The sequence below is a fragment of the Agelaius phoeniceus genome, chromosome 24, assembly GCF_051311805.1.
Source record: "Agelaius phoeniceus isolate bAgePho1 chromosome 24, bAgePho1.hap1, whole genome shotgun sequence".
Taxonomy (NCBI): Eukaryota; Metazoa; Chordata; class Aves; order Passeriformes; family Icteridae; genus Agelaius; species Agelaius phoeniceus.
In genome coordinates this window covers 7,317,331-7,375,193 of record NC_135288.1, presented here as the reverse complement: position 1 = coordinate 7,375,193, position 57,863 = coordinate 7,317,331, and the positions used below count along the sequence as shown (strand labels likewise).

General features: G+C 47.6%; 2 protein-coding genes across 7 annotated transcripts; one reads left to right on the top strand and one right to left on the bottom strand.

The window, feature by feature from the left end:
• The first annotated feature begins 2,653 nt into the window (after positions 1–2,653).
• On the top strand, positions 2,654–25,816 carry PIK3CD (phosphatidylinositol-4,5-bisphosphate 3-kinase catalytic subunit delta). Of its 3 annotated transcripts, none has more exons than XM_054647670.2 (24): positions 2,654–3,073; positions 8,482–8,555; positions 8,915–9,078; positions 9,829–10,057; positions 11,009–11,232; positions 11,954–12,079; positions 12,736–12,885; positions 13,175–13,264; positions 14,142–14,363; positions 17,106–17,202; positions 17,510–17,640; positions 18,213–18,272; positions 18,402–18,569; positions 19,032–19,153; positions 19,315–19,458; positions 19,670–19,769; positions 20,359–20,537; positions 20,740–20,849; positions 21,108–21,186; positions 21,431–21,598; positions 21,947–22,070; positions 22,413–22,558; positions 22,804–22,936; positions 23,443–25,816. In XM_054647670.2, exons 3-24 carry the CDS (start codon positions 8,938–8,940, stop codon positions 23,578–23,580), a joined length of 3,081 nt encoding a protein of 1,026 aa, XP_054503645.1. In that variant the 5' UTR covers positions 2,654–3,073; positions 8,482–8,555; positions 8,915–8,937; the 3' UTR covers positions 23,581–25,816. The 3 variants fall into 3 exon arrangements, with proteins under 3 accessions (XP_054503645.1, XP_054503643.1, XP_054503644.1); XM_054647668.2 differs by having other exon boundaries at positions 2,655–3,073; positions 11,954–12,133; XM_054647669.2 differs by lacking the exon at positions 2,654–3,073 and adding an exon at positions 4,449–4,466 and having other exon boundaries at positions 11,954–12,133.
• On the bottom strand, positions 25,616–55,672 carry CLSTN1 (calsyntenin 1). 4 transcript variants are annotated; one of them, XM_054647671.2, is made up of 19 exons: positions 55,322–55,572; positions 46,487–46,609; positions 42,710–42,739; positions 41,158–41,353; positions 39,068–39,276; positions 38,699–38,848; positions 38,416–38,601; positions 37,096–37,344; positions 36,112–36,233; positions 35,204–35,366; positions 34,069–34,119; positions 32,244–32,401; positions 31,465–31,613; positions 30,773–30,999; positions 30,319–30,489; positions 29,599–29,744; positions 29,020–29,155; positions 28,579–28,763; positions 25,616–27,991 (listed from the first exon to the last, which is right to left on the bottom strand). In XM_054647671.2, the coding sequence occupies exons 1-19, from the start codon at positions 55,386–55,388 to the stop codon at positions 27,797–27,799; spliced, it is 2,913 nt and encodes a 970-aa protein (XP_054503646.2). In that variant the 5' UTR covers positions 55,389–55,572; the 3' UTR covers positions 25,616–27,796. The 4 variants fall into 4 exon arrangements, with proteins under 4 accessions (XP_054503646.2, XP_054503648.1, XP_054503647.2 ...); XM_054647673.2 differs by lacking the exon at positions 34,069–34,119 and having other exon boundaries at positions 55,322–55,672; XM_054647672.2 differs by lacking the exon at positions 42,710–42,739 and having other exon boundaries at positions 55,322–55,672.
• Positions 55,673–57,863: the final 2,191 nt, after the last annotated feature.

The window sequence follows — 57,863 nt, the reverse complement described above, 5'->3', positions numbered from 1 at the left end:
TATAGCACTGAGAGCTTTTGTGTAACATGCAAAACCAAACAGTGACTTTCAAATGTTGGAGCAGTTTGGCTTGGCCACAGGATTTGGTGTGGCCTGTGGCTGTGCTCAGGTGAGCTGTGGGGCTCACCACTGACAGCCAGCGTGGATCAGGGCTGCACTTTGGGTGGCTGTGATCCTATTTCAGATCTTGTTGCAAAAAAAGCAAACAAAAAGCCCCATCTTTTGAGTTGTAAACCCGAGCAGCTCCCAGCCGTGTCTACAGCCCAGCGTGGTTTCCCCGCCTGAGCACTGCTAACCACATGGAGCAGAGCCTCAACTCTCCTCAGGCTGCTTGGGCTTCCTGTTTGCCTCCTGGTGCAATGAAATGCAGCAACTTGGGTCGGTTTGTTTGTTTGTCTGTCTGTCTGTCTGTCCCATGCTGGTGAAGGATGAGGGAGACTCTTCTGTCCCCATCTGGAAGCAGGGAATACACCCCCAGAAGTGTCACTGTTCACCACATCTGCCAGCATCCCTGTGGCTTGGGACCCAGGAGGGCAGCCAGGGTGTTTGTGTCTCTGGGTGGAAGCATTCTGGCTGGCTGATCCTGGAAATACCAAGCTGTGGTGGTTCTGGGTCTCGTTTTCATCCTCCCTCCTGCTGTTTCTCTGTAAAAGCTGACCATGTCTCATCACTGGGTAAATTTCCTGAGAGTGGGACAGTGGTGACTGCTAGGCTGGGGTCTGCATCCTTCCCCAAGCAGGACAAGGCCCCCCAGACTCAGCAGCAGTGTGGAATTGTGTGATTCTGCAGATTCACCAGGTTAAGTGGCGCAGAGCACGCAGGCAGCAGGAGAGCTTGAGAGCTGAGAACACAAAATTAACCTTTCAGAGTTTTATGAACAATCTGGGCGAATGCAAAGCAGACTGGCATGGATAGAAATGGGCACTGTGATCTGGCATGCCTTGCATGTCCCTCGTGTTGGGTGCATTTGAAATAATTCCACTTGCCCTTCTTAGTGTTCTCTTCCAATGCATTAGCTCTGTTTGGCTCTCGATAACACAGAAGAAAACTAAGCAACCCTCCCTTCTGTTCTTCCTGGAGGTCTCAGATCTTAATCTTAGCAGGTTGCAGTTATTTTTTCTGACTGAGTTCCTTTTTCCTTTCCCTGCAGCTTCTGATGTCCAATTTCTCACAGGCCATGTGGGCAAATGCCCTGTTGGTGTTCAGTACAGCTGTACATGTGAAACTTGGAGATGATGAACAGAAAAGCTGTTGAAAAGGAAAAAAATACAGAACAGAAACCAGAATTCCTGTAAACAGTCTGTTAAAAATATCTTCAACACATGTCAGGGCTGATGATTTAAAATAGACAAATTCTGAGCGTTATAAGGTCACATGGAGACGCGATAGTAGATTCAAACAGAGTTGAACAATGAATGTTTCAACAGTCACATCTTGTACTGTTGGCAAGATATCTGTGTTGCCAGCTAGTAATGTTCAGGGGGAAAAAAAATGAGTCAGATTGCAAGAATAATGAGCTTCTCTTGGATGATAACATAGAGGGGAAAAAAAAGAATTTATACCTTAATCATATGTCTCAGCAAAAGCTTTAGGAAAATGGTGATTCTGGGAGTCATAAAACTGCAGGACCAGTCGAGGTGACTCAGTAGCACAAACCATGCACTGTACCATGGCTTTTTGTTTCCTTGTGTGGCAATGAAATAATTAAAATCACAAATCCATATTCCCAATATTTTCTCATTGGTGACCTAAAGTACGGCGGGCGTTTCAGAGGAGATGTGTGAAGAGAGAGAGACTTTTCAGATGAGCACATGGTCTTGGAGTATGTAATTGCTGCTGAAAATTTAATGAGACAGAGAGGAATGATTGTCTTTGAACACTGGAAACATTTCTTGTTCCCATCTGCTGCTGCTTTGGAACCACTGATTTCCCGTGGCAGTTGGGAGAGCTGCACTGAGCAAAGGGTGATGGCAGCCCCAGGGGAGTGAGAAGTGGGGAACTGGTAGGATGAGACCCTGCACAGTGCTTTAGTGCCTGGGTGGGCTTCCCCTGCTGCCCATGGACCTGTACAACAGAATGGGGAGAGAAAAAAACCGAGTGGATAATCCTGTGTGTCCTTGGTATCCAGCATTTAAAGGTGGGCTTGGTCCTGTTCCTGTGATTAGCAGGTGGAAGTGGAACACCGGGTGTGTTAAAACCTACCCTGCTCCTACTGTGGACCCACGGGGACTTTGTCTGCCTTGAAGGGGTTTCTTCTCATCCCCCAAATCCACCAGGCTCTGCTTTGGGATTTGGGGTATTCCCCACCCTTATTGCACTGTTACCCACTGCCAGTGCTCAACAAGTACCACCAGGGTCTCTCCCTTCTCTTTGGGGCTCTCTCCTTGTCTCCTACACTCCATGTCTTTTCCCTCTAAATGCCCTTCTCTCTCTTTTTCTCCCAGACTCGGTGTCAGCCAGTTTCTAGGCTTCCCACAGTTTTCCCGATGAAGAAAGAGCAGTTGTAGGACTGAGGCAGTCAAAGGAGCGCTTTCCAGGAAAGGAGTGAATCCCAAGCCGTTTTACATCTCCTGTGCGGGCAGGACCTGCCCTCGCTGCTGCGCTGTTGTGCGGCCCTGCGGCCCCGGAGCGAGCCGCGGGTGCCTCCGGTTCGCCGCCAGTGCGGCACAGGGTGGCGGCCGCGTCATGCTCCGGACACGCGGTGCGCTCGGCTGCCGGTACCGAGCGCTGCCGGCATCGACCGCAGCCGGGGCCGACCGCAGCCATCACCGAGTGCTGCCGGCCCCGGCTGCTGCCGGCACCGAGCGCTGCCGGTACTGACCGCAGCCGGCACCGAGCGCTGCCATCACCGCGGCCGCGCCTTCCCCGCCGGCATCTCCGCTGCGTGCGGAGCGGGGCCGCGCTGCCGGGCCGAGGGGCACCGGGACGGACCCGGGCCAGTGCCGGGGCGGGGCGGACGCGGCGGGCGCGGCCCCTCCGCCGCCCCTTGGCAGGCGGGGCCGGGGCGGCGCCGGAGCGGGGCCGGGAGCGCGGGAGCCCCGCAGCCCCCGGGACCCCCCGGCCGCCAGCGCAGGTGAGCGCCGGGACGGGGCCGGGCCGGGGCTGGGGCCGGGCTGGGGAGCGGGGCCCGGGCGGGCCGGGGGCTCCGGGGTGCGCGGCCGGCGCTGCGGGGCCGCCTGCGGCAAATGCCGGCTCCGCTCGGGCGCCGTCAGCGAGCAGCGCTGCTGCTGGGCTCGGGAAAAGCGCTCCAGCCTCACGGAGAGCGGGGTCGGCACAGCCGCTGAGCGCCGGAGCTGCCCAGGGGCCGCCCTTGGCGCTGTGTCCCCCGTGCTGGTGGCAGGGATGGATGGATGGATGGATGGATGGATGGATGGATGGATGGATGGATGGATGGATGGATGGATGGATGGATGGACGGATGGACGGCAGCAGGCTCGGTGTTTTGGCCAGTAACCACTCATCCCCTGCCGGCCCATCCCGCAGGGTGTTGCTGGTGTCTGCCTGGCCTTTAGGTGGCTTTGGCACATGGAGCGTTGCCGCCACAATTGTCCCTCCCGGAATTGGGGAGTGGTAACACCTGGTTATCAGGACCTGCCCTGGTGTAGGGCTTGTGCTGCCTGGCTCAGCCACGTGTGTTTCTGCTGTGGGTTAGCTTTGGATCATGTTTTTGGCAGGGCATGAGAGTCTTTTAAGAGCTGCCAGTAGAGAGTCTGGAACATGGCACGCTGTATGTGCCTGAGATGGGAACCTGAAAGGTGAATGTCATGATAGAAGTCATTAGAAATGCGTGACTTGTGATTTGTTTCCATCAACAAGATGGACTCTGGTTTCTGGTGTTGTGGAGCCGTTGGGAACAGTTGAAAAAGCCTAATTTCAGCAACTTCTTCAGCTGGAAGCTTTCGTTTATCACAACTTCCTCCACGTCCCAGGCTCTGCCTGTGTTAGCATTAATAGCAAGGGTGCAAGGATCTCATATCCCTTTGCCAGCATTTAAGAGTTACAACACCCCATGTGAGTTACAGGCTGTACTTGTGCATGTGAGAAAGCTGAAACACGGAGGAGTTTGTTGTTTGATGTTGTGCAGCAAACAATTGTCAGGTTTGGGAACAGAGCTGTGCACAGTGCTGGTTTTCAAGCTTTGGCTTTAACCACTGAATATACGTTTTCCCACCAGGTAGTTCCTCAGGCAATACTGTGAACTTGCCCAAAAGCTGATTGGAACTTTCCACCAAGGTTCTCGAGTCTCCCATCAGATGCTTTTCTAGCTCTGTGATGTCTCTCTGTGGTGATAGTGTTTTACTCCCAGAATGACGAATGGCTTTACATTTATTTTTCTCTTAAGTTTCTTTGCCTGAACTCCTCTTTCCCTCCCTCTGGCTATTGCTTCTGTTTGGAGCTGAGGTTCTGCTGAGCCTGAATGATGGCATATTGCTCTGATGCACTTCTGCAGCTGGGAGCCCCAAAAGGTGCAGCCTGTTTTTATCAGCACACGTGCATTCTGCTTTCCTATCTCTTCTCTTGCTGACAGCCCCTTTCATCATCAGCCCTGCACACAAACAAGGTTATCCCCAGTTCAGATCACATTAGTGTAGCTCTGCTTCCATTACTCTTCCCTGTGAGTCTGTTTTGTGGGAGTGTGTGTGTGAGGTGGGCATTGAACAATTTAAAAGCTCAAAGGAGTCTTTATTTCATTAAGGGAAGGGCCCAGGCCAAGGGATTCTTCCCCAGTGGTTGTTTAAAGCTTGATCCTTATAGTTTCCACATAACCAGAACAAATCCATGGATGGTAGGAAAATCCATGGTTCTCCAGTGACACCTGGATGCACAGAAGATGCTGATTTTTGTTAATTAAGTGCTGGTTTTTATCAGCACCTCTGGTAGGGAAGGGGATGCTCTGTAGTGTCTCAGAGGCCTGAAGAGTGAGGTGTGGGCATTTTCATCCCTTGCCAGGGACAGTTCATGGTATAGCAACATCCATCTAATGGTTTGTGTAAGTAAAGGTCAGATTAATCAGGGGCTCAGAAATATCTAAGAAAAGGCATTGTCGAAGCAGCCTAACTGTGTGTCAGGTATGTAGAGTTGGATGAACAAGGGACTGCTGTTGAAAGAGTGAGTGAATCAGTGCAGGCGAGTGTGTGGCAGGATAGGAGAGATCAATGTACAAAATGGAAGCTGATAATATGAAAAAAACCTTTATTTGATTTTTATATTTGGTGGAGGTAGAAGTCATAGGATGGTAAACCAAGTAGAGGGAATTCAAATATTCTAAACTAGGGTTTGAGGAAGATAAAAAGCCTCTTGATTTTAGGGGTCGTTCAGTGCTTGAATGGTTTTCCACAGTTTTCTAAGGAGTCCCCAGTGTTTTCCTACCTGGTTGATGACCTGAGTTTGACACTTGTGGGTGTGTGGAAGGAGGAAGCAGAGACAGAGCTGTGGTGCAGCCTGGGTCTGTACTGAGGGTCTGTACTGAGGGTGCAGCCCTGTCCCAGGAGCTGAAGGAGGGCAGAGATGGCCCCATGGCACAGCTGAGACATGGACCCTGTGTTACAGGAGACTGCTGGAAGCTGTGATGGAAACATCTGGGGCACATCTGACCTGTGACACCAAAGGGAAGCAGCTCCAGCCTGGGTCTGTGTGTGCTGGGGTGACTGGCACTGGGTGTGAGTCCCCAGCAAACCTGCCAGGCTTTGGTTTGCTCTCCCAAGCTCCCATGTGCAGGCACAGTTTGGCACAATTACCTGCTGCAGGATTCTTCCCCATCTGCCTTGAAGGGCAATTTGGGGTTACTTTTATTGTCAGTCAGTGCTGAAATGACTTGTCTGCAGTGTGGGCTTGTTTTACCCTGTGACCCCAACCAAAAAAATCAAGACCAAGCTGAAAACACTCTCAGAGCACACTGAAGTGCTGGGAGAGCTCAGAGCTGGCTCAGCTCTGCCCAGTGTACTGACTGTGTGCTGAAGCCATGTCAAACACGTGTGTACCCCAAAATTCCGTGGTCTCCTCCCCCAGCCAAAGCCATGCCTGCAATGAAAGTGACTTCCTGCAGTCTCCCACGCAGCACATCACCTGGGAGCTCTGCACTGCTCATTTCCTATAAGCTGAGAAGTATTTTGGTAGTCCTGGGGTTTTGTAGTTTTGCAATTTGTTTGTGGGTGTTGGAGCTTCCGTGTCTGTCTGATGCTACAGCCTCGCAGGGGAACGCTGCTCCATGTCTGATATTTTTTTGCTTTCTTTTTTGGTCTTTTTTTTTTTTTGCCTTTTTCTCTCCAAAGCAGTTGCATGTTGTAAACACCAGACCTGTGGTTGATATAGTTCACAGGGGGAAATTGAAATTTGTGTTAGTAGGTTTTATGTTGACTGGTGGCTAGTTAAATAGTGGCTGGGTGGTTTCAGATGCGTCTCTTGGACTCTGCACAAATTTATCTTGCCTCAGATTCCTCAGCTGTCTTGTCTCCTTAGCTGATGCTGTGCCTCTCTTCTCTACGTGGCATTCAGTAAAATTGAGGGTTTATTTCTCTCCTAGTGCATGGACTTATCCCATATGGGCATCAGCTCTGCCTTGGCCAGCTCCCCTCTTTGCTGAGGATACACATTTATTACCTGCACACTGAATAAATGCTGCAAGGGGAGTGCAGTCTGTAGCTTTCCTGCTGCAGAGTGAAGAATAATGAACTGAGGGCACAGGGGAAGTTGTGGAGTTGCCTTAATCTAAAAAGTGAAATTTTGTCTCATGGTTATTTTCCTCCACCACTTTTACTGTCCAGTGATGAAGAGGTCTGGGCTTTAAAAATTGACAATTATATTGGAGAATTCTTTTTTTTTTTTTTTTTTGGGGAGGACTGCTGCACTGAAAGACAGGGAGTATATCTCAAATTACTCCAGTAGTGTAAACCCTGCCAAAAAGGAGTGATGCTGCACTTGGTTGTTCACAAATGGCAGAACAACCCAGAGAAAAGGGAATTGTAATTACTTGTACCCATGAGGTCAAGATAGTGCAGACAAGGTTGGAGAACTCTGTTTGGTTTCCCAAGGCAAAGGGGAAGAGGGAAGTCAGGCAGTGCAGGAACACCCATCTAGGCAGAGCTGGCCTCATGTAAGAACTGTCACATCAGATCTGAGCTCCAACAAGGAGAACATTCTGAATTTAGCAGTGGGAAGGGGAGAGACTTGGTAAATGATGTATTAGAAACTATGAAAGTCCAGAGTTATTCTTTCTTTGGTATATTCACACCAGGAAAAAATCCTGCATCCTCAGAATCAGGGAGTTTGGAAAGACAAGGTGCTGAGCTTGAACTGACACTGTAGTGCTCGTGGCTGAGGCAGGCACTTCATATTCTCTGGGATGTGGTGCCAGATAGAAATCCTGAGCAGGAGGAAGCAGCTCAGCCTTGGCTGTGTCTCTGTCTCTGCTGGTCAGTCGAGTTGTGGCAGTTTGCTGATTCAGGCTGAGGTAGCAGATCCACCAGAAACCTGCTGTTTTTAGTGTTGATGGGCAGAGAACGAGGCCAGCCTGTTCTGCTTTATTCAAACTGGTAAGCCTTGCCTCCTCCCCCCGTGCTGCCCTCCCTGCAGGCCCGGGGTGGTTTGTGGTGGTGCCGGCTCTGTGCTGAGGAAGCAGGACAGATAAAACACAGCTCATGTTTCTGGGAATCCTGACCTCACTGCTGACAGGGAAGTGCTGTGCTCCCAGGAGCTGGCAGATAAGCTGCTGGGCTCCTTGTGCTTGCTGGAGCCCAGGGCTGGCTCCTGAGGAGCTGCCAGCAGGACTTTGTGGTTTGGGAATCAGCTGCACTTTGCTCAGCTCCTTTCCAAGTCCCTACAGCCACGGCTGCAAAGCTTTGACTTGTGAATGGGGAAATGCTGTGCTGGTTTCATGGGCTGAGGAGAAGGGACACAGACTTGCTCAGGGCTGAGCACCTTCCAGGCTGTACCACTGGGATGTTCCTCTGCTGACCTGGCAGGAAAACTGCTGAGAGGGAATTGGGGTGAGCTGGGGTGGTTGCAGAGAATTTGTTGGAGCCATTTCCCTGCCAGTGCCAGCAGTTCCAGTCTCCAGCATGTGGGGACACCACATTGCCACTTGTCACCTGTGCAGGAAACCAGAGGTTTTATTGCTATAGCATTTTGCTTGTGGGCAAATGGATGGAGACTTTGTTAGAGGTCTTTGAGAAAGGAAATGTCTGACAGGCTGCTGGTGAATGCCTTTTGTGTCATCCTGCGTATGAAAACAGCAGCTTGCACCTGATCTTGTACCAGATTCTTGATCTCTTTGCATTCCTTGGATGTGCTGGAAATAAATTGTAGCATCCTGCCAAGGGACAGGCTGCAGATGGAATGAACAAACTTATTCTGACTGCCTCACCCTTCAACTTCATTTTTGTATACTTGTAGAGAGGGGGTGTACAGCAGAGTATTATTTGTTTGTGTGTATAAAATGCATGCATACTTGGAATCAGCAACAACTCTTTTTCCCTCTTGCAGACTGGAACTGAGCTCTGGAAAAACAAAGTGGAACTTGGAGCATGTGGCCTGAGGATTGCCTTACACAGCCAGGGGTAGGAACTTGCTGTTTCTCTTGGCTGCTTGGTCATAGATGAGCTATTGGGACAATGTCTTTGTTCTCCAGAGAAGATAATTCTCTTATTTCTGTGTCAAATGCAGGTGTAGATGTTCATCCTGGCCTAGAAGGGATTAAGAGAGGGTTGCATTGAAATAGAAGCAAATGCTATTGTTACATGTGGCTCAAAGGCACTAAAGTGGACTTTTTACTAATTTACTTTTCCTGAGCTTTAAGGCTGTGCTGACCTTCCTTTCTTTAGGTTCTTTTGCACATTAATTTTCGACAGAGCCCAGCACAGAACTGAGCAGATAACATGTAGTCAACGGCACCAGACTGTTTTCCCTTTTGTTGCAGGTGGTAGCTGAGCAGTGAGCAGGATGCCCCCAGGCATTTACTGCCCTACGGAATTCTGGTCCAAGGGTGAAAACCAAAACATCCAGGTGGACTTTTTGCTGCCCACAGGAATATACCTAAACCTCTCAGTGCCCTGCAATGCCAGCCTGGGCACCATCAAGCAGGTAACAGCCTCCCACTAGCTTTGGGTGACAGTCTGTGTTACAGCCAGAGGGTCATCCACTGCAGAGCTCTGCCTCCAACAGCAGACACTTAGGATGAGAGTCCAAAAAGGGATGTGAAGTCATGTGAGAGTGCTATCCACAGGGAGAGAAGCATCCTTGGGAACTGGATAGTGTTGACAAGACTTGAGAAGCTCTTGGCTCCTGTCCTTGGCATCCTGACAGATTTCATGTTACTGGGGGCAAGTTACTTAACCCAGTTTTGTTTCCAGTGTGAGTAATTGCTGTGTTTCACAGGACCAGAGTCAGCAGGTGCTCACTGTGAGATGTTCAGGTGGGGGTTATTTAAATGCTCAGGCTGAGGGATTGACATTGCCCAAAACAAAAGGCAGGCATGAAGAAAGGAAGTCAGTTAAAGGCACCTACAAATAAACCTGCCCAGCAGTTCAGCACCAGCTGGAGCCACCAGACCTGGCTGAGGAGCAGCCTGGGAGTGCCAGGGGGCTGTGGGGACCTTGGTCCCTGTGTGGGGACCTTTAGCTGTGTGCTGGGGGACAGGTGGTGGGTGACAGTGGCAGGGTGAGGGCTGGACAGGCCCTGGGGGCAGCTGGGTGGCAGTACGGAGGGTGACAGTGTGTGCTGAGGGACAGGAGCAGGAGGGAGAGTGACAGTGGCAGGGTGAGGTGTGCAAGGTGACAGCAGCAGGTGACAGCAGGGTGACAGCAGCGCAGTGACAGCAGCGTGCCCCCACAGGTGCTCTGGAAGCACGCGCAGTATGAGCCGCTGTTCCACATGCTCAGCGACCCCGAGGCCTACGTGTTCACCTGCATCAACCAGACGGCCGAGCAGCAGGAGCTGGAGGACGAGCAGCGCCGCCTCTGCGACATCCAGCCCTTCCTGCCCGTGCTGCGCCTCGTGGCGCGTGAGGGCGACCGGGCCAAGAAGCTCATCAACTCCCAGATCAGCCTGCTCATCGGGAAAGGTCAGCCTGCCCTCATGGGCCCAGCATGGCTCTGGGGACACACAGCCTTCATGGGCCCAACATGGTTCTGGGGACACACAGCCCTCATGGGCCCAGCATGGCACTGGGGACGCACAGCCTTCATGGGCCCAGCATGGCTCTGGGGACACACAGCCCTCATGGGCCCAACATGGCTCTGGGGGCACACAGCCCTCATGGGCCCAGTGTGGCTCTGGGGGCACACAGCCCTCATGGGCCCAGCGTGGCTCTGGGGACACACAGCCTTCATGGGCCCAGCATGGCTCTGGGGACACACAGCCCTCATGGGCCCAGCATGGCTCTGGGGGCATACAGCCCTCATGGGCCCTGCGTGGCTCTGGGGACACGCAGCCCTCATGGGCCCAACGTGGCTCTGGGGACACGCAGCCCTCATGGGCCCAGCATGGCTCTTGGGGCACGCAGCCCTCATGGGCCCAGCATGGCTCTGGGGACACACAGCCCTCATGGGCCCAGCGTGGCTCTGGGGACACACAGCCCTCACTCTCATGGGCCCAACATGGCTGCTGGCTCTGGGGACACACGGCCCTCATCCCCTTGGGCACAGCGTGGCTGCTGGCTCTGGGGGCACAGATATTTCTGTTGGGCACAGTGATATTTCTCACTTTCCGTCCTGGACAGCGTGGGTGCAGGGTGGGACACTGGGACAGCAGCAGGATCCTGCAGGGCATGCAGGGGACACTGCCTGTGCAGGGCCAGGGAAGGGGGTGCTGCCTGCTGGCAGAGTGCTGGGCCCTGGGGACAGTGCCACTGCACATCGTCCATCAGGGGCTGCTGGCAGCTCGGCTGACTCTGCTTTTGGCCACGTGTTAAACACGTGTTCAGGGAGACTTTCACAGACAGGAAAGGAAAAGGCTCATTTCCCCCACTGGCTGCAGATGCTTATTTTGCCCTTGTCTCCTGCTCTGCACCCAGGTTTGCACGAGTTTGACTCGGTGCAGGACCCGGAGGTGAGCGAGTTCCGCGCCAAGATGTGCCAGTTCTGCGAGGAGAAGGCGGCCCAGCGGCAGCAGCTGGGCTGGGCAGCGTGGATGGAGTACAACTTCCCCCTGCAGCTGGAGCCTGCTGCCAAGGGCCTCTCCTCTCTGCAAATCCCCAACAAGAACATTTTTGTCAACATCAGGTTCCAGTCTGGCGGGGTAAAGCACAAAACTTTCCTGTCACAGTGTTTGGTGGTAATGTGTGCCTGGACAGTGTTTGCATGTGTTCAATGTTCATTCTCCAGATTGCTTTGCCTGTGGAGAAGATTGGGAGGGAGCTGCTCTCCCTCCTGAACGTGCACTGGGTGTACTGGTTAGCTGGAAGCTGAGGTTGCTGCATGTATGTGGGCTGGAAACCTTTTTGGGTTTGGGTGGGAAAGGAGCACAGTACTTGGCTTTCCTTTGGAAGCTCAGGAGCTGCTCAGCAGACACTGCTTGCAGGCACTGCTCTGTGCTGCCCGTGGGCCCCTGTTCCTGTGCCTGCCTGGGCTCATGTTCTGCCTGTTGTGCCTGGGCATGAAGCAAGGTCACCCTGGCAGATGAACAGCCTTCAGAGCAGTGTGTTTGAGCATAGGGATCCTTCCAGCCCCTGCCCTGCTGCTGCAATGACTGTGGGAAGGTTTTTAATGACTGGCAGTCACATAAACTGGTGATTCTGCTGAAAATTGAAGTTCCTGATTTCCAGCCTTGTGCTTACACTGCTGAAACTTGCTCCTGCCCAGTTTGGCAGGAGGAATATCTCTACTTACCATAGGCTGATGTGTGTGATTGTACCTTCCCATGCTGCTCCTCATTGCTAGCAGCAGGAATGCTGCTCCCTGGCTGTGCCACACCAGCCCGTGCTGGTGTCTGACACTTTGCTGTGCTGTTGGGATTGCAGGAGAGCTTCATGTTCCAGATCTCCCCCTGGGAGTTCCCCATCACCCTCATGAGCTATGCCATTAAGAAACAGGCCACTGTGCTCCGCCCCGAGACCGTGCAGCAGCCAGAGGACTACACCCTGCAGGTGAATGGGAAATGTGAATATCTCTATGGGAACTACCCCCTGTACCAGTTCCAGGTGAGCCTCGTGTCTTGCTTTGTCAGTGGCTGTTCCCACATGGCCTTCTCTTGCTGGGGTTGGGACATATTGAGAAGGAGGGAGTGCTGTTTGCAGGACTGCAGCACATCAGTGGCAGCACCTGAATGCTACCTAGGGCAAAGGGTACTTCCAGCAACCTAACCAGTCCTTATTTTTGGGGGGCCAGTGATCTAAGCCTGTCCTGGGTGCCAGGTGCTGTGTAAATACATTTACAGGCTGTGGTTCTGGAAATATCTGTGAGCTTGTATGGTGGGATGAGGGTTCTCCCATTGAAAGCTGGGCAAGTAATCCTGAATCATGTGCTCCTCTGACAGGGCAGACTGCTGCTGGGAGTGCTGAATCCTCCTCAGTGTTTTCCCTTAATGCAGCCATTTGAGTCCATTGATGAAATGCCAGCTGTAAAAGGCACTTCATATTCTCAGCTCTGGCAGCATGAGGCCAGCGAGTTGCAGGTTTATAAAGCGAGAGGAGATAATTGAGAGCTGGGATTGGATTGTTGCTGTGTCCTTCCCCGAGTCCCTGCAGGGCTCCTGCCTGGGCTGGTGGCTCTGGCAGGCCTGGCTGACCCTGTCCCCTCTCAGTACATCCGCAGCTGCCTGCAGCGGGGCCTGACCCCCCACCTGACCATGGTGCACTCCTCTGCCATCATTGCCATGAGGGACGAGCAGACCAACTGCATCACCAGCCCCCCAAAGGCGGCCTCCAAGCCCCCACCGCTCCCCAAGAAAAAGGTAAGAGGGGACAGGACCCCTGAGCTCACCCTGGGCTCCTCTGCTGGGGACACACTGGGCTGGGTTGGGAACAGCAGTGGGTGCTCCCTGCAGGGCAGGTTCCCAGCTGGGGAATAGGGTGGGAATTTCCAGACAGCCTTCCAGCCCCCTCCACAGCTTCCCTGGCTCTCCCAGGCTTCTTGCTCTTTTCTGTGGGACCCAAAAGTGTGAAATGGGAGATGAGTTCTGCTGCTGACTTGAGAGGCCTTTGTTGCATCTGTTTCTGATCAGAACCCTTTTCTCTTTCCAGCCAAACTGTGGCTCTCTCTGGTCCTTGGAGCAGCCTTTCTACATCGAGCTGGTGCAAGGCAGCAAGGTCAATGCAGATGAGAGAATGAAGGTGGGGACTGACTCACTCTGGGGTTTGTACCTGTGCTTTCCCAGTCACAGCCCTGTGGTCTGTGTGGGGAGGACAGGGGTGGCTGTCAGTGTGACCTCACCTGCTCCTGTGGGGCTCCATTCAGCCCTTGGGCAGTCTCTGAGCTGCAGCACAACAGGGATGGGGATGGGCAGATAGCAGCCCAGCATTGGAAAAGCTGCTGCACAGCAAACAGAGCTGCTGCCCTGAGGTAATGGCATTGGGCAGGGCTGGGCAGGGGACACCCAGCTCTGAGAGGAGTGATGGGAGAGGTGATGGCTGGCAAAGGGAAAGCAGGAGAAGCAGAGGCCTGGGATATGTGGGGTGTTTACCCTGAAGGGGGAAATGAGGAGAAGTGGAAAAGCTGCCCTTTGGGAAAGGAAGGAAACTGGGCAAGAGTGTGCCACATTAATCAATATGCAAGTCTGCATGAAATGAGAAGATAACAATGTCCTCACTGAAGCTGAGCAGAGAGACTTCAGAGCTGAGCGTCTGAATGAGTTGGGAAAGAGTCAGGAGAGGGACACCCTGTTCAGGGAGAGCTGTCCTGTCTAAAGAGAGAGACTGCAGAGCTGAGTGTCTGAGTGACCTGGGAATGAGACAGGAGAGGGACACCCTGTTCAGTGACCTGGGAGAGAGTCAGGAGAGGGACACCCTGTTCAGTGACCTGGGAATGAGACAGGAGAGGGGCACCCTGTTCAGTGACCTGGGAGAGAGTCAGGAGAGGGGCACCCTGTTCAGTGACCTGGGAGAGAGTCAGGAGAGGGACACCCTGTTCAGGGAGAGCTGCCGTGTCCCCTTCCCCTGCAGCACACAGGCAGTCCATGGGCTCACAGTGCTGTCCTTGCTGCTCCCTCAGCTGGTGGTGCAGGCAGGGCTGTTCCACGGCACCGAGATGCTGTGCAAGACCGTGTCGAGCTCGGAGGTGAGCGTGTGCTCGGAGCCCGTGTGGCGGCAGCGCCTGGAGTTCGACATCAGCGTGCGCGACCTGCCGCGCATGGCCCGGCTCTGCCTCGCGCTCTACGCCGTTGTCGAGAAGGCCAGGAAGGCTCGCTCCACCAAGAAGAAGTCCAAGAAAGCTGTAAGTGAAGCCAGCCTGGGGCTGAGCCAGGCTGCCCAGGGCTGCAGGTCGTGTCCTGCGCTCCTGAACCTTCTTGCTTTCAGAAAGCTTTGTGTTAATAAAGCAGCACACAGGGCAATGGCCAGTATCCAGCAGGAACAGGAAGCTGAGAAGTGGCTGCCTGTAAGAAAGGCTGTTTATGTGCAATTTCTTCTCTAGAAAGACCTGTCCCTGTTTCGCTCTTCTGCAACTTCCGTGTTCTGTAGTTGAGGTTAAACCATCATCTCTGTTGCATTTTCTTTCTAACAAGGTCTTTCCTGCAAATCCCCAGTGGAGCAAATTACCAGCTAGGGAGGGGGAATGAACTGAGGAATGTAAACATTGGTTATGGCAAGGTAAAATTAAAGTGCAAGTTCTTCAAGGTCACTGTTCAGGTGTGGCAAACTGACCAAAGTGTTAAATCACCTTGGAAGCTCTTGATCTGAGCATCTTAATCAGAAGTAGTGATATATCTCACTTTCCAAAGCTTCTATCCCATTAATAATTTAGTAACTAAAACAGATCCAACTGCAGCCTGTGATTTAATTGCTGATTTCCCAGAGTTGTAACGTAAGCCTCCAGCTCTGTTCTTTATGAGCAGCAAAGGCATTTGTGCCTCTGCAAATTATTGTTTCAGTGACCACAGAGACTGTTCCCGTGCCTTAAGGAGAGGGTCACTCGTGCCATCTGTGCTGGAGTGCAGAGCAATGAGGCACTGATGAGTGTGATGAGAAGATTTCAGTTCTGCTCACTCCTCCTCACTGCTGGGAGGTTCACTGAGCCTTGTTGTGCTGACATCAGTGGGGCTCTCAGGGTTACTGTGCAGTCATGTCTGGGAGCAACAGCCAGCTCACAAATCCTGCTTGTGGGGACCAATTTCTGGGTTGAAGATTTCAGACTGGAAACATTTTGAGGCCAGGACCAGGATTAACAGTTTTATTGTTGGGTTTCTTTTCTATTTAAGAATAGCAGAACCCCAGCTCTTGCTGGAGGCTTTTGTCGGACAGAAGATCTGATTCATCCACAGGCTGGATGATTGTGGTCACACTGGAATAATTTTCAGTTTTGAAGCAGTCAGAAGGAAATCTTGCTGTTCTGACTGACAAAACAGAGGCAGTCTGTTTAGCTGAGTTGTTAAGAGGAACTTATTCATGTGTGTTCTGGTGCTGGGGAAAGGTGGGTGCATTCTGATGAGCTTTTAGTATAAAATCACAACAATTCACCACAACTGAGCAGTGAAAAAAGGAATTTTTTCCCCATGGTGAGCTATAGCTCAGAGTGAAGTGCCCAGAAATAATTTCAAATGATTGTTAAGGGCAGGTTACCTGATTTTTTTGTTTGTTTGCTTTGACTGTTATTTTTTTCCTTACTCAGATGTTAATTCCATACATGTTGTTTGTATGCAGCCTGTCCAGAGCAGATAGGTGGGACTAAATCGTTTACTACCACAAAAGCAGGCATGTTTGCAGGCTGACTGGGTGAGTCAGAGGGTTAATGTCACCCAGAGGGTTGGCTTTCAGTGTTTCTCTAAATCATGCAGGAGATGGCTGTCTTTAGAATGCTGGCTCCTTGTTTTGCTGGACCTTATCCACCAGAAATCCTGCCTTGTGTTTTGGCAGGCTCTGAGCTGTGGTTAGATGTCATTTACTCTGTTAGAAAAGGTTATTGCTGCTGGTGGTGTTTTATTTGGCTTTTCCCCGTTGTCTGGAAGCTGATGTCTCAAATGTGATTTCACTGAAGATATTTGGAGGAATCAAATCAGCTCCAAGGTTATGAGAGGCTTGAAGTGACTCATTTTGTCACATTAGAGGGAAATGGGGGCTCTGTAACCTCCCCCAGTGCTGGGTGTTCTGTGGGGATGTGCCCCAGTGGAACCAGATGTGTCCCTGTGGCTCCTTCCAGCGTGGCTCTGTTTGTGGGTGCCTCAGTGCAGGATTTCTGCCATGTAACCCCTTTTCCAGCTGTTTTCTCTGCTGTGATCTGAGCTCTGAGTGCTGCTGCATGAGGTCAAGTGTTCCATCTGGGGAACCTGACTGCAGGAAAGCTGAGCTCACTCGTGGAGTGTGTCTGCTCTGGGGCTGGGAGCTGGGTGAGGGCAGGGGATGGGTTCTTTGTCTTGGCCATGTCCCAGGCACTTTACTTGCTGGAGTCTCCCTCCTCTAAAACAAGGCTGGGTTGGATTTGTGGGGTTTATTTTGGGGGTGTGGTGAGGGATTGGCAGCATAAAGTTTGATTTCTATAGATAGTGTTTATTATTGTACAAAGAAGCCAAGCCTTTTTTTCCTATTTTGAGCTATTTCTAGCATCCTTTGCCTCGTTTCCCAAAATCATGCCTACTCTGTGTTCCCTGTTTCAAAATTAAAGCTCTTCTCCCTCCCCTCAAATTGTGAAATAGATAAAATGTGTAGTAGTTCCCTCAAATATTGAATGTAGAGTAGCAAGACCTTATTGGAAAATTAGAGATTCTTCAGCTTTGCCAAATATCAGGTGGTGAAGTTTTGGACACATTTGTGGTGTTTGTGTTCAGACACGTTTGTGGGGAGCGTTTGGTGCCATTCAGCACCACACAAAGGACCCCAGGTTTTGGCAAGTGCCTGATGCCATCTTGCACTGTTAATTTAGGAGGATTCAGGAGGGGAGCAGGCAGGGGGTCCCTTTTCAGGGGGACTCTCAGTGCCCTGTGCAGCCTGGCAGGGCAGCCCCCCACGAGCGCTGTCTCCGCAGGACTGCCCCATCGCCTGGGCCAACGTGATGCTCTTCGACTACAGGGACCAGCTGAAAACGGGGGAGTGCTGCCTGCACATGTGGTCCTCCTTCCCAGGTACGGCAGGACAGGGAGCTGCTGGCCTCTGGCATCCTCAGTGCCCCCAGGAAGTGGAGTGGCCACTGCTCTGTGCTGGAGCCCTGCCAAGGCAAGGCTTTGTTGAGCTTGGCTTTGCAGCTGTGACCTGAGAGGTGGCTGCTCACCTGGGGATGCCACGTGCCCCTCACTGGGGAAGGCTCAGAGGGTGAAGTGCTCGTGGCCAGGCAGTGCCCAAGGCAGTGCCCAGGGACAGCCTCTGCTCTGCTTTCTGCACCAAAGCTTCGCAAGATTTGGGCTCATGGGTTTTGTGTACTTTGTTTTTCAGATGAGAAAGGGGAACTTCTGAACCCCATGGGCACAGTGCAGTGCAACCCCAACACTGAGAGTGCAGCAGCCTTGGTCATCTGCTTCCCCAGCGTGGCAGCACATCCTGTGTACTACCCATCCTTTGAGCAGGTGGGGCACAGGGACACTTGTAGGAATTCCCTCACTGTCCCTTCCAGTGGGGAACCTCTGGGGCAGCCATCCACAGGGACTGGGTGCAAGCAAACTTGATTAATGGATATTACTGAAAATTTCACTTTCTCCTCTCACCTAATGGACCTTTGAGTGAATACTTTTCCAAGCTATGAATTACTGAGGTAGAGATGCTGTCCTAGATGAGCATTTGTTTAAAAAATGGGTTTAACTGAGCTGCCTTCAAACTGCTTTAAGGTCTTTGGGAAGGAAGAGGAATAAAGGGGAAATGAGTGAAAGTAGGCAGCTCCCTCCCTTTCAGCAGAGTGATAACATGCCATGTGTGAGGTGGAGATTTTCCATCTGTCACTGTAACTGGCCAGACAAGTGGAGGAAGAGATGTGCCTGTTTCAGGGGAGGAAGCAGCTCTGTGCTCCCCAAGAGGCAGGGTCTGGCTCAGAGCCTGTGCCAGGCACAAAGGGGAGCCCAGGACAGGGGGCAGTACGAGGTGATGGTGCCTACAGTTACAGAGGAACTGGGAGCCTTTGTCACCCTCTTTATTTGTGTCCCAGCTGCTGGAGTTGGGAAGGAATGGAGAACAGCCCCGAGCTGCCCCAGAAGATTCTGAGGAGGTGAGTCTGCTGGCATCAGTGTTCAGCTGCCTGCCAGCCTGGTCTCACTGGCTGCTTTTCCCCCTTACCCCCTGTCCCAGCTGGGTCCCTGTGGGCTGGCTGAGCCCAGAGTGTGCTCTTGCTGTGCAGAAGCTGCAGCTGAAGGAGATCCTGGAGCGGAGGAGCCACACGGAGCTGTACGAGCACGAGAAGGACCTGGTGTGGAAGATGAGGTTCGACATCCGCGACCAGTACCCGCAGGCGCTGGCCAAGCTGCTCGTCATCACCAAGTGGAACAAGCACGAGGATGTTGCCCAGGTGAGGCTGCTGGGGCTGGCAGCCAGGGCTCCTGTTTTGGTCCATCTTTCAGTGTCTGCATTCCTGTGCTGTGTTTGGGAGCCCAGCTGAGCAGGGGTTTCACAGTTTTCTCAGGGAGTTCCCAGCTGAGGTCTGGCTCTTCTGGGGGCTGTCCCAGACTCATTTCTGGCCAGCAAAGTCTTCTTTATCCCTTCAAGAAACTGGAGGCAAGGAAAAAATCTGTATAATTCTTGGGGGAAAAAGATATCTGGGTTGAATATTCTTAAATGGTAGTAAGAGATCAGCACAAGCCACCTCAATGAATCAGTTTTTGACCTGGTATCTGCAAACTTGCTGTGAGGCATCTATAAATAGTGACCCCCTGTAAGGAGCTGCTCTTTCATCAGTAGAATTTCAGATTTATATCCATTGTCATAAAAGCCTTGTTCCTTTTTTAAACTATTTTCTTTTTGGTCATTACAGATGATTTCCCTGCTTCAGACCTGGCCAGAGCTGCCTGTCCTGAATGCCTTGGAGCTGCTGGATTTCAGCTTTCCTGACCGTTATGTTGGTTCCTTTGCCATCAACTCCCTGAAGAAGCTGACGTAAGTGCTGTCCCCAGGGGAGAGGCAGAGCCCTTTCTATTTCTGCTCAGGGCTGCTGAGGGGCTGTGAACAGCAGTGACAGCCTCGGCTTTGCAGTGTTTACAAGAACAGTTATGGCAGTGAAGACAAGGTTGTGTTTCATGTTTCCTTTCTGTCCACAGGGATGATGATGTGTTCCAGTACCTGCTGCAGCTTGTCCAGGTGCTCAAGTATGAATCCTACCTAGACTGTGAATTGACCAAGTTCCTGCTGGAAAGGGCATTGTCCAACCGCAAGATCGGCCACTTCCTCTTCTGGCATCTGAGGTGAAGAGCAAATCTTTTGGGCTTTTTCTCAAAAATCAGGGCAAACCAGCATTTACTGAGTCCTTCATTGCTCTGTGAACTGGGAACTGCTACTTTTTACCTCAGGTGCCTCAATAAGAATTATTCCAGGAGGACACAGTGTTGGTTTTTTATTAATTTCTTTTTGTGTTTTGTTGTTCTGCTCTAACTGCTCTGCCTGCTCCCTGCCCAGGTCAGAGATGCACGTGCCTGCTGTTTCCCTGAGGTTTGGGCTGATCCTGGAAGCCTACTGCCGGGGCAGCACCCACCACATGAAGGTGCTGATGAAGCAGGTACTGATTGCCTCGGGCCCCCCCTCTGCCTTGGGGCTGGTTCTCAGCTCTTGGCTTGCCCAAATTATCCTTACCAGCAGTACAAGAAAAGCCTCGTGAAGGCTGCTGGCTCTGGGGTCCCCTGGAGCTCCCCAGTCTCACCCACACAGCTGCAGTGTGTGTCTAGAATGCTCTGAAATGTGCAGACCACTGCTGTTACAGATCAGCTGGCTGAGGTGCTGTGCAGTGGGAGCTGCTCACAACCAGAACTCCCCAAAAACAACAAAGGGCAGGCTGGGCTCTGAGTCTCATCCTCTGCACTTTTCCAGCCAGGGCACCTCACTTCTTCCTTTGGAGTGTGGTAATGTGCTTTATTCCTGCTGTAGCCATTACCCTGCAATGCCCAGCAGAGTATCCACAATTAATTATGGATCTTCCTTAAGCAGACACTACTAAATTTGTTTTGCTGCAGTATGTGAAATTGCTACAAATTGAAAAGGAAGTAAGAGATGGAACCAAGGTTTACGTTTCACAGGAGATGTTAATGTTTTTTAACCTTTCTCCAGGAATTTCCTATTTGTTAACCCTGTTTCATCCCTCCTGTTTTCAGGGAGAAGCACTGAACAAGATGAAAGCTCTGAATGACTTTGTGAAAGTGAGTTCTCAGAAGGCCACCAAGCCTCAAACCAAGGAGATGATGCACATGTGCATGAAGCAGGAAACCTACAGGGAAGCCTTTTCCCACCTCCAGTCCCCCCTGAACCCCAACATCATCCTTGCTGAAGTTTGGTAAGGGAGAGATCTGCACCTCTGAATTTGTGTGAATTTTGTGCTTTGTTTCACACTGGAGCCAGGCTTTGGGTTATCCCAAGGTTCTTTCCTCATGGAAGCCCAAAGTCCAGCTGTGGGTGGAGTTGCTGTAGGACTGGCAGCTTGGATGGCTGATATTTTAATAGATGGAAACTGAGGGTAATATTTTTATTTCCTCTAGTGTGGATCAGTGCACCTTCATGGACTCCAAAATGAAACCTTTGTGGATTGTGTTTAATAGTGAAGAGACAGGTGGAGGTGGAGTGGGTATAATTTTTAAAAATGGAGATGGTAAGTCTTTATTATGCTTGTGAAAATATATCTTTTAGTCTCAAGTATTTACTGGGTGAGTGGGCCTAAATCTGGACCATTAAGATGTTGTGTAAATTAGGAACTTTAATGGTTTTGGGTGAGTTTTGGTAGTAATCTGAAAATTTATATTAACTCCCCTCTATATTTCACCTGCTTCCCCCTTTAATTAAGATTTTAGTGCAGAAATTGAATGTCTTTGAACAGTAAAATGATCTTTTGCTCTGCATTGCTGCCCAGATCTGCGCCAGGACATGCTGACTCTGCAGATGATCCAGCTGATGGACATCCTGTGGAAGCAGGAGGGCCTGGACCTGAGGTGAGCAGTGTGCACACAGTGCAGCTGTCCTGCACTGGCAGTCAGGGTGCTGAGGCTGCTTTCTCTGCAGGCTCCCTTTGCCCCAGCAGCTCTGTCTGGGAGCAGCTGGGCAGCTTCTGTGGGCTGGGGAACAGAACTGCAGAGCAGAAAGGGAGGAGACAGGGCAGGCAAGGGAAAGCTTAAACGTCACCACCGTGCATTTGCGGGCAGGATTTCAGTGGAAGGGTTTCTTTCATCTCTGCAGGATGACCCCTTATGGCTGCCTCTCCACAGGAGACAAGACGGGGCTGATTGAGGTGGTCATGCACTCGGACACCATCGCCAACATCCAGCTCAACAAGAGCAACATGGCGGCCACGGCTGCCTTCAACAAGGACGCTCTGCTGAACTGGCTCAAGTCCAAGAACCCGGGGTGAGGGCTCACCTTCCCTCCCTGCTCCTTCTCCTTCAGCTCTGCACAGCTCCAGCCTGTCCCACCTGGGCTGTGGCTGCTCCCCTGCCTGGCACACCTGGAGGCCTCATTTCCATTGTGGATCTCATTTCCATTGAGATTGTGGACACCCCCTTGTTCAGACCCCTTCAGTTACAGATCTTGCAGCTCATTTTTGTGCAGCAGGGGTGGGAGTCCTGCCTCCAGAGAGCACTGTGGGAATCCAAGCGAGCTTCCCTCCCTTCTCCTGCAACTGAAAACAGCTCTCCCCATGGGGCAGCACTGGAGTCCAAAGTAAAGTTATCTTTCACTCTTTCCTACCCTCTCCAGAGATGCCTTGGACCAAGCCATCGAGGAGTTCACCCTGTCCTGTGCTGGCTACTGCGTGGCCACCTACGTGCTGGGCATTGGGGACCGGCACAGCGACAACATCATGGTCCGGGAGACGGGGCAGGTAACGGGGAGGCACCGGGGCAGGGCATGGTGGGCAGCTGGGCATGGTGGGCACCTGGGCATGGGCTCTGCCCAAAGCAGGGCACCTGGGCATGGGCTCTGCCCAAAGCAGGGCACCTGGGCATGGTGGGCACCTGGGCATGGGCTCTGCCCAAAGCAGGGCACGTGGGCAGGGCACGGTGGGCACCTGGGCATGGGGATGGGCTCTGCCCAAAGCAGGGGCCCTCTTCCCTCTCCCAAAACCCTATGGCCAGAATCTGCTCAAAGCAGTAACTGAAGAGAGCTCAGCTCTGATCAGCTAAAACAGGTAATAGTCTGAGATTTTTTTTTTTTTTATTTGCAGCTGTTCCATATTGATTTTGGTCACTTTTTGGGGAACTTCAAGACAAAATTTGGTATTAATAGAGAACGAGTCCCTTTCATCTTAACCTACGACTTTGTGCATGTCATCCAGCAAGGAAAAACTAACAACAATGAGAAGTTTGAAAGGTAAATGCTGGGAGTTAAACTTGACTTCAGCTTTTGAAGCTCTAAATTTTTAGTATTTATTTCCACCATTAGTATTATAAGTATTTAGTATTTATTTCCACCAATGTGCAGCTTATAGCTGCCTGTACAGATGAAAGTAAATAAATTATTAACTGGAGAGAGCAGGGTTCAGACTGCTCAAGTGCTTTATGGAATGGTGCAGCTGGCAGTCCTCACTCCTCTGTCTGGTCTTTGCTCCTGCCCAGGTTCAGGGGTTACTGTGAAAGGGCCTACATGATCCTGCGGCGCCACGGGCTCCTCTTCCTGCACCTCTTTGCACTGATGAAGGCTGCTGGGCTGCCAGAGCTCAGCTGCTCCAAAGACATCCAGTACCTGAAGGTAAGAGGCAGAGCCCATGCAAGGGGCTAAAACTGAGCACCTGATTTTGTGGCTGGGGGAGGAGCAGGTCAGTGTGCAAGGCCAGATTCTTAGAAGCAGATGAGCTCCAGAACAGTGAGTGGATGCCCAATGGCCTGTGCAGGACATCAGAAATGCCACGTCCTGGTGCTCAGAAACTTCTTCAGGTTCTGCACCTGGAGGCAGCAGGAGCCTGCTTGGATGGAGGCAAAGCCCTTGGCTCTCATTTCCTAGTTTGCCTCCTGAGTCATAACCACCCATCCCTGGCAGCTGCAGGAGACTTTGTCCAAGAGCAATACACAATGTGCTCTTTCCTGCACCAACAGAAGCAGAGGGTGCAAGTGTTTATCAGAGAACAGGAACAATTAAAAATAATTGATAGCTACTCCATTGCTCCTTTCAATTGAGTAATTTCTTATGAATAAATGTCTTAGTGGTTGAGCAGTGACTTGTTCAGCTGTGCACTCATTTGTGCCTCCTGCCAACAGGACTCCCTGGCCCTTGGGAAAACTGATGAGGAGGCACTGAAACACTTCAGAGTGAAGTTTAACGAAGCCCTGCGGGAGAGCTGGAAAACCAAAGTGAACTGGCTGGCACACAACGTCTCCAAAGACAACAGGCAGTAGAGCAGGAGCTGCCCCTGCCCAGGAGAACAGAAAACAGCCCAGCACTGACAGACTGGTGCCTAAGGCCTGAACAGTGCTGCAAGATCCCCCACCTCATTCCCAGAGATCAGACATTGCTGCATGACTGCACAACTGCTGGCCTGTCCTCAGCCACACCACCCTGGCTGCTGAACAGCTTTGGGGGACAAGGGAGAGAGTGAGGCAATAAAACTACAGCATACAGTGAAGGTAGGTACAGCTACTGTACCTTGAGAACTCCTTCAGCTTCAAATACACCTTTGAATGAAGCCAAGACATTTCTAACATCCCTCCCGTGTGCTAATGTCTGTGTTTCTAGTTTCTTGACAATTTAGCTGAGCAGAGATCCCCCTATGCCTGTAGCCTATCTAGGACACCACTATTACAGCTTAGAGGCATTAACTTCAGCATGTGGTCACTCCTGCCCTGTGTCAGTGTCCACTGAGGTGGGTCAGCTCAGAGCACACCAAAGCTGACTTGGATAAATGGTTTTACTCTGCCTTGAGACAGGATAAAACATCCAGGCTGTCATATTGCTTTCTGTTTGCTCCAGAGGCCAAAGTGTTCTGAAACTGAGCTGGAACTCAGCTACGGCTGCCTAGAACTGATGGCACAAAAGCAGCTTTGAGGTGGCCACTGGATCAGGTACTTTGCTTTCCAAAGTTAGGCTTCAGTTGAGCCTCAAGTAATTCCTGCATTTCTGCATTTATTTTGGTTTCAAACCTGAAAACGCTAAGATTGCATTTTCAAATTAAAGTACTTACTGCTTTTCAGAAAAGATGTTAAGCTGTGAGGTCTGTTCTGGTTTGGATCTATTCATACAAACCCTGTTGCCTCTCAAGCAGCAGTTCTGGCATAGAAGACACCTCATTTTAATTTAATCTAACCTGGGAGAGCCCCTTTTCCTACACCTTCAGATGATACTGTGACTGAAGCACTCAGGCTCTAACAGCTGCTTTGGTACTAGAGGGAAATACTGCAGGATTTAGAGCTCTGTGCAGGCTGATCAGTGAGAACCAGTCCTGTGCCTCTGCTCCATTTTAGAGAGTAAATATTGCTATTTCCTTGCTTATTAAACTAATTTACAGAGCAAAAAGTATGCAAAAAAACCTCTTGGGCCCTGTGCAAGGTGCGATGCACCGAACCCACAGCCCCAGTCAGGTTCTTGTGGAAGGGAAGACACTACAGTTCCAGAGCTGCAAAAGCAATTCTCTTGCAGTGCCAGAGCCTGGTGGTCAGGGTGCTCTGCTCATCCCTCTCACAGCACAAAGGCCAGGCCCTCACAGATTTCAGAGCAGTGGCTCCTGTCCTGTCCCTCACTTTGAGAAGTGCAATAACACAAAGGTGTATCAGTATCAGCTGCAAGAACTGAGCACAGTTTTACAGAGCTTACTTAGTCCGGAAAACTTGACTTACCTAGGAGCAGTAAAAATTCAGTGAGTCATGGTGTGGACCTTCTTTTGTACACCCTGGGAGGGTATCTTGGATAAATCCCTGAGAGCTCTGTAGGGTCAGCAAAGAGTCTTTGACTCCAAATTCACAAGGCAGCAGCTCACCTGATGGTTTTCAGCAAGATGGACTGTACTAAAGATTGAAAGTTAGATCATTTTCAAAAATGTTCCATTTCATTACAAGTGGCTTCTCATTTTTATAAATATGCTCAGAATGATAGACCTATTTCTATTTATTTAGAGATGTTTCTGTCATTATTTTTTTTTAACTCTGTACAAACTGATTGTGCTTATTCTGTTGCCTTTGAAAAAGAAGTATTTTTTTAAGCCAAACTGTGGTTCTGCAAGAAGAGAATGTTTACATGTTTAGCTATTCAGTTGCGGTAGGTACATGTTTTGTAAATAAGAAATAAAAGATATGGACGAATTGTACACAAATGCTGCTTCTGTGTTTGAGAGCAATGACCACAAAACTCTCCTACTCCCCCAGCAGAGGCAAATTAATGCAGTTTATATAACTGGATTCCATTTTGTTTCACTCAGGAAAATAAAAAATGCCAACAACCTTTAGAACCAGAAATTTATTGTAGCTTATAGACTTTCCAAACTGACCTGTTACCAATATACACATCTGAAAAGTTATACCCACAGTGGCTACAAACTGCATCAGGACATTACAACCCCTCAGTATTACCATTAAGTCATGATCAGTTTTGGTCTAAAATACAGCAGCTACAGCAACAGTATATGGAAGGATAAGTCTTCTACACATTAACACAGGACAACTGTCAGACATAAGTTAAAAGTTTCCCAGTTTACTTAAAACTAGCAGTTAATTACCACATAAGTAGTCAAAACCATTTTCCCATTTTAGAAATCTAAAATTTTACATTAAAAAAAAACCAAAACAAAACAACCCCCAAAAACAGTGAGCTCTGGTGTGGGTTCTTTCCCTGCTGCCAGGTCCATCCCTATGGTAAAGGCACTCCTCAGTCAGGTTCCCCCAGAGCAAACCCCATCAGTTCTGGGGCTGCTCTGGGGATCCAGCTGTACAAACACGTGCTCAGCCCTGATCTTTTACCCCTCTGTGCCCCTCTCTGGCCCCTCCCAGGGCTCCTGGCCCTGCCCTGGCCTGGCTGGGGCACGCTGGGCTCTGCACCCACAGCCAGGAGCAGTGGCTGGCGCTTGGCTTACCGTGCTCAGGAGGGAATGCAGTCCCAGGCTCCTGCTACAGGCAGAGCAAGTGACTCTGTAATCCACCTCCACAGAGATCAAGCAGAAATTCATTATTCACGACTCTGCATCAGACCAAATAAAGTTAAACAACCCTGCCTGACAGAAAAAACAGCCCCCCCCCCCATGTTTGTACCTTCCAGCTACTGCCCTCTGCAATCCCAAATTGGAACTGGGATCAGAAACAACCCAAATCACATGAATTAACATGATTCCCAAGGTTTTCTGGTTGGATAATTTATGCTACAGTTTTTCACCAGCAGGAAAACACAATTACTAAGTGTAAACAAAGGCTTAAAACACCGACAATCTGTACAAGGGGCTGCAGGGGAGGAGCAGGAGTGTTCAGTGGTATCAGCCACACCCCAAACCCTCCCACTTCCAAATTAGAAAAAAATGAACAAAAAAACCCCCAAATCCCTATCCATGTAGACTGGTAGCCCAGGTGCTCAGACTCCCCTGCACCCAAACCTGTCTGCAGTGTGCACAGCCCACACTGGGCTCCAGGCACTCTCCCCAGAACTACCAGGAGCTGTGGCTCACCCCACAGCCACAGCACACAGATCTGCCCACCATGCATGTAGTGTTATTTCCCCAATAACTTAAAAGCCTTTATGGCAAGCCTCAATTGGAGAAAAAAATAAAAATTAAAACCAAACTGTAGTGCACAGGGGAGCTGAACCTCTGCAGAGGCTCCTAAAGCCTTTACAACTTCTCACAAGCTTGTCTGTTCCCTCTGCAAAAAAAAAAAAAGAGATGAAAGAAGAGGAAGGAGTTCAAGGAGAGCGGGGCATGAGCACACATGGCAGTCAAGGCCAAGACAGAGTTACTGAACATCTACACTAAGAACTGTGCCCGTGCTCCTGCTGCAGTAGGATGAGACTTGGAATAGCTCATGCTGCATGATTTTTCACTTTAGCATGTTTTAAACCCCAATCCCTGTTTTCACTACCACAAATGACATAATTACATAATTCCAATATATTTACAAAATATTAAAAAGTCTTGTTAATCTTCTACATATTAACCTCATTCTGCCACTTTACACATGCACTAATTCGGGGGGAAAAAAATTAAAAGAAATCAACAGGCTGAAATGAGCAGCTTTACCCTTTGTCAACAAGCAATCTTTGCATCTTTTAGAAAGAGAAAAAGGAACAAAGCCAAGTTTGTTTCACTGAGCAAAAAAAGACAGTTCAGAAATTCATGTGCAATGGCTACAGAGCTGTAGAGTCACTTAGCTGAGATGACATGAAGAAAAAAGTGCAAGGTGGTTCCTCACAGAGCGTAAAAAAAAATCCAGTCACTGAGGCATGGCTGAAGGAAGAGGTGCTAACTACAACCCTAAACATCAGGAACTAGCTGACAGAACACAAACACGGCTGTGTGGGGCTCAATCTACTGGCCAGAATGAATTTTTGTGTTTCAAACACCATGAATCCTTGGTACCAATGGAGTGTGTTACAGTGGAGTCTTCTAGAGCGGGAACAGAAAGACAAAGGGAGCAGCTAGAATCAATAACTGAGGGTAGAGTCATCCCATTCCAGCTGCTGCTGTCTGTTAACATTCTGTTGGTCCTCCTCCTGCTCTCCCTCTTCCTCCTCACTGCTTTCAGACTCTGCACTAGTGATGTCATCCTCTTCTCCATCTTCACTTTCTTCTTCCTCCTCTTCCTCCTCCTCTTCACTGCTGTGTTGATCCTCATACGTCTGTTCAGACAAAAATTAGCTGTCATTACCATACTGGCTAAAACTATTTTTGTTCTTTATTCAAGGCATTAAATTCAGGAAGAGCTATTGCAGATTCCTTGCTGGATTTAGCAGTTCAGTAGGAATTAGGCAGAAACCAGAAAAGACAAAGGAAGCAGCACATTGTAAAAGAGTTCTGTGACAACCCTGGCACTCTACACAAATTGGCTCTCAAGGGTGATCCAGTACTGTGAATTCTACTGGAAAAGGATCTTACAATAGGACACAGAGCATGAAGGTCACACATCTTTCTTGTTTCCAATTTTCTAAAAATTCAGATGTCAGCCACAGGAGAAGGAAACATCAATAAATTCCTACCAGTTAAGACAAAAGCAGGCTGTGTTTAAAGCACTGTGCACATGATGAACACTAGTGCTGGACATTGGCCTGTAAAATCCCATCCTCCAGCATGAAACTCCATCCCCTGCAAGATCCCAACCAAGCACCCTTGGCATTTGGCACATTTGTTCTAAATCCCCAGGTAACGTCTCTGCCCTGTGCTCCCCCCCTGCCCATGGGCAGTAACCCCAGCAGCTGCCCAGGGTTACCTCCATGGGGTTGACAGTGATGGTGAGAGCGGAGTCGTCCCAGTCCATCTCGTTCTCCTTGCCCGTGTCCTGGTCCCGCAGGGTTCTCTGGTGCGCGGCGCGGATCCGGAACACGCCCAGGATGATCATGAACACCAGGAAGCTGACACAGACCACGATCACCACCGTGGCCGTGCTGGGGACAACTGCAGCCAGAAACACAACACTGCTAACTCTGCACTGTGCTGACAGCTCCTCCCCTGCCCGTCACCTCCCAGGGCAAATACACAAGTATTTCACGTGTATTATTATTTTTCATATACATTACACAAAGGCAGTTTGTCTACAAGCACTTAAAAGGTCAGTAGGAAAGTAAGAACTAGGCTTCGTTTCCTTAAATATAATGACATCAATTTGAAAGACAAAAAAAACAGCTCAACTTCAATGGCTGATAATCCTGACCTGAAAAGGGATGAGGGTTTGCCAAGTTGTGACCAGAGAGATCAACAAAGGAATGATGCACGGGGTGAATGAACTGTGGCTGTGCAGCGATGTGATTGGCATGTTCCACTGGGCTGGCTGTATGGATAACATTCACCTGGAGACAAACAGAAAGTGTTAAACTCCAGAAACCCAATAGTATCATTCTGAAAAGATAAAAGTAAAGAGAAAAAAATTAAAATTTTAGTGCCTTTAATGCCATTTTCTGCTGTACTTCCATCTATTTGATGTAAGCATCCTATCAGCTCTCTGGTAGCACCACTCTCACTCCATTTGCTAAATGAATAATCTGTGTTCTCAAAGCAACCTTTCCACCTTCACATCTCCATTAGCCACACTATCTCTTCTACAAACAACAATTTTATTTCAAGCTGAAATCCAGGACTAAAACCACATTTATTTATAAAATACTGCCTGAAATGCTCCTATTTCCTAATACTGATTTACAGGACACAACCTAAATCACTAACTGGTCGATGATCTCTGAGCTGAGGGAAGCAGTTGCCTGCTGCAGGCGCCAGGCCCGGGGCAGGGACCCACCTCCACCTGGAACTCGTTGCTGACGTAGCGGCCGTTGAGCTCCGAGCAGAGCAGTTTGAACTTCCTGTCGAACAGGGACGCCGTGTGCCAGTTCCTGTAGCGGATCAGGTGCAGAACCTCCTCGTAGTTCGCCATGGTGTCCACCCCTGGGGGACAGACACAGCTGCAGCTCTGCAAAGGCACCGCTTCAGAGCCCAGACAGGCATCACTCCACTGCTTCACCTGAGGTTTCTTGGCCAACAGATTTTCAAGGACACAGAGTGGGTAACAGCAGTGACACACACGTGTGGCTCCGCTGAAATCCCTGGGTTGGTTTTGTGGTAAAATCCTAAACCCAGGGAGTCTTTGAAGGGATTCTGGGAGCTTTTCTATGGAATACTTTAACATAACAGAAAAGAATGATGCATGCTCCTAGGCACTGGAGTACCCATGGAAGGAACAAGCCTTTTCTGGGGCAAAATCTAACTGCAGTTCCACAGCCCAGAGGTGATGGGCTATTTGGAACAGAGTAAAGAACAGAAGGATAGTTCTAGAATGCTGTATTTTTTAGAATTACAGCTTTCCACAGAATTGCTGTGCTTGGAATTCTAAAGGTAGTCCAAGCTTGAAATTCTAAAAACAATGAAGTATTTGGAGTAAGGGTTACAAACCACCTCTCTAGAACTGCTCCCTTTTTCAGTCCTTTCATTCCCTCCCAAGAGCAGCAGCAGGAACCCCCACCTGTGATTATCATGCCCAGGTTGGAACTGCTCATCTCAATGCCTTTCTGCTGCAATCGTGTCATGTCAATCTCCAGGCTCTCTTGTTCCTGATTTAGTTCCTCTCCCAGCACTGTCACCTCACACATATCCAGGTTGTGCATGATCTCTTCAGATACCAAAGACTCTTGAACTAAAAATCAGAGAAAAAGCCAAAGATTTAAGCAGAAACACCAGAACAAATATTAAAATCTAGGCCTGAGGAGAACAAGTATTCACAAAATAATGATTTAAAAAATAAAATACAACATATAAACAAGGGATATTTACATGAGGATAATGGTCTGGACTTATTATCATTTCCAGTAAAGTTTTTGTTAGCCCAGACCAGAGGATCTACACCTTTTTTCCCCTTACTGGATTCTGTATTAGAAGCCCACAGCTCTCTGCAGGAGGTGAGGGTGGGACACAGTTACCTGTGGGATCCTCATCGCCGTCCCCCTCGGGCTCCACCTCCCGGGTGATGGTGCTGATGATGCGGAGCTCCGGGAACAGGGACACGCCCTCGGAGCTCTCGAACTCGGAGGCAGAGCGGGCAAAGTGGTTGATGCCACTCAGGCTGATTTTCGGCTCCTCTGGCTGCAGGACCATGACATAGCCCTCCACAGAGGGAATGGAGACACAGGCCTCTTCATTGAAACACCTGAGAGACAGAAGCAGTTTTGCAGTCAAGGTGATTGTTTCAGAGGGAAGCACAATTACACGCAGTAATTGCTTTATAAATTTTTGAAAAGCCATCTCAGACCCAGGAGTCTTAGATAAATTCATCACTGCCCTGGAAAGTATGGAATAGCCACCAAGGGAGCAATCTCACAACTCATTTTTACTTACAGTTACCACTTGGCCTCATTTCTACGCCTTGACTTAGAGCCACAGGTAACCCCTTTAATGAAGCTGTGAGACTGGAGACACTCCCAGCACTCTGGCAGGGCTTTCCTCCCCACCTTACACACTCCCTGCTCCATCCTCAGGCAGAGAGCAGAGCACTGGTGTGGGTAACATTTGCTGTACTGCAATGTGGGATGGTCACACAGCCCAGGACTCCTTTGTTTGTCCCAAGAGAGGCCCATCCCACACAGGGATGCTCCAGCTCAGCACCAGCACACACCTGACAGTGCTGGTGATCTTCAGCCTGCGGATGCCAGGAGTTGGGAACTGGCGGGAGTTCAGGTAGGAAATGTGCTGCATGGCCTTGTCAACTCTGTCAATGTCCTCCCCTTCTATGGTCAGCGTTGACTGGCTCGGGTTCACGTGGATCTGAAAACAAGGAGGGAAAGAGAACATAAGAGAACCGTAAGAGAGCACCCAGCTGAGTGACATGATCTGGCAATTCCAACTGGAGCTCAGCACTGCCAAATGCAGGAGAACTGCATCCATACTCAAAGCAATGGGGTCATTATTTCCCAGCTTTATGGCACACAGCCTCAGCTCCCCACTCACTGCCTTACCCTCAATGTATTTGTGCTTCATTCTTTAAGAAAAAATCTAAGCACATATTCTGGTTCTAGTAATACAGAAGAGAGACAGCCAACATACAAGAGAAATTTAGCTCTCTTCACACAACCTTGCCACTGAAAAAGCCACGTAATCTTATTTTATGAAGCTGCTTGTTAAAGATCTCTTATTAGACAATCTGCACAGCTGGTGAAACAGAGGCTTACAAATATGGAGTTTCTCTTCAAGACTTAAAAGACAGCAGAGTAACTTACATTTCTAAGACCAGGTTTATAAAAGAAAAATTTCCTACTTTTATGTAATATTAATGCAGAATGCTACAAGAAATGAGCTTGTTATATCTGGGGCACCCTGTTAACTCTGCCAGTAAAACTTGTAACTCTGATCAGAGAAGGAATATACATGCTCCCCTTTGTTTATATGCAAATTTACCTTCACACCTTTGCCAACACCATCAGCCATCTGCAAATCCAGCCCCTCCTTGCAGGTGTAGAGGCAATCAATCACCTTCTTGTTCTCCAGTTTACCAGAACGGATCATCAACCCTGCCAGGTTGCCTCGGAAAAACTGAGCCATGCGCAGTTCACCACCTTCAAAACACGAGGGAGGAAAAATCTTTACTTGTCACGATTCTTTTTGCTTTTTCTTTTGTAAGACAACAAGTATGCCAGCTGATACACACAGCATTATACACATGCAGGTTAGTTTTCATCCATTCTGGGTGTTAACCTCGTGATTATGGTCAGGCACAAAGAAAGAATTGAACAGTTCACCATGCACGTGGCCCTCAGACAGATGTGGCCACCTTGAACTGAGTGCTCCACAACAAACATCTCAAAAGAAGCCCCATACAGCGAGGTGGTGCTCAGAAATCAAACACAATGGGATGAGCCATGAAACCTGAGCCTTCCTGCTGAGGTAACACCTCCTCCTCCTCGGGACACAGGACAGCATCCCCGCAGCTGGGAGGGATCCGCACCCAAACCAGCACTGCGGGCTCTCCCTACACCCCAAGGGTACAAAGGAGCTTTCTAAAGTCATTCAGCTCATTCTGAGAGGTGTCCAAGAGTTACCTGCCCCCTCTAAAGGTGCCATCTTCTCTCTGCAGATTCAAGTGAGCAGTTTAAACCCAGGTAACTCAGCTAAGTCTGATAAGGGCAACCTAACAAGCCCTTTATTCCTCAGTGTTTCTGAAGATGGTGTCACCATGATCAGCTAGTCCATCTTGCTAAATCCTGGGCCACAAAACACCACCTGGAAATGTGCATTTTCAAGCCCATTACTTACTAAGCAACCTGATTTTAGAAAGATGTCTAAGCTTGTTTTAGAAGTTTTAAGTGATAAGAGATCCTTGGTACAACTCAAATATTCAGTGAAATGTCCTGTTACAAATGATACCATTTTCATATAGCTTCAGCTTCTGGAGTCCCTGGATGCTGCTCCCTCCTTGCCAAATTAAAATGTGATGTACAGCCAGAAACCTCTTGCCAGTTACATTCAGACTATTCCAGCAATTCTTCAACTTTACAGGAAGGGTACATATCTTGAATTCACTTTTAAAAATATACACTAATTTTAGGTATCCCAACTCAAGACACAAAACCCACTGAACTATCACTAAAATTTGTTATGAGGAAATGACCCTGTAGCAAATCTGAAATACCTGCTAGCCAAAGCTTTTCTGCCCATTCACAATTACAATTTTATATAAGTATCTGACCAAGTGAGTATCCCCTGTAAATTACAGGTCTGTGTTTGTGAGCAGCCTGATCTAAATACGAGATCAGTTCTTGTTCTGAAGAGGAGCAAAGGTACCTGAGTTCCAGAGGTCCTGCCCAATGTACTGAATAAATTCTCTAATAAAGACACATACCTACATGCATAAATACAACATTTATATAGGATGATGTGTGTTTATGCTTTAACAAAACTGGATGAAAGAGATTATAACTGATATTTACAACAGCAACTTTTTTCACCACTTCACTGCAATCACAACCATTGCAGATTTGTACATGGAAGTACATTTGGATGCAACCAAAAAAATACCCAAAACAAACAAAAAAACCCCAAAACCAAGCAGAAGTCAGCTGATGATGCTCTGCAAATAGAAGCACAATGAAGACACAAGCCTAGGAGAGGATTATGTGAAGGTCAATGGCCCGAATGCAATGCCTGCATTTCATGCTGTGTGCGGGATGAAGCAATGTCTTGGCTTAAAAATGAAATAAAACAGTAGGGAAAAAACTCCAGCAACCTGCAGAGGTCTCGGGCACAGTTTCAGTGTCATTTTCACTTCCTGTATATTCTGTAGAAAAGCAAGACAAAGAATAGGACAATAGGGAAAGGACCAAGTAGTTACAATTTGGCAAACTCTCAAATCCCAGCAAATACAAAGCAGCACATCCCCCAAAGCTTGTTTGTATTGGACCCAGCTCCTCAAGGATTAGGAGTTCTTGGAAACAAAGAGCTGCAGTGCAGGGGAAGACACATTACTGTGCTGGTACAAGAACAGCCATGGCACCACAGCCCAAAGAGCAAGAGCTGCAGAACCAGGAGAGGAAACCTCACCCAAACCTTTGTCTTTAGTAAGGCAACACAACTCTAACTGCTGGCTCCATATGAGGGGAAATGAATGTAAGATCCAGACTAATAGAGTAAATCACCAAAAGGTATTGAAAGGGAATCAAAAGAAGCCATTATCAACACAGATTTCTTAATCAATAATAGAATCACATGTATTGAGCAGTCAATTTATCAAATGGAAGCACCAAGAAATGAAAATCGGCTTTTAATTTTTTAAAAGAAACGTTCCAAGAACTTCTTTAGAAGGATAAAATCTTTTGCTCCTTGGAGACGAGCTGCATACACAAGTTAGTGCAGCCTAAATAGAGCAGACAATAAAGCAGATGTCTATTTTTATAAGCAGAAATGGTAAAATACCCAAGAGACAGCACTGCTGTGTTGCTCTGCAGAGCTGTCTGCTGGACAGGCTTCCATTGATGAGAAGACTTTTCCTACAAGATGCTTTTCTACCTACTTGAAATGAAGCGTTCTGCTTGGTAATCTGAAGTATATGAGGCATTGTTACAACTACTATAAAAACAAACTAACAGTATTCCCCACGGCCACCACAAAAATCCTGTTGATGGAACACAGGCTGGTGAGCAGCCTTGTATTTCACACACCTGTGGCCAACGAGAAAACAAACAAACACTCATGGAAAAAATTACTCAGAGGAAATATGTGATACCAGCTTGGAGCAAAACCCATCTGCAAGAGGCAAACCACGTTACACTTCATGCACTAAGACCTGCTGTGTACGTCTAGATAACCACAGAGATTTCATCAGAAAAAGTTAATTAGAAGTATTAACAATTGTCAGTATTTACCTTGCCAGCACGCTCCAACCACCAGCTGTGTTTCTATCTTGGAAGGGTGGAGTGGGTAATCCTCAGTGACTGGGAAAGGATCATAGGAAACCCCATCCACGTACAGAGACACCGCGGGAAATTCGACGTTGATCACGTAGTGGTGCCACTCTTTGTCACACACCTGAATAAAGGGAGTTTTAAAAATTCTGTCATTTTTTTTCCCATTGCAGTTCAGTAACTGATCTGGTGCCATGTTTTACATAAACATACATGCAGATGTACCAACGACCTACAACACAAGCCTGTACAGACACAGTTGATCTTCCACACACATGGCACACATCTGAAAAGCAAACTGACTGCCAAACATTAATAAAAAGTTTCTTTATTCTGTTGCCAATACAGGAAGCTGCATATACTTCCTTTCCTTTAATTTTTATATTAAATAACAGCCTATTCCAATCTAAAAATACATTTCTACATGCATGCACATCCTGAAATACTGTTATAAGACAACCTTGCTTGACAAAGGACAGGTATTTGCTGAGAGGAACTGTTAACAAGACAGGACTATTTATCACAGATCCAGGGGGCTGAGAAAACGTCACATGCTCATGAGTACTTGAATGCTATAATCAACCTGGAAGAAACACCTCCTGCTTTCTCATGCACCCCACCTTAGAGTGCATCGAGTGAAGGCAACTGCTGTCACAGCTGTAAGACTGACACTGCACTTTCTACTTTATATTCAAGATGAAAAGCTGGAGCTGAGCCTGCCACTCAATCACAAGTGAAACAAGCACTGCTTGTTCTGCAGGACAGGAGTTTGGAGAGGCAGGAAGCATTTATTACCAAGGACACTGCCAGGGGTGGTAGTGGCTGCTGGCTTTCACTCTGGCACGGTACCCACGAGCTGCCAGGCTCACCTGATTGAGCTTCCAGTGGAACTCAGCAGGTTGGTAGGACTTTCCCTGGGAGGGGTCCTGGCGGAACAGGAACACCAGGCGGCAGTTGTGCACGTACAGGGCGTAGTGGTGCCGGTTCATATCTGCAGGCAGTCCAGGTAACAGCGTTAGTTCCTGCTCTCAGCCTCACCCACAAAATGCACCTGCTCTGCAATCTCACACTTCAATACCAAAGCCACTGGTAGGCAGCAATCAATGCAGAAGTAAATCAGGCAGGGTAAGAGGAATGTGAAACATCTGCAGCAGCAGTGAGGGCAAACACTCTTGAAGAGCCCATGAGGCTGCAGAACAGACAGAGAAGTCTCTCTATCCAAACCCACCTAAAGTAAGGCACAGCACTGAAGAGCCAGAGATAAACCTGTCAGCAGGAGAAAAAGAGCTCTACTTGCAAACAGAAGAGCTTTCTTTGATACAAATGGCAATTATGAAAACAGGATTATCACATTTCCTTCCTATTAATGGCATTTTCCAAACTATTGTTTCTGTGTCATAAGCAGAGAGTGAAATTATGCCCAGAGTAAAAAAAAAAAACACTTAGTCTCTGGAGAAAGAGAAATTATATCCTGCTAAGGAAAATAAAGATATAGCAGTAAATGCTGTCACTAGACCTGATATGTGTGTCTTAATGTTTTTAGGCAGCATCAAGAACAAGGCTATCTTTGGAGATGCAAACTCCAGGCTGCAGTGCCAGAATAAGTCATCTACCACAGTAAAAGAAGTGCATGATGTTAACTGAAATAGAATTAGAAAAACAAGTCTGCCCAATCTGAAGCTACATAATCTAAGGCTGAGCCTAAACATAAGCACAACAGTGATTTTTAAAGTCAACTTCATATAAATTCCAAGAAAACCTTAAGGTAGAGAAAACACTGTCACATGCGCTGCCAGAGCACATAAAAACCTGACCAACCCCAAAGACTGTTCATAATTGAAGTATTGACAAACCTGTCTTGTCTGAATTGCACAGAATTGTCTCTTTCTCCTTGGTTCCGGGCCCGTGCCTCATCCACACTGAAATCATGAAGGGCTCTTGCAGATTGACTGTGACAACACCATCTGGAATCCTCACAGCCTGTGTGCCATTGAACTCGAAGACCTGGTCGCTGTCATGGCCGTTATCCGTGGGCAGCCCCACAGTCCAGTTAGCAGCACTGCTGGGAGGGGGCAGCAGCTCAGCTGTGCCAGAAGCAGCACCTACAACACAAATGCTCAAATCAGAACAGAAATTTCAAAGACCACCACCGGTTTCCAATTCAACTGTTTATCTCAGCACCAACTGTCAGGATTATGCACTGCCATCACCCAATTCTCCTTTTAAATAGTGTGGCACTAATTACAGGCATCTAATACCATGGTAATTTCTACAAATTTCACTTCTGGGTGGACAACTAATCTCATAATAAGCAAATTCAACCTCCACAGCTATAGAATCTTATTCTGCCTCCATCTCAGGAAGCCTTTCATTGATGCCACTTGTCCCTGAGCCCCATGAGCACGATGCCTTTCTCTGGACACTGTACTGAGCTGTGAGACCAGAAGTGATCCAGCTGAAGAGAGTGCCCAACACCCCCTCCCAGCCCACAGCACAGTCAGCAGCAGTACCTGTAAGGTCACACTGACCTCAGTCAGGAGCAGCTCAGGAACTGCCTGGGTCTCTGGGGTTACATGCTACTCAGACTTTCAATTACCTTCAACTGCAGCCGAAGGCATAAATCATGAGTGATAATTTATCCCGTAATCTCAATTCTTCCATATGGCTACAAAGGACTCCACTGACTTTTTTAAGACCTTTAAATGCAGCATAAGTGGATGCCAAGGGCATTTATTGCTAGGGTAAGCACGGTACAAATTTAACTGATCAAATTTAAATGGTTTTTTCTTGGTTTTCTCTAGTTTTTCATAATGTATTTCTCAGATTGCAGCCATTATATCTATCATGCTGAGCAAAGTAGAGGCTTTAACAGCTATACCCTTCCACACAAATTCTTCCAGCTCTTCAATATGAATCTCATGCAAGGGACATTATTAGTCTATGTAAGACAGCAGAGAGGCAGAAGAAAGAGATTCTTTACCACATTTGAGAATTATTGTAGAAGTCACCTTCAGGCAATTTCATGCCTTTTGCTGCCAGTGAGGAAATGAGTTGAAGGAAACTATGTGCAAATGAAGACCAGATCTACTCATTGATTTCTGGTCAAACATAAAATTCAAAGTAAAACTAGTAAGCAAGAGAGACCACTTTTATTTGAACAAAAGCCTTCTTACCACAAAGCCTGTGGATGGATTTCTCAGAGTAGGTGTCTCTATCACAGCCTTTACCAATATGGTTGGTTTCTAGTTCCACCGTTGCTTCGACTGAGGTTATTGGCTCATCACATGTCTCCAAATGCATCCCAGGGAACAGAGCCAAAGAACCAGTGCCAGGCTCGTATTCTATTCTTTTGCTCCAACCTGAATATTATTCAAAGGAACAATATTAAAGATCTCTCGTGTTTAACTGAAGGCACCAGCAAATGCTAAAAGCAGAGAGGAAAGACAGCAAACTAACCTTGCCAGCCAGGCTTGCACGTAGGCTTAACGCTAATTTTAACCAACACATCTTCAGCAGCTCTCTTCTTCCCACAGTCATAGGCTGTTACTGTCAGTTTATACTGGTGTTCTTTACCATAGCTCAACTTTTCTGTGTTTTTTATATAACCTGACACAGAAAAAAGGCAATTATCAGACATCAAGACAATTCTTCATGGTCTGCGTACAACGCATCCAGGTACCACCTATGTACTTCATACAGAGTTGAATAAACTCATCTGCAGGTGCATTACCCTGCACCGTTTGACTTTTCAGGGCCAGGCTCCAGGCCCAGGTGCCCCTGCTGTGTGGGTGCCCAGTGCCAGCCCGGCCCAGCTCCGTGTCTCACCGTCCTTGTCGATGGCAAAGGGCACGTCCGGGGTCACGATCTCGTAGCTGCAGATCTGGCTGAACTGGGGGGAGCAATCTGCATCCACGGCCTCCACCTTGAGCACGTTGTCGTACCTCTTGCCCTCGATGACCGTGGCCTTGTAGGACTTCTCCTTGAACACCGGGGCGTACTCGTTCACGTCGTTCACCTGGATGTGAACTGTGGCCCTGCAATGACACACACAGGGCTCCAGGGCCTGCACACCCTGCTCCTCCAGCACTGCACACAGCAGCTCCCCCTGGTTCACCTGGATGGGAACTGTGGCCCTGCAGTGACACACACAGGGCCTGCACACCCTGCTCCTCCAGCACTGCATGCAGCAGCTCCCTCTGGTTCACCTGGATGGGAACTGTGGCCCTGCAATGACACACACAGGGCCTGCACACCCTGCTCCTCCAGCACTGCACACAGCAGCTCCCTCTGGTTCACCTGGATGGGAACTGTGGCCCTGCAATGACACACACAGGGCTCCAGGGCCTGCACACCCTGCTCCCACAGCACTGCACACAGCAGCTCCCTCTGGTTCACCTGGATGGGAACTGTGGCCCTGCAATGACACACACAGGGCTCCAGGGCCTGCACACCCTGCTCCCACAGCACTGCATGCAGCAGCTCCCCCTGGTTCACCTGGATGGGAACTGTGGCCCTGCAATGACACACACAGGGCCTGCACACCCTGCTCCTCCAGCACTGCATAGAGCAGCTCCCTCTGGTTCACCTGGATGGGAACTGTGGCCCTGCAGTGACACACACAGGGCCTGCACACCCTGCCCCTGTTGCAAGAATTACACAGCTAGGTCAAACCAAGGAATAAGAAAGGAAAACCTGTGTTGAAGGTCTGTTTCCTGGGTACTTTAAACAATGAAACATCTGCATTTTACATTTGCCTTTTTTTCTTCCAGTTCCGCTTACTTCCATGAATGTGAAGGTTTGGGTTTTGATTAATAGGAATATTTGCACCTGGTTCTGAATGACTGTTACTTTTCTCCTGTTCACAGAAATGCTTTTTGGGTATTACAGATTCTGCCAAATCAGCTTCTTTTTCACATGAAGCCATCCTTCAGCATTCCAGCTCTCAGTAACTAATAAACCCAGCAATCTCAACTACCCTAACTAAGAAGGCAGTGGCTGTTTCTCCAATGTATTGCTATATAATTCAGTGGAGTTCTAGGTTTTGTTTACTATCACTGGTCATTTGCAAATAAAACTCAAACCCTTGTATAGTTATAGAATAGCAAGGTTTTGTTTGTCATGAAGATGACCTCTGCTACTCTATTCCTCATCTTATTTATGCCTTTCTCTCTGCTTCACACAACTGCTCATCTCCCACATGCTCTGCAGATGTCTACACCAGAGTGTCAAACAGTTATTCTCAAGTGGGTTTTCTAGAGACTCTTTTATATTGTGGTTTTTCCTTAGATAAAGATAAGCTAAAGACTGCTTTGTTCCCATTCTTTAATGTAGCAGAGATGAGCCCCATGCTATTGATCTTGGGTTCTCTGGTGGGGCTGTCTGGAAATGATGGAAACATGAATGCTTTGCCATTTTGTTAAGCTTAACAGACTGACTTCTTGAACCAGTTTTTTTGGATTTAGAAACTGAATCCCAAAATAATGTCCAGGCCGGTTACCCCACTGCAAACTCTACCAACTCAAGACAGATTGTAAGTGTATCAGCAGTTTATCAGTTTGTCAGTAAGTGTATCAGCAGTTTCCCTGCTTCTATCCCCACCTGGTTTTCTAATGTAGACCCGGAGATATCAAGGGATAAAGCAGTATCACCTAAGATACAAAAGAAGGGCTGTTCAAGCAGTTCATGTCCATTTTGCTGCTCTTTTTATCACGATTATTGCCCTGCTTGAGCAGGGAGGTTGGACCAGATGAGCCAGTGTGGTCCCTTCCAAGCTGACCCTTTCTGTGGTTCCAGGAGAAGCCTTCCAGGATGAACACTTGGTTCACATTTACTCTCAATACACAGACCATAAATCACCACAAGCAGGAGAGCCCTCGGAGCCAAACTCCCCCTCAGCCCACCCCAGACTGACTTACTTGTGGGATTTTTTTGCATTTGCTCCATCTGGTCCCTTGCCACAGTCGTAGGCCTGGATGGTGAAGGTGTAGTCCTTCTGCAGCTCACAGTCCAGCTTCTCCTTAGAGCGTATGATTCCCTCACCAGTGGATTTATCCACCACCACTGCTTCAAAGGGAACATTCTGCCCGTGGATTTTAAATCCACAAATCTCACCTAAGAGTTAAAGTAAAGATAGGTTAGAACTGGTCAACATGATGATACATTTTTAAAATAAATGACCAAATATTTTGCAGCCAGGGGTTTGTGAGGGTCTGTGGACAAAGCAAGAGCACTGTGCTTTAAAATGGGTGAATTCTGGGAACTTTAGTAAAAAGAAGCAAAGGTCTGCCTTCCAAGCAACTTGTTTACTTTGCATCCATTCATGCAGGAGTACAAAAGAGAAAAAGAGAAATGTAGACAGGCATTTCACAGGAGTACTTGAGACAGCTCTAGGGCAAGAGTAGATCTCATGTGAGCATCCAGCCAAGGCCACTGGTAACACCTTCTATGCCAAGCTACTGGCAATAGCTGGGCAGTGGCTTACTTTGACCAGAGCAAGAGGTTAAAATGCACAGTTACAAGTCAAGGGGTGAAAAGGCTTCGAGTACAGGTTCAGCACCATAATTACAGAAATTCTGTCAACAGATCAAAGGACAAAGTCTTCCTGTGCAATGTACCTGGCTAAAATCAGGGAATCAAAATAAACTACTGAATGAGCAAGGTAGAAATACCAACTTCTCAGGCATCCATTTCAACAGCTATCTACTAACACAGGCCAAATGGTAGTGAAAGAAGCTCTCAGCAAATGTTTCAGAAGGTTTTCCTTCTGGTCAAACTCTTCACCCTACAAACTTGGAAGAGAAGTCCCCAGCACATAATTTTTAAACACATCACAGCTGGGTGAGCCCAGCACACAACAAAAGCCACTCAATAAATGTTTGACCACCTACACTGTGTTTTTGCCTCTGCAACTGGTTACATTTTGCTGGGGATTTTCTTACACCAACAAACCCCACTGTTTTGCTGTTATAGTTGCAGTGGTTTCTTAGTACCAACAACACACTCCTAATAAAAACATGTCTAGAGGTATTCAAACAAATGGGGGTGATTCATGTTTTAAACCACTGAAGTCAGTCCTGAAGGGGGTGTACTGCAGGAAGGTGCTGGAATGCTTCAGCACTTCAACATCACTTCACAAAGCATGAGGAAAACTGCAGCTGTCCCAGAGAAGTGATCTACAAGGGAAAATATCAGAAAATGCTAATTTTCCCCAAACAACTTCTTCAATGTCCACACAATGTACAATAACCCCAAATGGTTCAAATGGATGTCTGATTTACAGATATTTCTAACCAAGGGTTTGGTTACATAACACTTTTTATCAATATATTTTAAAATAGAAAAAAACTGGGAGAATAAATGGGACAAAAGAGCATGACAGGATCTTCTGTTTCAGTGCTGATTCCCCATTTCATAACCAAAGTTAGTAGGTTAATATTCATAAAAGGGATAGAAAGAACCCTTTATCACCTTCTTTGGTGACTGTCACCTCAAAACTCTCTAAAGGGAAAAAAGACAAACCCATGTCAGTAACAGGAAAGGTTGAATGGGAGCAAATAAGGAAAAGGCAAAGATGCACACATTACACAGAAAAGCTTTGGAAAAACTGTATTTTAAAATTCCGGTGGTGATTTGCTGTAACTGTTACAATTTTAGAGTTTTAGTTATGGTAAATATGATTTAATCTTTTAACTCCAGGTTTTCATTTGGAGAATTCTGATATATTTCAAATGATCAAGGCTTTGTTTTCTCCTTTTCTTTTTTTAATAATCCCAACTGCTAAATGAGATATTTTCAAAACTGCATGTTGATGAATAACTGCCCATAAAGTAGAATTCATCTGAATTTATTTACATTATTCTGTATAAAGTATTGCCATAATTAGTGACTAAAATATATACACATTAAAATGCAATCCTGATGAACACAAGGTTTCATTTAAGGAATGTGGAGAGGGAGCTATATGCTTTCCTAGCAGCATAGCATCAAACTTGACACAAAAATGGATCAAACACTATTGCAGCAAAATTTCCTCTTAGGTTTGCTTCCAACTATGCAAGTGAGCCAGGGATGGGACAAGAGCAAATCTGTTTGCTTATGGTGTCATCTCCTCTACAGGACACCTCTTTTCTAAAAATGCCCCTCCCAGCCTTGCCCACAGCAGCAGAGCTCCCTTCCCAAGCAAACTGGGGCTGGTGGCAGCAGCACTGTCCCACCCAACATGGGAAGCTGCCTCCAGGGACCCCACGGGCTTGATGGATTTGGGGGATTTTTTAAAAAGAATCCATAGAGATTCTGCAAGATCCTTTTCAAAGCTCTCCACATAGTCATGCTTTAAATTAAAAATTCCTAACCCCCACAAAATACTACTTGCATCCCAGAATAGCCAGGGGGAAATCAAGGACTGTGGCTGAGAAGTGGCTTTCCCCAGGGTGGGGGAGAGGGACTGCAGCCCTGTTAGAGGCACATCAAAAAGCCAAGGGAAACACTTCAAACATCTGGCCAGGAGACCCTGCACTGCACATCTGGCTGTGAGAAGGCACCCAGAGACAGCAGTGGCTGTTTCAAATGTAACAGAAATTCAGTTCCTTTATGCACAGTAAAGGGGAAATCCCTGCTTGAGAGCTTCAGCCATCAGACTGGTTTTAGGCACAAACAATAAACATACAATAAAAAATGTAACTGGCCTTTATTTTATTTTTATTTTATTTTTTTCAGCAAAACCACTTAGGATCTAATTCCAACATGATTAAATTTGTAATGTAGAAAAGAGTCACTGAGGAACAAGAATGGTCACTGTCTTCTCAAGCACATCTGGAACAGGTGCAGAAGACTGATTCCATCCTGCCCCTGTGTGCCAGGCAGCTTGACAAGGCAAGCTGGCATGACTACATTCACCCTGTTTCCAAAAGTGGATAAATATTTCACATTTAAAACCATACAAATAACCCAAGAAATAAAAATCTACATAATCCCACTTATTTCCCCCTGAATTTTAGGGTCCTACCCACAGCACAGAGTGAGCAAAGCAATAAATGTTACTTTTACTTGCCCCACAGTTCATGTACTACAAAGCACCTAAATGAACTCGTTTTGAGATGTTTCGACACGCTCAAAATTGAAATAAAGCAAAAAAGCTCTACTTAAAGTATTTTAAATCTGCAGACAGTTCAGAAGTTTCACAGCTCAGCTAGAGGGCACAATTAATTAAAATATCCAGCCTTTTGAAGCATGAATAAATTTGATTTATAAGCAGGAGCACAGCAGCAAGGGCTGAAGCAGGCAGTTAATCCTGAGCAGGGCTTTGTTTGCTGTGGAAGCTCATCAGGCCCCGTGGGCTGCTCCCACTGAACCCCAGACGTGCTGGGCACCAGCAGGGTCAGTGCCAGGACAGCTGTGAGCACAGCTGGAACAGCAGCACTCACCCAACCCAGGGCTCCCCTAGGACAGGCTCCATTTCATGGCCCACAAACACTTCCACAGAGCCCTTCAACATTTCTACAATTCAAACCCAATTCTCATACCAGGAATTTCTTTACAACCTTCATGTGCCATACTCTGAACTTAATTTCTTTAAATCCATTGCTCTGTTCCTGCTGTTTAGGAAATGTCCATTTTTGAAAGGCAAAATATATTGTTTATACAAATATATTCTGTTTCTATGATTTCCCGTTGACAAAAATGTTCATTTAATGAAAGCAGGTTTAAACAATTTAGATCAACCCAATGGGAAAAGTCTCATTTAAGAAATGCTTTGACATTGGATTTTCCTCTGCAAACACAACAAAACATTTGAAGATACTCTGACAGTACTTTCTTGAAACCATTCCTATCCAAGAGGTATAAAACTGCCATTTTCAGAATCTGTTCAATGCTGCTGAACTACCAGCACCTACATTTAAAGCATTTAAGAACTGCAAGAGGTGATTCACGTTCTCCTCATCCCTGAGAACACAAGTCAGGCTTCCCATTCCTCTTCTTAATTAACAGATTTTGTGGATCCCACCACAATGTTCTTGGTTTGGCAATGGAAGTTTTTGTCCACAGACAGCAGGTTTATTTTCCAGTTAAGACAGTAGAAGAGCCTCTGCCATATGTACCCAATGCATGAGGAAGTTTGAATTTCAGGGGTTTAGCATTATCTCTCAACTTCTGAATAACAAATTTACCATTATCTTCAACTTCACTGGAGATAATTACAGCCTTATGATAATGAACAAAACTGTTCCTTTAAGCAGTACCTCAGGAAAATTGTGACCAAACTGCCATAAAACTGCAGCATTCAATGAAGTCAGCTGCTGAACCTTTCAATGGCTCTTAATTTAATCACTCCATCTCTTCCTCCATGAAGCCAGGCTAAGCAATGCTCCCAAAAATGGCTCATGTCACATCCTTTAGGTACTTCTCTAGGATTCTTAACTCTCAAATTTTGCTTAACCAAATAAGCTCCTCCAAATATCCAATTTAAGCTTGTGTTATCCACTACAAGTAATTTAAATACCTGCAGATGCCCAGTGGTATTCTTCAGACACATCTTTCTAATGCTGTCAAATTCAATAAAGGACTTTTCTTAATACTGCATCCAATTAATGAATACAGTATGCCTAAACAAAAGTTTTCAGAAAAAAAATCTACTGCAGAAGTTGATAAGAAAATTGTCAGTCCTATGTTCAAAGTGAAGAATCAACCCACACTTGGCAAATATCTTGTGTATCATTCTCTATATTCTTTACTGGAGGAAAAAAAGCCTTTTCTTCAGCCAGAGGAAGTCATTCAGTTTTCAAAATACCCTAGACTGTTAAGCAAACTTATCACAGACATGCAGTCCTAATTCTACTAATTAGTACTTTCACTTTATTAAGACACAAATAAAAATCGCTAAGGAAACCAAAAACCAAAACTCTCTTCAGAATGGTAAGAAAATCATTGTTTCAGAACTCCCACGCTGAATGCTGTGAAATGTGGAATCTGGAGGACTGAGGAAAAGGATAGACACTATGAAAACAAAAATAAACCACCAGAAAAATTATCATGTACACATGAAATCGAAAGAAGCAAAGCACTTTCTGGTTTGGATACTTGGATACAGCTGCAAACCTGAAATAAAATACTGCTCCATGCACACACATGGATTTCCTAGGATCTAAAAGCTTTGAAATGTTGTGCTGCTGTTAGGGAAAACACCAACACAGAGCATTTAGGAAAGCATTTGCACACCTTCAAAGAGAAAGGCAGGGGATTCTTTACCTGCAAAGCGCAGAGGTGCATCTTTGTCCAGGGCTATCAGAGGGGGGTCCAAGAGCACCGTGTTGTCATTTTCTGTAACTATGCCATGATAGGTTGTTTCAATCCATGGCTTATGCTTGTTAACTGCAGGGAAAACAAAGGACAGAGTCAAAACATTGGAAACTGATATTGATGAGATCTTTGAAAAATGTTTTATAGTACTAATTCCTGTATTTTCCTCTTTTGCAATTCTGAATCGAGGTTTTAATAAACTGAAAAATTTGAGACAAAATCCTGGCTAAGTATGTTCAGAAAATTTGAGCGTCCCTGTAGGCTTTCCAAAAGTAACTCAGAGAATTTAAATTAGTTTCTAACTATGCTGGGATTTCAGATGCCCCTGAAGTGCAATTCAAAAACCTGCAGACAGTGATGGGGAGCTGCTGCCATCAGTGCCAAGTGTGACACCAGCAAAATCTCAGTCAGCACCACACCAGGGAGCACAAAACACCAGGGCTGGTTCACACTGTGCTCCCCCCACCATGCAAAACCTGGGATACAGCTGGTGCAATATTCTTCAGAACATGAAGACTTGTTCTCAGGTCAGCTTTTTCTCCTGTATAGGGGGTTACACCATCATTAAGAAAACAGGTGGAAAAGAGGTGAAATTTCATTTCTTTAGTAGTTGTTTCAAGATACTGGGAAACCACTAAGAAATCTCACAAGAGAGAATCAATCCTTCACCTCTGCACAGAAGAGCCTCAAACTGATCACCTGAGCCTGTCTCAGGATGACTGGTCTTCCTCTGCTGCAAAGAAATGCAGCCTCTTTCCCTGGCAGCCTCAAAAAGAGCTTTTTCTACTACATCACTAAAGATGCAAGATCAAATCATGTTACCTACTAGGCTGTCATCTACTGTGTGACAATCCAGCAGGAGAGTCCCTTAATTATTAAACATTTAGCTTTATTTTATAAAATAAAGCTCAGGTGGTGGAGTGTGACTGCCTGAGTTGCTCCTGGATGGTTACATTTCCTTAATAGCACAATTGTCCCACATGCAATTCTGGAAAATTTCATGTACCCAGCTGCTTAGAGCCTACTGAAAAACATCTTAAAGGGCCTGAAAACTGCTCCTTACCAGACAAAACCAGGTAATCTTCAGCAAATGATGCCTATAAGAAATGCTTTGCTAGAGGTTACAACAAACCCACCAGAGAGCATTCCATAGGCAACATCACCCAGGTTCTGGCATGCAGGAGATCAAGAACTTAAAACTTCTGAAATGCATGTCTGTGCAATTACAGCAAAATATAGACTACAGCTTGAACACCAGCACACAGCTGAGTCCTGCTATTTCACCTCTAAAGAATTATATAAGCAGATTGTCACAAGGCAGGCAGAGGGGGAAAGCTAACCCAGACTCTTGAACCCTGTCTCTTCAACCAACCAAAATGGGTTCATGTCTTGTGCCATATGCCTACCTAGGGGAATTAACAAACAGTGACAAAAGGACACTTCAATAAATGATTAAACCCAGAGAACTCATACAGGAAACCATAAAACTCCCAATATGCTTCCATCTGCAATCTTTTACCAGTTAGTAGCAACACAGACAGGACACATCATCTTCATCTGTAACAATGCAGCAAGAAAGATCTCCCAAGGAACTGTTCTAATGCAAACTGTGTTTAATTACTCCATGTGGCTTTACTTAATATGGCAACACTCTCTAGACTGCCTCAGTGGGCTCCCACAGGCACACTTCAGCATGCAGCACAGCACAGGGCAGGACATGGCAAGCACACTGCTCTGTTTACCCAGAGCAGCTCGGGGCTGCAGCAGCCTCCCAGAACACACCTGCCCCTCTCAGGGGCACTACCACAGACTCCTCCCTGCCAGGGAAGGTGCCAGCAGCTGTCCAGGCCTGAGGCTCCCGTGGAACACTCGGCCACAACTCAAACTTGGTCTCAAGGAAACCACCTCACCCACACAGCTTTGGCTTCAGGAGCACAAGGAGGTCACAGCTGGGTATTTTTATGTCGGTACATCCAGGACTGTTACACCCCAACTGAAAATCTGAGTCCTTTCATCTGTTCATCTTCATTCTTGCAAGGATATGGTATAAAATACCAGAACAGATCTCTGCCAGAAAAAAGCCTCCATCTCCATTCTAATGCTTCTGAATGTGGATTACAAAAATACTTAGGTTTTTTTTAATGTTCTGAGAAATCTTCTCCTAATTTAGCAACCTCCTAAATCCCACTACTGCTGGGTAGGGAGTTCTATAAAACCTTGAAGTGCTGTAACCACATATGAACAGAATTTTGAGTATGCTGAGCATCTGCAGAGTCTAGTGAACCTTCAAACAACAGGCCCAGTTGAAAGCAAAGTCATGTCTTTTTATTGTGCTGCAGACAATAAAATCATAAAGCTTAAACCCCTTTGTGTTTTGGAAGGCTAAAGCATCACCAGATTTTAAAACATAAAGTTTAAATCCCTTTGTGTGTATGAAGGCTAAACATCACTGGATTTTAAAACACCAAACTTACTGCTGAATACCCAGGAAAGGCCTGTTATCCATATTTGTGATCTACTGACTCCAGCATAACCACACATTGGAAGGAATTCTCAAGCCAGCATTTGAAATATGAAGCACAGCTTACATCACTGCTTCCCTTAATCAAACTGAACCAAGTATTACCCTGATCTCAGCTGCTTAAATAGCATTAAAAGCTGGACTGTGAAGGGGTAGTTTAATTGTCACGGAACTCTCGCAATCTACAGAGGCTGTTCAAAGACAGACTGGTAATTTCAAACCAGAACAGCAGCCTCTCCCAAGCCTGACACTAACGAAGTGCCCTGAGCTGTTAATCTCCTGCCATTTAACTGGGATAAACTACACCGGTTTCCTTGAAATACAATATTCACACTATTTGTAAGTGCCTCAGCTGGAATCTGCTGTAAATCCCAACGAGCATTTCATCCAGCCAAGTGGGGGGAGCCGTGCTGGCACAGACTGGCAGACTTTGCCTGGCTTTTGGTGGGCACAAAGGAATGCCAAGGGCAGCTCAGCAGAGGCATTTCCCGGGTGTCACCCGAGCAGAGCCCTCCCTGCTGCCCAGCCTGACAGAGCACGGCCTCCTCCCAGCCCTGCTCTCCACAGGTACCTGCTGCTGCTGCTGCAGGGGAGGAACTGCCCGTGTGCCTCCAACACCAGCTCTGGAAACACCATCTGCTCCTTGTCTCCTGCAGCAGAACAGAGCAGCCTGACCGTGCTGCAGCCAAGGGAATGCTCCTCAAAGCAAGGATGCTTCCTTCCCAAGAGCCATGGCTCAGGATGCTGAACACAGTCCAGGAGATAACCAGCAGCAACCTTTTCCTGCTGCCTAAAAGAATTCATGAATGTAAATGAACAGGTAGGCAGGGCAGCTGGGTTTAGGGCTGGTATGGAAACTTCAGTCACAAGCTACTAAGACAATCAGATTAATTCAGCTCTGTAATTTTAAAGCAAATACTAAAATTAAATGTACTTATCAAAGTCCTTTCTGCTTTCTTCTTACAAGTGGTCGGAAGTTTATTTGACTCAAATGGGATCTGGCACCTACATGACCAAAGATTTAAACACACCTCACCCAGAAAGGTCTGTAGTTGGAACCCTTTTTCTTCTCAATAACTACTTCTAATATACAGTGCTGTCTAGCCATGTTGCATAATTGTTAGAACTGAATCAAGATGATTCACGTCAAAAAAAATTCTTAAGAATTAACTGGTTAAACATATGAAACTCAGTAACAAGTACTAAAGTTTGAAAGCTATTTTGTTCAATCTAGTGACAGATTGAACAAAATCCTCATTCTGAAAATGTACCTTTGAGACCTCATGAAAAATGCATAGAAAAATTCACAAAAAGAGAACTATAGTCCCTGTTAATACAGATGAACTAGTAAAGAGTGCTTTACTTGTCCTGAAGGTCTGACAAAAACCGATTACTGTGTATCTTTTCTTAATTGTCTTACTCTGGATGCAAGAGATCACAAGGAAGCCTTTCAGTGAGACAATAAAAACTCCAACATGTCTTACCTTGAACAGTTGTAATTTAGTACTGTTCTGATGAAATTTCAAGCTGTATCATTAAAAGAACAAATCTGTGTAGTACCTAACCACAGAAAAATACAGTCCAGCCAAGGAGGGAAGAGCTACACAATAAAATATGCCTTCTCCACCCTGAAAGCAAAGCTGAATAAGAGCAGGCGTAGCCTGGCCTGATTACAATGTGTGTTCTGTCCTGCCACTCACAGCTCCTGCCTCCAGCCTCCAAGAGAAAAGACCCAGGATTAACTTTGGGTAGAAGCAATCTGAAATAAACCAGTGGTAATGAAAAGATATATTGTGTTTGTTTATTTAACTGGGTCTTCTCAAACCTAGAATTTTATCAAAAGTCATTGTCCTACAACCAGGTCCAAACAATGGGATAAAAGTGAACACAAGATCTGCTCGAATCCTGACTCCCCTGATAGGGTGGAACTTCCCCACAGTGTGAGGCTCCAAGACAAACTACCATTCATTCCCACTGCTGGGAACTGAGGCAGCAGCAAAGCACGAGGAATGAAGCCAGGAGATCACCTGGAATACCCAGGAGGTGCCCCAGGACAGGGATTGAGAGCATGGATATCCACCATGGCCCTCTGTGGTCCTGGCTGAAGGAAAACCCAGAGGCTGAAATTCATCCCAGTTTCAGGTCTCTGTCTTGGACTCTGACACAGTTAAGGAGCACTCCTAACCAGCCATACACTGGAGCCCAAGATAACATTTATAATCTATCAGTTGCCCACACTATCAGCCTGTACAATTAACACTACCTCTTCAAATACCACATTCAAACCAATAGCTGTAGGGATTCAACAGGGTTTTATTAAATTGGATTTTGCCTAGAGAAAAGTCACTTTTTTATCACCATTTATAGAAAGTTTCCTGTTCTCCACTGAACCAGTCGCCTCTATCTGATTTTATTTGTACAAAGATACATGGAAGTTTTGCTATAAGGCTGATGAAACTAAGAGACATGCAAATGACTGATTAGAAGCTATTTGCAATTTTTACTATCCACAACTGCAACAGAAGAAACATTCAGAGCACCAAAGACCTCAGACAGACAATATACTGACCAAATTTGAATTTGGATAAAAGCCTGTCAGAGAAAACAAAGATTCCACCACAAAACAGTTTAAATAGGATTAAGACAACAAAGCCTTAATTTCAAGTGAAATTTAAAATGTTTTACACTAAACAGAAGACTGAACTAGAAAACATAAGCCTTTAACTACAAACACTAATTTAATAAATGTTATCTTAAATGTTGCTAATTATAGTGCAAGAGTGGAAACCCCTTTCCTTTTAACTGCTGTCATATTTATAAACTCTGCTCCTTGGAAGGAAACAGTATTTAGAAATGCAGCAAACATCACCCCAGTATAGCTGGCACTTCTGGCTCTACTTGTTGACTCCATTTAAAAACAGGGAAACCCACTGGGAGCAGTAGCTGCAGTTTGTTTTCAATCAGATACAAAACAAGTGAGATGAGACCTAATACTATAAACAAAGGACAGACAGACACTTCTTCAAAGGCACTGAGGTTTCCAATAATCCCTTCTAAAGACTCCTAAGGAGGTTTAGTCCCTACAGAAGCCAATGGGAGTCAATCAGTACAAAACAAATAAATTAGAGTGCAAAACAAGATTTATTTAAGACCAAGGCTTCCGCCTCACTGAACTCTCCTATGTTGAGGTAGCATTTCTGCCTTTGACAACAATGATAATGCTACAACATACGTGGCCCTTAACACCACAAACCACATTTCAGAGAGACTTCCCCCAACGGAAATAAAGAGAATCAGATAAGGCTCAGAAAAATGGTAGAAGAGCTTTTCTTCAGAAAACTCTAATGACTACAGATGTTTTTTCCTCTCTGCATAACAGTTTCAGAGCCACAAGCCACTCAGCTATCACATACTTGGGCTTCAGGCAGGAAACCCTGCTTTACCCAGAGCACCAGAACTCGAAGCTGTGGGATGTTCACATTATGCAGAGCTGTGGCCTGACCTGGGTTTAACTCCAACCCTTCTAACTTCCATGACACACTGAAGCCCATGAGCCCAGCTTCTTTCCTTCTCCTTAAAAAGAGCTTTGCAATTATCTGCAATGTGATTTTGTGTCTGCAGAAACATTAGGACCTCAAACCGAAGATACATTTATTAATTCTAGAGAAGTTTCTGTTGACAAATTTTCCAGCTACCTCAGCACAGACAGCACAAGCTGCAGCCTGGTAACATGGGAGAAGACAACCAGCACAGGAGTATTCCAAACACAATGTACACCATGCTTGCCCAGACCATCTCTCCTCCATTGCAGTTTCCACAGCAGTGCATTATTTTAAATAACACATACAGAAAAAGAGATTAAAATTGTTTACATGAACAGATGGCTGTATATAATGCTTTCCCAAGCACTATATTGTAGGGAGGTCTAGTACTGGTTAATTCTCTCTCTTCTCAGTGGTTTCTTACTTTCATAAGTACTTGAAGAACAAAAAAGACCAGGCCACATAAATAGCCAAATTGTCTCTACATAATGCTTTAGGGTAGAGTTACATTTCCTTGCCTCGAGAAAGAAACCTACCTAATCTCCAGCCCTATATTAAAAAGGCTGCTCCTGTGTCAAAGAAACATCTGCAGCAAGACTGTGGCAGTAACAAAGTGGTTTGTGGTTTGGATTTAAGACCTTCACAGCACCACATAACTTCCTGAAATAATCACAGATCAGTTTAAAGTTTCTTCAAGATAGTATTACTTCCATCAATACCCTTTCTAAATGATAGTGAGTTGGAAGGGCCCCAAGACAACAGAGGTCTACCACTCTGCCTGGTCAGGCCCATGGAAGCAGCTCCACTCCACTCCTCATCCTGCTCTGTCAGAGACATCCAACTGCTGCACCCACAAACACAGCCAGAATGCACTGCTGGGTTCTGCTCTTCCACTGCAACAAGCTTGGAAATATTTGGGTCAGCTTGATCAATTACAAAACAAATTCGATTAGATTAAGAGTTTTGCATCAGCTGGACAGGAAAATGTCCCTTTAAATCCCAAAATCAGTCTCTGCACCCCTTAAAATAACTACAGGGAAGATGGCAGGTCAGCTAGCTCACACCTGCCTTTTGGGCAAGATCACATCCCCCAAACACTATTTCCCTTTCTTTCCAACATCAAAAAATCAACCACTTTTCACTCCCCTGTTCCAACGACAGAAATGGCAGAACTAGCAAGTTCAACTGTACTTGGAAAAAAAACCAAAAAGGAACTGGCAATACAGCACAAAATGGAAAGCTTACCATAAATGCTTCCGAACAAATGCCTTTCCTAACAACAGGGAAATAAAAACGAGCAGCCCTTGCAGCTTTCCAGGTGTCCTCCAGAGCTTACTTGTCACTAAGTGCATCTCCACGTAATATTATTAACAGGCCTACCTACAGCAGCCAAAACGCTGCAAGGACTAAGGCAACTGCACATACTAAGCCGAAGCAGCCCTCATTCTGTAACTCAGTTATGTGTGATGAAGTTAAACAGATCAGGACCTGCAGCCCAGCAGCTCTGTAGGTCTGACTGAAAACAGGTACTGCCTCCAACAAGCTGCAGAAAATCTGCCTACCAGTGCTGGCCTGGGTAATGCTGCCTAAATTTGCCATTTGTTTCCAAGCAGCTTTCTTGGAAAATGATTTTTTGATCTTAATCTTATTCCTGATTTCAAACACTGGAATTCAAAGACACTATGCTTGTGTACTGGTGTGGTAAATATTACATTTAACGATTTCAAGAACACTGGTGAACAGATTGTACTTGAGGGATCTCACACAGGTAAATGATGGCCACTGTCAGAACAGCTGGCAGAAGACTTCCCAGACACACTACAGCATCAGCTTCTTCATCCTACACAGGGAAACTGCATCAAGATGGGTCCATAACCAGCTGGTTTTTAGATCAAGAACTTCCCTTCAACGTATTTATAAGCCATTTTACAGCCGCATTTCTAACGTACGCTGCTATTCAATGCTGCTAAATCTCATCATGCGATCATCTGAATCTTGCAGAAGCAGCATTCCCGGTGCCAGGGGTAACCTTCAGGTGAGGAAGCGTCTCCGAGCCTCTCACTGAAGCCTGCCGGGGAGCAGCCCCGCAATGCGTATGATGCTGCTGCTCCTCGGGATCAATCAATAGCCACCAGGCCCGCGCTCACATCGCCAGCCCGCACGCTCTGGCCCAGGCGCTGCTCCGGCTCATCCCGCACGGAGCTTTCCCCCGCCAGCCCGGCCAGGCCCGGCTGCCCAGGGGTTTTATCCCCGCAGCCGCCCCGGCTCTGCCCGGCCCCGCTCCGGCCGGGTCTGCCGCTGGACCCTCCCGGCAACAAGTGCCGCCCCCCGGCCGCCCCGGGCCCCGTTATGTAACTGGCGGGCGGACACAGCGAGCGCCGCCGCCGCGCATCCCCCGCCGGGCCGGGCCGGGCTCTGCCCTCCGCGGCTGGGAGGGCTCGGGGCCGCTGGGCGCAGGTGAGCCGGGAGGACGAGCCGCCATCCCCTCATCCCCTCTGCAGGTGCAATGGCCGCGGCGGAGTCATCCCGGCCCCAGCTCCATCCTCCCCCCTTCCCCTACCCCCGATGTCCGCCCGCCTCCGCGCTCCCTCCCCTGCGCAGGGCGCCAAGGACACCGTCCCCTCGCCCGCCCGCGGCGCAGCTCGCCCGGGGACCCGGACCGTCGCCCTCGCCGTCGCCAAGGCGCCGAGCAGCCTCCCCCGCCCGCCCCAGCCGCGTTACCTCGAGCGGCCGCGGCCGCTCCGCAGAGCAGCGCGGCGAGCAGCAGGCGGGCGGCGGGGGCCGGCATGGCAGCGCGGAGCGGGGACGGCAGCGCGCAGCCCCGGCTGGCGCCCCCGCTGGTCCGGGCTCCGCTGTGCGGCGGGCGGAGGGCTCGGCTCGGCCCCGCGGAGGAGGAGGAAGAAGAGGAGGAGGGAGGAGAAGCGCTGCGCGGCCCCGCTCCGCTCGCCGTCCCTCCCCTCCCTCCCCCGCCCACCCCGCCGGCGGCTCCTAAAATGGCGGCCGGGCCCGCGCCGGGCACCAGGCGGGGGAGGGAGCGAACCAACGGCGCGGGGCGGGGGGCGCCGGGAGAACCCATTGCGGACCCCCGCGGGCTGCGGCGCGCCCCGCCCCCGGCGCTGAGGGCCCTGCGGCACCGCCGCCATGGCGCTCCCTCACGGGCATCGCCGCTCCCTCACCGGGACCCCCGCTATGGTGCTCCTTCACGGGCATCGCCGCTCCCTCACAGGGACTGCCGCCATGGCACTCCCGCTATGGTGCTCCTTCACGGGCATCGCCGCTTCCTCACGAGCGCGGCCCTGGTGCTCCCTCACGGGCACCTCCCGCCCGCCGGGCCCGGAGCGCCTCCGCCGCCGCTGCTTCGGGAGCTCTGTGCTGCATTTGGCTTCTTCCCGCGGGCTGAACCGGGCTGCGGGCAGGGAGCAGAGGGGCTTTCCCCAGCTGAGGGAACCTGGTGCCCTTCCAGAGCCTCACACAGCTGAGGGAACCTGGTGCCCCTCCAGAGCCTCACACAGCTGATTTAATAAATGCTGATTAAGACCCCAAGTCGTTAGAAAGCGTCAAACTCCGTATGAAGCTATTTAAGAAATAATTAACCCCATATAAAGCTATTTGAATGCTTTTGCCCTAACATTCACACATCTTTTCAGAAAAAAAAAGAGGAAACCGCTGGGTTTTACCCAACCCAAAGCTGATGCCAGAGGCAGGCAGGGACAGGGCCACACTGGGAATGGGACGCACAAACCCAGTCAGCAGCTGCGATGGAACAAACTGCCAACACCTGGTGCTACAGCATTGGGTACAAACAATCACAGCATCATTTAGGTTGGAAAAGACCTTTAATATCATCAAATCCAACCCTTAACCCAGCACCCCCATCTTGCTGTTTTGCCAGCTCTAGAAGTGCAATCCTGCAGGAATGTTGCCAAACACAAACACACCTTGGTGCTTCACTGAGTCTGCCCTGCAGAGTAACAAACCCTTTTAGTGCAGTGACTTCTATCAAGCCAAAAGATTACTTCTGTTTAGAAAAATTTCAAGTGGTATCTAAATCAAGAATATTCATTAAGTTGCACAGAACTTGTCCTATAATAGAAAAGTTCTTTGCTCTACTGTCCAAAATTTCAATGAGAAAATATTTCAACAAAGGAAAAAATAATCAATACCATGATCTGAGTTTTGACAATTAAAATGCAACCAACTTATTTTATAATTAGATCTGACTACTCATGCTTTGTACCTATTAGCCATTTAACTCCCACAGTGAAATAAAAATAAAGTCCAGAATGTTCAGGATCCTAGAGATGTGGTATTTCCTTATTTTCTGAGCAATTTAAATACCAAGATTGACCTGTGCTGGAAAAGCCTCCTCCTCCCTCCTGAGGCAAGCCCAGGGCTCACTGCCTGGTCACCCCACACTGGAGATGGAGGAGGAAGCAAAGGTGAGGAACCGAGGTATTCACTGCCCTGGAGCAGCCACTCGGGTCTCACGGGGTGACAGAATCTGGTCTGTCCCAGCCAGTGCATTTGGGTACCCAAAGGAAAATGTTCTTCCTCTTCCACGCTCCAAACCAACCACTTCTACTCGCTGTTCACGGTGTCTGCAGAGCAGAGCAGGACCCTGAAGAGTCATACCCTGAGACCCAAGACAGTGAACATCCCCAGTTCCATCCTGTGCTCTGGAGCTCTCCCTTAGCCAAGTGACTCCACATTTATTCCATGGACTGTAGGGCAGCTGCTCTATCAAGAGCTAAGACATCTTTCTTTTTTTAAATAAAGCTAAAGCCTCCGTCTAAACCTCCTTGATTTCTCAGCCTGGCTAACATATGCTGGATGGCAGATCATGTCAGAAGAAGCCTGGAGCCCATCTGTTGCCAGAGAGCTGAGTCTTTACATTCTGCCAACGCAGCTTCAGCTGACAGGGTGCTATAAGATGTGTTTTTCTTTTGTATGGAGAGTAGGCCTGTCCAGCACAGTGTGACTCTCTAACTGGGCTTACTAACAGACTAAGAACCACCCCGTTAGCAAAGATTTGCTAGGCAAGATCTCATCAGTTGAAAGATGATTGCCCATTGATGAATACACGGTGTAACACATACCCAGTACTCACCCAAATACTGGATTTTGATTAGGAATCTAACTATGGGCAGAGCTTTAATGTCAATATAAAGGTATCTGAAGAGGGCTGAATGTCTGGCCAGTCGGCATTCACATACACATTCTCTATTAAAACATTTTTTGCAAAATAAATTATCATTAGGTGGGG

Coding starts and splice junctions, on each gene's coding strand:
- PIK3CD (XM_054647668.2), top strand. CDS start 8,938: ATGCCCCCAGGCATTTACTGCCCTACGGAATTCTGGTCCAAGGGTGAA. Junction 22,559..22,803: donor AACAATGAGAAGTTTGAAAG/GTAAATGCTGGG, acceptor GCTCCTGCCCAG/GTTCAGGGGTTACTGTGAAA. Junction 22,937..23,442: donor AAGACATCCAGTACCTGAAG/GTAAGAGGCAGA, acceptor TCCTGCCAACAG/GACTCCCTGGCCCTTGGGAA.
- CLSTN1 (XM_054647671.2), bottom strand. CDS start 55,388: ATGCCGGCCCCCGCCGCCCGCCTGCTGCTCGCCGCGCTGCTCTGCGGA. Junction 36,234..37,095: donor GTGCAATTCAGACAAGACAG/GTTTGTCAATAC, acceptor GACTGCCTGCAG/ATATGAACCGGCACCACTAC. Junction 30,490..30,772: donor CGGCGATGAGGATCCCACAG/GTAACTGTGTCC, acceptor TCTGATTTTTAG/TTCAAGAGTCTTTGGTATCT.